The 72,089-nt window shown below is 44.1% G+C and overlaps 3 protein-coding genes across 10 annotated transcripts in view; 2 read left to right on the plus strand and 1 right to left on the minus strand.

Annotated features, from left to right (window-relative positions):
- Positions 1-1,685: 1,685 nt before the first annotated feature.
- LOC142659107 (uncharacterized) lies at positions 1,686-51,933 on the plus strand. Its single transcript, XM_075834870.1, has 40 exons — positions 1,686-1,762; positions 7,436-7,503; positions 9,426-9,596; positions 14,201-14,305; positions 14,436-14,582; positions 15,767-16,171; positions 17,289-17,514; positions 18,610-18,827; positions 19,122-19,322; positions 19,725-19,909; positions 20,190-20,379; positions 22,408-22,562; positions 23,082-23,194; positions 23,776-23,906; positions 25,059-25,280; positions 27,128-27,256; positions 27,333-27,487; positions 27,864-27,951; positions 29,167-29,382; positions 30,625-30,765; positions 30,843-31,006; positions 31,110-31,222; positions 32,467-32,582; positions 32,932-33,150; positions 34,954-35,094; positions 36,629-36,795; positions 36,875-36,987; positions 39,143-39,264; positions 41,389-41,607; positions 42,081-42,227; positions 43,159-43,319; positions 44,222-44,286; positions 44,749-44,864; positions 46,221-46,381; positions 46,472-46,584; positions 47,140-47,264; positions 47,553-47,768; positions 48,912-49,016; positions 50,412-50,504; positions 51,646-51,933. Exons 2-40 carry the CDS (start codon positions 7,437-7,439, stop codon positions 51,795-51,797), a joined length of 6,093 nt encoding a protein of 2,030 aa, XP_075690985.1. The 5' UTR covers positions 1,686-1,762; position 7,436; the 3' UTR covers positions 51,798-51,933.
- A 3,116-nt stretch (positions 51,934-55,049) lies between these two features.
- On the plus strand, positions 55,050-56,734 carry LOC142659108 (uncharacterized). Its single transcript, XM_075834871.1, has 2 exons — positions 55,050-55,662; positions 56,427-56,734. Exons 1-2 carry the CDS (start codon positions 55,050-55,052, stop codon positions 56,732-56,734), a joined length of 921 nt encoding a protein of 306 aa, XP_075690986.1.
- Positions 56,735-61,855: 5,121 nt separating this feature from the next.
- The window catches only part of GRIN1 (glutamate ionotropic receptor NMDA type subunit 1), a 57,703-nt gene continuing 47,469 nt past the window's right edge, over positions 61,856-72,089 (minus strand). For 5 of the 8 annotated variants that reach the window (XM_075834872.1, XM_075834876.1, XM_075834873.1 and 2 more), the window contains one exon: positions 61,856-65,446. In XM_075834872.1, the coding sequence (XP_075690987.1) occupies positions 65,378-65,446 (69 nt within the window). In that variant the 3' untranslated portion in view covers positions 61,856-65,377. The other 3 variants (XM_075834882.1, XM_075834878.1, XM_075834874.1) reach the window with 3 other exon arrangements.

Raw genomic sequence — 72,089 nt, forward strand, 5'->3', positions numbered from 1 at the left:
AAAGAACCAAGATGGGAACTCCAGACAAGATGGGAACTCCAGACAAGATGGGAACTCCAGACAAGATGGGAACTCCAGACAAGATGGGAACTCCAGACAAGACGCGGCTGCACGAAACTAAATCATTTACACATTATCATCACTTTCACATATTACATATCTTAGTAATTCAGCCTCCTGCTTGATCATTCACAATGTAATTTCATACAGAGAATATAAGCAAATAAATCATCCTTCACAGTCATAAAAAGTTAGTGCCCCTGGTGGTGATTGGGAAGTATAGGCAGCAGGCTCAGTAAAGCAGAAAGCTGTTGCTAAGGTTTCTGAGAGTGGGCGGGCCTGAGATATCACACCTGTGTCCAATAATAATAATAATCTTTATTTATATAGCGCCAACACATTATGCAGCACTTTACAATTTAGAGGGAACATGAAACAATATCAGACATTACATAGTGACAAAGTTCATTTACAATTCAAACCTGAGGAGTGAGGACCCTGATCACAAGAGCTTACAATCTATGAGGACATAAAGGAGACACAAAGTGTAATAGTGTTTGTTCTGTACAATGGTCCGGCCATCTTTTATACACATGCGGTGGTGACATAAAGCTGCATGAGCCGGTCACCAGCCAGTACCCGTGTATGACGGACATGAAGAGAAGGAGTGTGAGGGAATCTTATTCTGATGACTAATCTAAATGGAGGGCCATGGAAAGGAGTCAGATTAGGGAATGTTATAGGCCTGTCTAAATAGATGTGTTTTCAGGGCACGTTTAAAACTGTGGATATTGGGAATTAATCTGATTGTCTGGGGTAGCACATTCCAGAGGACGGGTGCAGCACGAGAGAAATCCTGGAGACGGTAGTGGGAGGTTCGGATTATGGAGGATTTTAATCTAAGGTCGTTGGCAGAACGTAGAGCCCGAGTAGGGTGGTGGACAGATGAGGCAGGAGATGTAAGGAGGTGCAGCACTGTGGAGAGCTTTGTGGGTGAGAGTAATAAGTTTGAATTTTATTCGGAAGGGGATGGACAACCAGTGCAGTGACTGGCACAGATTAGAGGCGTTGGTGTAGCGGTTGGTCATAAAGATGAGCCTGGCTGCTGCATTGAGGATAGATTGGAGAGGGGAGAGTTTAGTGAGGGGAAGACCGACTAGTAATGAGTTACAGTAGTCCAGACGAGAGTGAATCAGAGTAACAATGAGAGTTTTGGCAGTTTCCTCCGTAAGAAAAGAGCGGATTCTGGAGATGTTTTTGAGGTGAAAATGACAGGAGCGTGAAAGTGATTGTATGTGAGGAGTAAAGGAAAGATCTGAGTCAAAAATAACCCCGAGACAGCGGGCGTGCTGCCCAGGAGTGATGGTAGTGCCACACACAGAGATGGAGACATCAGGTTTAGGGAGGTTAGTAGAAGCAGTTGAGGTGAGGGAAGGCCCTAGACATGTCGCTGAGGAAGGGAGGGGATAGATACAGCCATGGCCGGCCTTAGCTATGTGGGACACGTGCGGTCGCACAGGGCGCCGGCCGCCATGCTGCAAGGGGGGCGCCAGTGGGTACGAGCAGAAGAGAGGAGAAATGTTCCTCCCTCTGCACTGCTGCGTGAAGTGAGCGCTGATTGGAGGAGCAGCAGGGGCTTCTGTCTGCTCCACCAATCGGCACAGCCTGTACTGCAGTGTCACACACACTCAGCACCTCACGCAGCTCCTTCCTCCTCTGCTGCTGCCCCAGTGAAGACTCCTCCACGGAGCTCCAGAGTCAGGTAAGAGCAGCAGCTTTAGCTTAATCTATGTTTATTTATGTGCTGTGTGAGGGAGGGGGAGAGAGGGGGCTTTATGTGCTGTGTGAGGGGGAGAGAGGGGGCTTTATGTGCTGTGTGAGGGGGAGAGAGGGGGCTTTATGTGCTGTGTGAGGGAGGGGGAGAGAGGGGGCTTTATGTGATGTGTGAGGGGGAGAGAGGGGGCTTTATGTGCTGTGTGAGGGAGGGGGAGAGGGGGGGCTTTATGTGCTGTGTGAGGGAGGGGGAGAGGGGGGGCTTTATGTGCTGTGTGAGGGAGGGGGAGAGAGGGGGCTTTATGTGCTGTGTGAGGGGGAGAGAGGGGGCTTTATGTGCTGTGTGAGGGAGGGGGAGAGAGGGGGCTTTATGTGATGTGTGAGGGGGAGAGAGGGGGCTTTATGTGCTGTGTGAGGGAGGGGGAGAGAGGGGGCTTTATGTGCTGTGTGAGGGAGGGGGAGAGAGGGGGCTTTATGTGATGTGTGAGGGGGAGAGAGGGGGCTTTATGTGATGTGTGAGGGGGAGAGAGGGGGCTTTATGTGATGTGTGAGGGGGAGAGAGGGGGCTTTATGTGATGTGTGAGGGGGAGAGAGGGGGCTTTATGTGATGTGTGAGGGGGAGAGAGGGGGCTTTATGTGCTGTGTGAGGGGGAGAGAGGGGGCTTTATGTGATGTGTGAGGGGGAGAGAGGGGGCTTTATGTGCTGTGTGAGGGGGAGAGAGGGGGCTTTATGTGCTGTGTGAGGGAGGGGGAGAGAGGGGGCTTTATGTGATGTGTGAGGGGGAGAGAGGGGGCTTTATGTGCTGTGTGAGGGAGGGGGAGAGAGGGGGCTTTATGTGCTGTGTGAGGGAGGGGGAGAGAGGGGGCTTTATGTGATGTGTGAGGGGGAGAGAGGGGGCTTTATGTGATGTGTGAGGGGGAGAGAGGGGGCTTTATGTGATGTGTGAGGGGGAGAGAGGGGGCTTTATGTGATGTGTGAGGGGGAGAGAGGGGGCTTTATGTGATGTGTGAGGGGGAGAGAGGGGGCTTTATGTGCTGTGTGAGGGGGAGAGAGGGGGCTTTATGTGATGTGTGAGGGGGAGAGAGGGGGCTTTATGTGCTGTGTGAGGGGGAGAGAGGGGGCTTTATGTGATGTGTGAGGGGGAGAGAGGGGGCTTTATGTGATGTGTGAGGGGGAGAGAGGGGGCTTTATGTGATGTGTGAGGGGGAGAGAGGGGGCTTTATGTGCTGTGTGAGGGGGAGAGAGGGGGCTTTATGTGATGTGTGAGGGGGAGAGAGGGGGCTTTATGTGCTGTGTGAGGGAGGGGGAGAGAGGGGGCTTTATGTGCTGTGTGAGGGAGGGGGAGAGGGGGGGCTTTATGTGCTGTGTGAGGGAGGGGGAGAGAGGGGGCTTTATGTGCTGTGTGAGGGGGAGAGAGGGGGCTTTATGTGATGTGTGAGGGGGAGAGAGGGGGCTTTATGTGATGTGTAACAGGATGTTTTTTTGTTTTTTTTAAAAGATCGATTTTGTGGGGGAGGGGAGACTAGGTTAGAGGTACTTTGAGTGTGTATTTTTTACAGATCGATTTTGTGGGGGAGGGGACATTGCCCTAAATCCTATAGGAGTGGGGGGATTCTTTATAAATGTATTTTGTGAGGAGGGGGGACTTCTGTATAGTTTATTTAGTGGTGTAGGAGCTTATTATGAATCATGGGGGAGGGGAACTTAGCGTTCTGTATGGGGAGAAAGGATTCTTTAGGGAACGGCCACACGGAGCGGCCCTCACACTGTCGCAACGTGGCCAACAACCGCGCTGGCACTATGTAGGAGCGGCTGTCAAATACCTCGTTAAGGGGTATTCCGGTTACATTCACACGCGCACTGCCGCTCCATTCATTCTCTACGGGAGCGCCGGACATAGCCGAGTGCAATGTTCTGCTTTTTCCGGCGCTCCCATAGAGAATGAATAGGAGGTAAGTTGTTGTAATTTGCAAAATCGTGTGTCCATAAAGGGTGTATTAACTCCCTTTTTTTTGCGTCATTTATGATGTGTACGCTGTAAAAAAAGATAATTAATGTGAGGCGCGAGGTGTGATGCTGAATTTAACCTCCATGTGCCTCACATTAATAGTAATTAACCCCATCATGTACCTCACACATTAACCCATTATGACTGAGAAACATGATGGGGTTAATTACTATTAATGTGAGGCACATGGAGGTTAAATTCATCATCACACCTCGCGCCTCATCAGAAAATGGAAGAACTTTTTTTTATTACTGTTGGCAAAGTATCGTTTTGGTATCGAAATTGCAATACTACACGAAGTATCGGTATCGAAGTCCAAATTCAGGTGTCGTGACATCCCTACTACCTACAAAGGGGCTGTGTGGCATGACCTACAAGGGGGCTGTGTGGCACGAACTACAAGGGGCATCTGTGAGTGGCTGGCTGATGGTAGTTTTACTGTGAGTGGACGGGCTGATGGTAGTTTTACTGTGAGTGGGGGCTGAGGCTGATGGTAGTTTTACTGTGAGTGGGGGGCTGATGGTAGTTTTAGGGAATGTGCACACACACTAATTACGTCCGTAATTGACGGATGTATTTCGGCCGCAAGTCCCGGACCGAACACAGTGCAGGGAGCCGGGCTCCTAGCATCATAGTTATGTACTGTCCCGTACTGAAAACATGATTACAGTACGGGACAGTTGTCCTGCAGCGAGGCAGGGACTCCTAGCATCGTACATAACTATGATGCTAGGAGCCCGGCTCCTTGCACTGTGTTCGGTCCGGTACTTGCGGCCGAAATACGTCCGTCAATTACGGACGTAATTAGTGTGTGTGCACATACCCTTACTGTGAGTGGACGGGCTGATGGTAGTTTTACTGTGAGTGGACGGGCTGATGGTCATTTTAGGGTATGTTCACCGTAATTTCAGCCGTAATGGCATGTGCAAGCGCTATTCGCTGCGTCCATTACGGACGTAATTGGAGCTGTTTTTCTATTGTCAAGGGAAAACGGCTCCAATTACGTCTCAAGAAGTGACAGGCTTTTCTTTGACGCGGGCGTCTCTTTTACGCGCCGTCTTTTGACAGCAGCGCGTAAAAAAAATGACCGTCGGCACAGAACATCGTAAGACCCATTCAAATGAATGGGCAGATGTTTGCCGACGCTTTTGAGCCGCATTTTCGGACGTAATTCGGGGCTAAAATGCCCGAATTACGTCCGTAAATAGTGTGTGTGAACCCAGCCTTACTGTGAGTGGGGGGCTGATGGTCATTTTACTGTGAGTGGGGGGCTGATGGTCATTTTACTGTGAGTGGGGGGGGGGCTGATGGTCATTTTACTGTGAGTGGGGGGGGGGCTGATGGTCATTTTACTGTGAGTGGAGGGGCTGATGGTCATTTTACTGTGAGTGGGGGGGGGCTGATGGTCTTCAAGTGGTTTCCACCTCTGACCTCCAATTGAAATTAACAGTAGGAAGAAAATAGCTTTGGCGCTCTTTGAGCTTTTTTTGCTGCGTCTTTTGCATTCGCTTCAACGGCTTAAAAAAAACCGCTAAAAAAACCCCATCAAATAACGCTGTCAATTCAAAAGCAGATTTTTTCTGCCTTACAAAAAACGCTGTGTGAACATACCCTAAGAATGTAGTGCTTATTTTTAGCTATTTTCTGTCTTTCTCCAAACTATTTTTGGTGGGGGGGGGGCTTAGGAATTTTTTTTTGTCCAGGGGTGGCTCAAGTCCGAAAAGGTTGGGAAACTCTGTAACAGGCTACAGCGGCACCTGCAGCCTATGAGGCGCATAGACAGGATCCCTGCGCAGTCGGCGTGATAACATCTCTGGATCAAGCCGGCCTACGCAAGGATCCTGTCAGGTGGAGGTGGGGGGCAGTATGGCACTGTCTACAATGGGGAGGTGGGGGGCACTGTGTACAAGAGGGAGGTGGGGCTGTATAACACTGCAAGGGGCAGATGGGGGGCTGTATGGCACTACAAGGGGCAGATGGGGGGCTGTATGGCACTACAAGGGGCAGATGGGGGCTGTATGGCACTACAAGGGGCAGATGGGGACTGTATGGCACTACAAGAGGCAGATGGGGGCTGTATGACACTACAAGGGGCAGATGGGGGCTGTATGACACTACAAGGGGCAAATGGGGGCTGTATGACACTACAAGGGGCAGATGGGGGCTGTATGGCACTGTCTACAAGGAGGAGGTGGGGGATTATGGGACTGTCTACAGGGAAGCTGTACGGCACAATCTACAGGGGGCACTTTCTACTAGGGGGCTGTGGGGGCATTATACTCTGTGGAGGACATCATACTGTGTAGGTTCACTACAGGGGGCAATATAATGTGCGTGGCACTTAGGGGGCATAACACTGTGTAGGCACAATTAGAGGACAAAATACTGTGTCCTTGAAGGCGTTAGAATATATTACATTATTAAATATTATTATTATACTGTGTGTGGGGCACTAAAGGGGCATTACACTGTGTGGGGGCACTATATAGGGTATTATACTGTGGGGAAGAATTATGCTTTTTTATGGGGCATTTTTTATAATGGCGTGGGGCGCCGAAAGATAATTTCGCACGGGGCGCCATCTACCCTAAGGCCGGCCCTGGATACAGCACTAACGTGGCAGCGGCAGATCTAGCAGGTACTGAGCAGGAGATGACGTAGTGATAAACTCCATAATGGTTGTGGACAGAGCATTAGCCTTTCTTCACCCGGGGCAAAGGTTCAGTTTGCCACAATAGCCCTCTTGTCTTAAAGGAGTTGTCCCAGGGTTGGAAAAACATGGCTGCGTTCTTTCTAAAACAGCGCCACACCTGTCTGCAGGTTGTGTCTGGTATTGCAGTTCAGCCCTGTATGGAACCAACCTGCAATACACAACCCATGACAGGTGTGGCGCAGTTTCTTGACGACGTCAGACGTGTTTTTCTAATCCTGGACAAATCCTTTAATGTCCTAGTCAATTCATAGTGACTTGTTGGTGCCCCTTCCCCGGACTACATGCCGCGCCAGCCCCCTCGTAGCTGCACCCTGGATATTGAGGTCACATGTCGGGACCTTTAACGTACTTATTGGCAGAGGTTTAGCTGCGTTTTCCCTCGTCTATGGCAATTATTCATGCCCTGGCCCTGTATCTAAATAGCTTGGCAGAGTGGCTCGCTGGTGCCCTCCTGGCACCCGGGACACATGCTTATCTCCTTTCAAGCTACGCACTGCTGGGTGGCAACTATATGATATACAGGTGCTGATTAGCTGAATGTATAGTGCAGCCAATCAGGACGTGTTGTCCATACAGGCGCTGTATCTGTTTTTCTGGTCCTCAAATTAAAGGGACTGCAGCACGAGAGCCTCCGTAGTGACCCCTCCAGACCCCTGCCTGTGCCGAAATTGAAATGTACAACACAATTGTCTCGTCGGTAGTGCGACAATTGTGTTGTACATTCACCGGGCGCCGAAGCTAAATCTGGGCCCCACCTACAATTTGTCATAGTAATATTAGTGTCTTGTATTGCAGAGGGACCCCTTAGGCACCAGGGCCCGAGTGCATCTACTACTCCTACACCCCCTATAGCTACTCTTCTGTCCCGATGTGTAAACATTTGCATCCCAGCCTGGTCAATATACGAGGTCATTACTTGATAATAACTTATATTTCTCAGGATGAAGACACAATTCTGCCTGGGACTGCTGAGGACTGCGCTCCACCTCATCTGCTCCATCAACTTTGGTAATGAAATCGGAAAAGCTTTGGGCCCAGTTGCATTTTTTTTTCTGCTTCTGATCCTGCATATAATTAAAAGAATAGAGACCATGTATCATACCTCCCGACGTAAGAATCCTCATTCGCGGGAGATTATTAACTCCTTGCCCCGCTAGACACAGAAACGCCCACAAAACCGCCCAGAAACGCCCACTGTCGGGGCATCTTTACATAAGCCCTATCCCCTTTTGAGGTCCGTTTCAAGGAACAATCCAGCAAAAAATGGGACGGTTGGGAGATATGCATGTAAAGACTCAAATCACCATCTACATCAATATCTACATCCATCCTGACTTGAATAGTGGATGTATAGAAATGGATATTGATGTAGATGGTGATTTGGATCCACACAAGGTCTCCATAACAGCACCCCATGTAACGGTAATCATTTACATTGTATCTGATCTGTCAGTTCTTCATTTACATAGTATCTGATCTGTCAGTTCTTCATTTACATTGTATCTGATCTGTCAGTTCTTCATTTACATTGTGTCTGATCTGTCAGTTCTTCATTTACATTGTATCTGATCTGTCAGTTCTTCATTTACATTGTATCTGATCTGTCAGTTCTTCATTTACATAGTATCTGATCTGTCAGTTCTTCATTTACATTGTATCTGATCTGTCAGTTCTTCATTTACATAGTATCTGATCTGTCAGTTCTTCATTTACATTGTATCTGATCTGTCAGTTCTTCATTTACATTGTATCTGATCTGTCAGTTCTTCATTTACATTGTGTCTGATCTGTCAGTTCTTCATTTACATTGTATCTGATCTGTCAGTTCTTCATTTACATTGTATCTGATCTGTCAGTTCTTCATTTACATTGTATCTGATCTGTCAGTTCTTCATTTACATTGTATCTGATCTGTCAGTTCTTCATTTACATTGTATCTGATCTGTCAGTTCTTCATTTACATTGTATCTGATCTGTCAGTTCTTCATTTACATTGTATCTGATCTGTCAGTTCTTCATTTACATTGTATCTGATCTGTCAGTTCTTCATTTACATTGTATCTGATCTGTCAGTTCTTCATTTACATAGTATCTGATCTGTCAGTTCTTCATTTACATAGTATCTGATCTGTCAGTTCTTCATTTACATTGTATCTGATCTGTCAGTTCTTCATTTACATTGTGTCTGATCTGTCAGTTCTTCATTTACATTGTATCTGATCTGTCAGTTCTTCATTTACATTGTATCTGATCTGTCAGTTCTTCATTTACATAGTATCTGATCTGTCAGTTCTTCATTTACATTGTATCTGATCTGTCAGTTCTTCATTTACATAGTATCTGATCTGTCAGTTCTTCATTTACATTGTATCTGATCTGTCAGTTCTTCATTTACATTGTATCTGATCTGTCAGTTCTTCATTTACATTGTGTCTGATCTGTCAGTTCTTCATTTACATTGTATCTGATCTGTCAGTTCTTCATTTACATTGTATCTGATCTGTCAGTTCTTCATTTACATTGTATCTGATCTGTCAGTTCTTCATTTACATTGTATCTGATCTGTCAGTTCTTCATTTACATTGTATCTGATCTGTCAGTTCTTCATTTACATTGTATCTGATCTGTCAGTTCTTCATTTACATTGTATCTGATCTGTCAGTTCTTCATTTACATTGTATCTGATCTGTCAGTTCTTCATTTACATTGTATCTGATCTGTCAGTTCTTCATTTACATTGTATCTGATCTGTCAGTTCTTCATTTACATTGTATCTGATCTGTCAGTTCTTCATTTACATTGTATCTGATCTGTCAGTTCTTCATTTACATTGTATCTGATCTGTCAGTTCTTCATTTACATAGTATCTGATCTGTCAGTTCTTCATTTACATTGTATCTGATCTGTCAGTTCTTCATTTGTGCTTACAGTTTCCACCATTGCCGTCACCAACCAGACCATCTTCCGTTCCAGCTGTTACATCTTTCACTTCCACTCCGTAGCCGATGCGAAAACATGGCCGCAGGCATCAGCCGTGTGCTACAGCTCTGGGGGCGCTCTGGCTAGTGTTGCAGACAGTGAGGAGAACACATTTCTTGCAGGTGGTTATTAAGTATTGGTCTGTTTCCCTATCATCCTGAGCAGGTGTATCTAATCCTATCGTGTGTGATACTGTCTGCTGAACCGCTGCATCTAAGCCTATGATGTGTTAGGGTATGTTCACACGGCTTATTTTCAGCCGTTTTTCGGGCCGTAAATGGCCGAAAAATCGGTAGCGGAGCGTTTCCAAACATCTGCCCATTGATTTCAATGGGAAAAATGGCGCTCTGTTTCCGACTGGGCTTTTTTTTTACGCAGCGGTTTTGAAAAATGGCTGCGTAAAAAAACGGCCGCGAAAAAGAGCTGCATGTCACTTCTTGAGACGTTTTTGGAGCTGTTTTTCATCGACCCTATAGAAAAACAGCTCCAAAAATGGCCGTAAAAAACGCCACGGAAAACGCGAGATGCTAAAAAAAAACGTTCCCTTGAAAACAGTTCCGTATTTTCAGACGTTTAGTAATGTTTGAACATACCCTTATAATGTCTGATGAGTTGGTGTATCTGAGGCTATTGTGTGTGATCCTGTCGGCTGATCCGGGGGATCTAAGCCAATTATGAGATACAGTCTGCAAAGCCATGTATCTAAGCCTATTATGTATGATACTGACTGCTGAGCTGGTGGATCTAATCCTATCATGTGTGATATTGTATCCTGAGTCACTGTATCTAATCCTATCATGTGGGATACTGTGTGCTGAGCTGTGTATCTAATCCTATTATGTGTGATACTGTCTCAGAGATCACCCCCAGCACCACATCCTCCAGCACGACATCCCCCAGCACTGCACCCCCCAGCACTGCATCCCCCAGCACTGCACCCCCCAGCACGGCATCCCCCAGCACCACATCCCCCAGCACTGCATCCCACAGCACTGCATCCCCCAGCACTGCATCCCCATGCACTACACCGCCCCAGCACCGCATCCCCCAGCACTGCATCCCCCAGCACTGCACCCCCCCAGCACCGCATCCCCCAACACTGCATCCCCCAGCACCGCACCCCCCAGCACTGCATCCCCCAGCACTGCACCCCCCAGCACGGCATCCCCCAGCACCACATCCCCCAGCACTGCATCCCACAGCACTGCATCCCCCAGCACTGCATCCCCATGCACTACACCGCCCCAGCACCGCATCCCCCAGCACTGCATCCCCCAGCACTGCATCCCCCCAGCACCGCATCCCCCAACACTGCATCCCCCAGCACCGCACCCCCCAGCACTGCATCCCCCAGCACTGCACCCATCCCCAGCACTGCATCCCCCAGCACTGCATCCCCCAGCACTGCATCCCCCAACACTGCATCCCCCAACACTGCATCCCCCAGCACTACTTTCTCCAGCACTGCATCCCCCAGCACTGCATCCCTCAGCACCGCATCCCCCAGCACCGCATCCCCAGCACTACATCCCCCAGTACTGCATCCCCCAGCACTGCATCCCTCAGCACTACATCCCCCAGCACTGCATCCCCCAGCACTGCATCCCTCAGCACTACATCCCCCAGCACTACATCCCCCAGCACTACATCCCCCAGCACTGCATCCCCCAGCACTACATCATCCAGCACTGCATCCCCCAGCACTGCATCCCCCAGCACTGCATCCCCCAGCACTACATCCCCCAGCACTGCATCCCCCAGCACTGCATCCCTCAGCACTACATCCCCCAGCACTACATCCCCCAGCACTACATCCCCCAGCACTGCATCCCCCAGCACTACATCATCCAGCACTGCATCCCTCAGCACTGCATCCCTCAGCACTGCATCCCCCAGCACTACATCCCGCAGCACTACATCCCTCAGCATTGCATCCCCCAGCACTACTTTCTCCAGCACTACATCCTCCATCACTGCATCCTCCATCACTGCATCCCCCAGCACTGCATCCCACAGCACTTCATCCCCCAGCACTACGTTCTCCAGCACCGCATCCCCCAGCACCGCATCCCCCAGCACCGCATTCCCCAGCACCGCATTCCCCAGTACCGCATTCCCCAGCACTGCATACCCCAGCACTACATCCCCCAGCACTGCATCCCCCAGCACTACTTTCTCCAGCACTACATCCCGCAGCACTACATCCCCCAGCACTACTTTCTCCAGCACTGCATCCCCCAGCACTGCATCCCCCAGCACTATATCCTCCAGCACTGCATCCCCCAGCACTGCATCCCCCAGCACTGCATCCCCCAGCACTGCATCCCCCAGCACCGCATCCCCCAGCACTGCATCCCCCAGCACTGCATCCCCCAGCACTGCATCCCCCAGCACTGCACCCCCCCAGCACTGCACCCCCCCAGCACGGCATCCTCCAGCACGGCATCCCCCAGCACTGCATCCCCCAGCACTGCATCCCCCAGCACCGCATCCCCATGCACTACACCCCCCCAGCACCGCATCCCCCAGCACTGCACCCCCCCAGCACCGCATCCCCAACACCGCATCCCCCAGCACCGCACCCCCCAGCACTGCACCCATCCCCAGCACTGCATCCCCCAGCACTGCATCCCCCAGCACTGCATCCCCCAGCACTGCATCCCCCAGCACTACTTTCTCCAGCACTGCATCCCCCAGCACTGCATCCCCCAGCACTACATCCCTCAGCACCGCATCCCCCAGCACTACTTTCTCCAGCACTGCATCCCCAGCACCGCATTCCCCAGCACTACATCCCCCAGCACCGCATCCCCCAGCACCACATCCCCCAGCACTACATCCCCCAGTACTGCATCCCCCAGCACTGCATCCCTCAGCACTACATCCCCCAGCACTGCATCCCTCAGCACTGCATCCCTCAGCACTGCATCCCTCAGCACTGCATCCCCCAGCACTACATCCCTCAGCATTGCATCCCCCAGCACTACTTTCTCCAGCACTACATCCTCCATCACTGCATCCTCCATCACTGCATCCCCCAGCACTGCATCCCTCAGCACTACATCCCGCAGCACTATATCCCTCAGCACTGCATCCTCCAGCACTGCATCCCCCAGCACTGCACCCCCCAGCACTGCACCCCCCCAGCACTGCACCCCCCCAGCACTACTTTCTCCAGCACCGCATTCCCCAGCAATACATCCTCCAGCGCTACATCCCCCAGCACTACATCCCCCAGCACTACTTTCTCCAGCACTGCATCCTCCAGCACTGCATCCCCCAGCACTGCATCCCCCAGCACTACTTTCTCCAGGACTGCATCCTCCAGTACCGCAGCCCCCAGCACCGCAGCCCCCAGCACCGCATCCCCCAGCACAGCATCCCCCAGCACTACTTTCTCCAGCACTGCATCCCCCAGCACCGCATCCCCCAGCACTACTTTCTCCAGCACTACATCCCCCAGCACTACATCCCCCAGCACTGCATCCTCCATCACTGCATCCTCCATCACTGCATCCCCCAGCACTGCATCCTCCATCACTGCATCCTCCATCACTGCATCCCCCAGCACTGCATCCCCCAGCACTGCATCCCCCAGCACTGCATCCTCCATCACTGCATCCCCCAGCACTACATCCCCCAGCACTGCATCCCCCAGCACTGCATCCCCCAGCACCGCATCCCCCAGCGCCGCATCCCCCAGCACCGCATCCCCCAGCATAGTGAGTGTTCTGTACATCTGTACTTGATAATTTCCGTAGAACTCCGACTTTACGACTTGAATCTTTGTATCGCCGGCCTGACAATATTCTGACTGCAGTTTATTTTTAGTTGTTGATGTTCTGGAGCCAAAAATAGATTTATCTTTTCCATAGAACTAATTATATATTCATCTTCTAACAGAGAAACAAATAATAATTGAATATGTAACATACACGTAACGAGCTTTATATTATGTAGAAATCCCCAGTAAATCCATGATTCATCCTCTGCCAAGATGCTAAAAGTCCTATGCAGCCATTCATTAATATTTCATGTTTCCTAGAAGCTGGGTGGCAGCTACTATGGCCGCCAGTGCAGTCCCCTTTGGTGCTGTCACCCAGCTTTCCCAGAGTCTAAAACAGCAGGATTGTATCGCTGTATAACTAGGCAGATTCATCATTCAGAGTTCTAGGGAAAGCTGGGTAACAACCCGTGGGATCTGTAATGGCGGCCATATAAGCTGTCACTCAACTTTTCCAGAAACAGATATAAATTAGAAACAGCTGAATGTCATTTTTAACAACTTAGGGCTCATGCACTCGACTATTGTTGGATTTATTTTTCGAGCACATCCCACATGAGTGTCAGAACACAAGGTTTCCCAGCAGAACATTGCCCAGATCATCACTCTGCCCCCGCCGGCTTGTCTTCTTCCCATAATGCATCCTGGTGCCATCTCTTCCCCAGGTGGACGACTCACACGGCCGTCCACATGATGTAAAACGTGATTCATCAGACCAGGCACCTTCTTCCATTACTCCATGATGCTCGTGTGCCCATTGTAGGCGCTATCGGTGGTGTACACATTGCACCATGGGCGCTCTGACCAGTCGACGGCTACACAACCCCTTATACAGCAAGCTGCGATGCTCTGCGTGTTTTGAGACCTTCCTATCATAGCTGATGGTAGATCATAGCTCATGGCTGCTGATTGGTATATATTACTGATTTCTTTCTCCTTCAGATGCCTATCCTGAAGACAACTGGAATATGTGGCTCGGTCTTAAGTACGATACAAGCTGGAAATGGGATGATGGGTCAACTTCTAATTTCTTTGCATGGCAAAACAGTATGTTATATGTCTAATTCCTTCATTTTATATGTATAATAGTCTTCTCATCTCAGTACGTGACTGAAGGTGTAGTGGATAGGTGGCGCTGCTCAGTATAATATCTTACTTTGTGGTTTTTCTTTTCTAGGGGGCGCTGTGTCAAATGAAAATGGATATTGCGCGATGATGTATTTGATGCCTCGTGTTCCCTCTCGTCATAGCTATTGGGCCAGTCAGTCTTGCTCTACGTTGTCACAGACCGATCCCACTGGATTCATCTGCAAGTCTGATATAAGTAGGCGTCCAATATTTATTAGTCAGTGACTGGGTATTGGTGTGAGGTAGATGATGATATTGCAGAGCAGCATCCTATTGTTTTAAATGGGCAGCATTTACCATATAAGCAAAATCAACACATACAATATCCTTTGTATCAGTGCCTCACCATTTTCAAGATTTCTGTGCTTGCTGTCATTGAATGGGAACATTCTGGTTTATATCCAGAATACTTCTCACAGCTGATGGTTTGCTACAATTGTACCCAATCAGTCTTTGTGAGCTGAATACAGCAACAGTACAATCTTACACATACATTTTACATGCACTGATATATTGTATCAGCCTGGTGTCCTAACTATTTAGCTGACAAAGAATTGTCTTAACTGGATACAATTATAGCAATTCCTTAGCTTAGTTGCTTATCCTTGGGTTTCATGCACACAGTTATTTTGTGTGTAAGGACACGTACAGCAGTACCCAGCCTGCACTCTGGGTCCACCATAGAGACCTCTGGTTCAGTATGTGATCCATCCATGTGGAAAAAAATTGTGGCATGCTCCAAGTGTAAAATTGGAGGCCTGCAGTAGTACAGAATGTGCCACAGAATTCTATGGGAGCTATATTCGGGCCTGTTGTATGGGAGCTGTATATGGGTTTGAAATATGGCCATGTACATGGGGCCTTAGAAAAAATAAATAAAAAAAATGGCAGGTCCAATTAGCTTAGAGCATTGTACAGAGTTCTCAGGTTAAAAGGGGTCATGCACATTGGCTCCCTGCCAACCATAATCCTATTTCACGGTAGTCATGGGGTGGGTAGGATAGACAGATGTACCCACCAGGAACGAAAGATAGGAACTCCCACATATACCCATTGGTAGAGATGATCCAATCATTCACATGATTTGAGCCATTTTTTAAATCGACCTGAGACTCGCCTGGCATTAGGATAAATATAGCAAGTTTGAGCTTCTCATAGTGATTCGATTTATCCATTATATTCTAATAGCTGACAATTTGGTGGACAAGGAACGCCAAAAAAACAAGTGGATGGATTATTGGCTGTTTATTGGGGCTGTTGAACAGCGATGACCATGTGTTTTTTTAGTGGCAGGTTCCCTTTAAATATTGGCCACATGACGGTAACAATTTCACATATATGGGAATGATCTCACGTTGTGATTTCCTTTTTCTCTTCTAGAATTTTGCAACCTGGATGCCACAACCTCTTACCAGATGACCGGCGGACTTGGCGTCTACTCCACCATTGACATAGTCCTGTCTGTTCCAGAGAATTCAACCTGTAAGATTGTCCTTAAAGAAGCAAAACATTCTCCTCCAATCCTCCTGCTGAATTTGATCAGTACCGCCATGCAGATCACAGGCAACGCCTCGTCCTGGTTTGGGGGTCTCCAGGAAGACAATCTGGTCACCGTCCAGAACTATTACACAGAATTTGTATGGGGAATTATAATATTCCCATCAGGGGTGACCAGTTATATTAACTACCAAGAACATCTGACAATCCCCGGGAACCAAGAGTCTTACTTCAAGTCTGTAAATTTCCTTGAAATCAGCGGGGGAAAAGTTACTGGAGCCTCTCTAGGTCAGGAGATTCATTGATTCCTATCAGTATTCAGTATTTGGGGGTGGGGGGGTGCAGTGCTGGGGGATGCGGCGCTGGGGGATGCAGTGCTGGGGGATGCGGTGCTGGGGGGATGCGGCGCTGGGGGATGCGGCGCTGGGGGATGCAGTGCTGGGGGATGTAGTGCTGGAGGATGCAGTGATGGAGGATGCAGTGCTGGGGGATGTAGTGCTGGGGGATGCAGTGCTGGGGGGGTGCAGTGCTGGGGGATGTAGTGCTTGATTCCTATCTGTTCTCAAACCTATAGCTCTCCAGCTATTACAGGACTATAACTCCCATCATCCCTGACAGCCAAGGGCTACTGCACCTGGCTAAAACACAAGGGCAAAGGTGTAGCTTGAACTCCTGGTCCACGGAGAAAAAGTTATAACTGGGCCCAGACGGAACTGCCACATGCCATGTTTATGGAATATGTCATCCAAATCTATAGTGCCCACTTATGCCACTTATTACAAGATGGTCTGCAAGTCCCATACATATATGACCAACCTCCACTAACTCTATTACTATACCACTGCTGCCGTAGGGCAGGTGGAGGGGTCCAGGTGATGATGGAAACTTTATATAGTATGTGAGTATGTAAATCTAGTTTGAACCTTGGGGCCATGTTGCTCTTTTATTTTTGTTCTTTTTTTATATTCCTGCTTTTGAGTGTGGCATTGACATTTTTTTTAGACACACCTGTAAATAATCCAGAAATGTTTTTAACCTGTTCCGTAGGTTTGGGTTGGGTCTTCTCCTAAAGTGTAAATTTAGTCTTTGCATGTTGTATTCGTGCTTAGTTAGATCTGTTTCTAGGAAAGCTGGGTTGTTGTCACCCAGCTTTACTACTGTGGTGAATGGCAATTGTGGCTAGTTAGACAGCGATCTGTTCCCTTACTCCTGTATGGCAGCATGACTAGCCAGGTTTGCTGTTCCGGAGTCGGGGTAAACTAGTGAACGACCCATTATGGAGCCGTAACGGCGGCCATATTGGTTGTCATCCATCTGTCCCATAAGAAGATATACAGTAACTTAATAAAATATTAAAAGACTTGACAGAGAACGTCTTAAAACCCTTTGTTGTGTTTCCTTGCAGGATATCTTGGCTCTTTTGATATGCACTTTCCTATTGGACCTGATAATTATCTGCGACTGGAAAGAGCCATCCATACCTACCTGACCAGCTTCACCATAGCGGTGTGGATTAAAAGCACTAATCCTAACAGCATGATGTGCGTCTGTAGCTACTCGCTGAAATCCCGGCCAGCAGAGCTTGCACTTTTCACGTTGTCTCCCACTGGGCTTTCCGTACAGCTAAAAGGGTGAGCAAGAGGACGTTACATTTTTTTTCCCCTCCTTGGCTCATTGTACTCATGTTGTTTTTAAAGGTATATCTATCCTTGACTGTACATTAAAGCTGACACCAATATCCCATAATAAATGGCAGGGTTTCCAACCTGGGACTTTAAAGCTGTTGAGAAACTACAACTCCCAGAATGTCCGGACAGCTGGTTGTCAGAGGTTGCTAGGAGTTGTAGTTTTGCCAAGGCTGGAGAGTCATGGGTTGGGAACTATTGATATGAGGTATAATGTACCCTCTACAGGTGATTATTAAAAGTCATGTTGGAATTCTGTGACCATATAGAAGTATACGGTCACAGATCCACATGCATGTATTCTGAATAAGGAAAGGGGAATAAGCCACCGCCAGACACCACAAAAGCAATAAAAAAAAAAGAAGAAGGATCGGGCATGTTTCTATCCAACTGCCCGATCCTTCTCTTCACCGACATCTGCTGTCGGGGGAGAGTCGGGAGTCCACCATACAAATTAGATGCTCGGCAAGTACGGCCGATATTAAAGGGGTTGTCCACGCACGAACAATTGATGACCTATACACAGGATGTTCATGTCGGAAGCAGATGGCCGCTATTCGGTGACCAGAGCCGAGTTGCAGTATTCAAGTGAATAGGAGCTGAGTTACTGTTCTGCAGCACGGCCGCTATGCAGAGTACAGAGACATCTGCTTCTGGTGCCAAATACTGAATACCCTGGATAACATTTGGCGCCCTCGGAAGCAGCCGGAGCAGCTCATCGGTGCGGGGTCCGGGCGTCGGACCTCCATCGATCATATACTGATGACCTATCTTGTGGATAGGTCAACAGCTGTCCGTACCTGGACTACCCCTTTTAATCTAATATGTATAACCACCTCCCATGTCTGGTATCGCCCCCTACAGGACTGGTCAAGTTTAACATCTCAGAATCTGTGCACGGTCATTTCAGAACTCTAGCCATGGGCACTGTTGGCACTATTGGAGGGGCTGATTATAGTGGGTATAGGGATAGATGTGTCACATCCGGATAATAAAGGGCCCTATATAAGGTATGTGATCATTGCTTTCCATGTTTTACAGAACAGTCATACTGAATGGCACGACCGGGGTGCTCCTGGATAATAAATGGCATCACATAGCTCTGTCAGTGACCAATAATCCTTCTGGATCCCAATATTCAGTGTTCCTCGATGGCTTGCCATGGAGCCCAGATTATGTAAACATTGCTCAATTCGAGAAGGTAGGGATCTCTATCGGAGGGTCGCTGGTTGTGGGACAACTGGAATTAACAGAGGGAGGTAAGTTCAATTTCTACTATGGACTTTACCATTTGTTAACCTAGGGGGTTGAATATTTTTACAACTGCTTTACAATAGCCTTTTTTTTAAGGTATATTTAGCTAGGGGGACAATCTGAGAACGCAAGACGCTGAGAACCAATGCGGCAGCTATGATGGCCGCCATATTGTTTGTCACCCAGACACAGAACAGAAATATATAAAGAGACTACAGATGATTTCTTGGTATTACAGGGAACTATTACTTTAGTTTGCTTCATCTATTGGTGTCTCCTTCTTCCTGCGTAATTTACAGGGGGCTTTCAAGCAAACGCTTCCTTCACTGGCGACATTAGTGAACTTAATATCTGGGATCACATCCTGTCACCCATTGATATTAAGCTAGTGGCTTCTACAAAGGTGCAGCCGAAATATCCCGGAAATGTTGTGAGCTGGATGTCTTTAAGAGACGGAAAGAGCCGAGCTGTCCAGATGTTTTCTCCTGGAGCAAAGAGTGGTGAGCAAATAGAAGTGGGTACAGGATTTAATGGATAAAAACTAGGCCACTTTATTCTTAAAGGGGTTGTCTCAACACAGATTATCACATTACTATGAGAGCCGCAGCAGAATCCACTGACCGCCATGTGTCCAACATTGGAGACCCCCAGCAAAGGGTCCGAGACCAATACTTTGAGTCCAAGGACTCTGGACTAAATGGTTCTCCAGAAAGAAGGTCCTGGGGTTGTAAGGCTATTAGTCTCAATGGCCCATGACCTCAATTGAGTGGCCCTTGGTTACATGCTGTGTGCCCTCATCCGGTGCTTACTAAGCATATTTTTCCAGTGCTGTATTAGTCCCTTTCTTTTGTTATTATTCCTAAGGAGCATTTCTTAAATTGTATATCCCTTTCCTCCCTCAGATGCACCCTTCATGTGGTTCGGCCTATTATACTCCATTGGCTCCTCTACTTATCTCTGTATAAACGGCTCCACTCAGAAGCTCTACATGGAGTCCGCGCTGGAGAAATGCATCAATAACTCTTTCTGGGCCCTTCAGCAGAACGGGAGACTCCGCAACATCATGATCCCTGCTTCTTGCATCAAGGTAAATTGCTATAGGTAAGTGACAACTGTGGCAGGTATAACGGAGGACACGCTGGTTGTCAACCAGTAAATAGAAGTCCTTGAGTTGTCAGCTCCAAAATTGGTAGTCACCGAGCTTTATTAGAATCCAGACCAGCAAATCTGCCCAATTATGCAGTAACCACTCTTCTAGGCAGCGAGACTGAGAAAGCTGGGTAACCAGTCAGGTGGCAGGTGTAATGGCGGCCACGTCGGTTGTCACCCCACTTTATTATTATCTCTCTTTATTTTTTTCGCACCAGGTTGAGGCTTCAAACACATTACAGGTGACGACGGATTGTACTGACGATCTATCAAGCTCGTTTCGACTGCTCCGAGATGGTCGTCTACAGAACGTGAACTCTGGGTCATGTTTGATTTACTCGAGATACTTCATGAGTGCTGAGCTCCAGAAATGTTCTTCATCCTCTCTCTATATGACCCTCATAGAAAGTACTTACTTTGATATATATCTACTATTTACTTCATCAGTACTTTTGTGTTTTGAGAGATCACGTTTGAAGCCTAGAATTGAAGTAAGGGGAGATTCACACGAACGTTGCGTTTTTGCGCGCGCAAACAACGCAGCGTTTTGCGAGCGCAAAAACCATTTGACAGCTGCGTGTGTCATGCGTGTCTGATGCGCGGCTGCGTGATTTTCGCGCAGCCGGCATCATAGAGATGAGGCTTGTCAACGCCCGTCACTGTCCAAGGTGCTGAAAGAGCTAAATCTTTCAGCACCCTCGACAGTGAATGCCGAACACAACAGCGAAAAACCTGTAAAAAAAAAAGATAAAGTTCCTACTTACCGAGAACTTCCCGGCCGTTGCCTTGGTGACGCGTCCTTGGTGACGCGTCCTTGGTGACGCGCCTCTCTTGACATCGGGCCCCACCTCCCTGGATGACGCAGCAGTCCAAGTGACCGCTGCAGCCTGTGATTGGCTGCAGCCTGTGCTTGGCCTGTGATTGGCTGGAGCTGTCACTTGAACTGAAGTGTCATCCCGGGAGGTCGGACTGCAGGAAGGAGACAGGAGTAATCGGTAAGTTAGAACTTCGTTTTTTTTTTACAGGTTAATGTATTTTGGGATCGCAAGTCACTGTCCATGGTGCTGAAACAGTTTAACTCTTTCAGCACCATGGACAGTGACTATCTCCTGACGTCGCGTACCGATAATTTTTTTGCCAGGATCGGCCAAAACGAGTTTGGCCGAACCCGGTGAAGTTCGGTACGCTTGTCCGGCTTCGCTCATCGCAAAGACACTCCGTTTGGATGTTCGGAAACAGAAAAGCACGTGGTGCTTTTCGGTTTTCATTCATCCTTTTCACTGCTGTTGCGCGAATCACGCTCGTCCCACGGAAGTGCTTCCGTGTGGTGCGCGTGATTTTCACGCACCCATTGACTTCAATGGGTGCGTGATGCGCGAAATACGCAGAGTTATTGAACCTGTCGCGCTTTTTGCGCAGCAGACAAACGCTGCGCAAAAAGCACGGACTGTCTGTACTGCCCCATAGACTTGTATTGGTCCATGCGTGCCGCGTGAAAACCACGCGGCCCGCACGGACCGAATACACGCTCGTGTGAATCCCCCCTAATACCTACTGTAGTTAGAGAGCTATTCCAGCTAAAATCCTATATAAACCTGACTCCTGAATGGCAAATCTTAGTTATGAAGTGATACATCCCCCTGACTTTCCCTGTACTGCTGCATAAACAAATAGTTTGCCATTTAGGAAAAGCGAGGGACATCCCTTGTTGGAGCTGTAATGGCGGCCATATTAGTTGTCACCTCCCGTTTTCTAAGAAACAAGCATAATTAAAGGTACTCTCACACGGCCCAACCTGGGCTGTCTAAACGAGCGCCGATCAACGAGACAGATCGTTGATCGGCGCTCGTTTGCTCCTTTCACAAGGAGCTATGTATGGGGACGCGCGCTCGTTACTCCGATCGCTCGTCCCCATACATTATTATCATGTTGGTGATTATCGGGAACAAGCGCTCTGTATCGATCGTTTGCACAATAATTGGCCGGTGTAAAAGGGCCTTAAGAAACCGCTTAAAGGGGATGTCCAGGCATGGGGCAGTTTTTCATAATTTCAATAGTTTTCAAAATTTATTATTTCCGTCTTATAGATGCCCCGAAATAAAGAGCTCTGTCAGGTGACAGATAATCTTCAACATTTTTCTTTGGCAATATACAACATTACAAGCTGTATAGCTCTAACGGCTGCTCTGGATCCGGATATTACACCCAGAAACATAGGATGGGGGGAGGTTACACAGATGTGATATATGCCCTGGATTGTGGGTGCCAGGGGGAGCACCAACATGCCATTTTGCCTTGACCAGTGTAATTAGATATAGGGCTGATACAGCAAACTATTTCCCCCGGGTGACGGAAAACCTAGCTACGGCTTTGACTACTTCTCAGGGACGTTGATTTCTTAATGTAAACATTCATCTTGTCTGTTTTTCCACATAGATATTTATTGTCCCAAGGCAGATGGATGGAGACAGTGGAAGAATAAATGTGTGTATATTGATCCTCAGAGATCTCTGAATTGGAAGGATGCACGAAAATTTTGTCAAAATTTTGGAAGTTCTGATCTCATTACATTGAACGACATGGACAAAGTGGTACGTAAATACAGGACTTGACTGTGGCCGGTGCTGACTTCATTACCAGTAGCATTGTATATGGTTCTATAAATGAGTAGTTATATAGCAGTATAGAATCGCATATGTGCAACTATGTATCACAATTATAATTCATCTACAACTACAATGTGGTTAAAGGAGACCTACCAGAAGACATTTATTAAAGGTCCTTTACATGAAAATTTGTGAAACCATGTCTTGTTTCTATGCTGGGATATGAAATCATGATATTACAGGCCCAAAGCCTTAGGCTGCACTACTGAGAGAATCTGATGACAATGAATCTGTCATGTGCAGTGTTGTCATAGAGACCTTGTGTAAGTCCAAATCATCACGTACATCCGATGTGACTTGAATAGTGACAAATATGAGCGTGTATGTGTGAACATTGATGTGTATAGTGATTTGAGCCCTTACAAGGTTTCCATCACAACACAGCACCTGAATATAACTATGCAGGTAAAATGTATGAAACGAAAGTTTCTTTCTTTTTTACAGAACTGGATAAAAAGCTATATCAAGAGAAACAGCTGGATTGGTTTAAATGATATTGAAAGTGAAGGCAATAGAGTCTGGACGAATGGTGCCCCTTTATTCCCCACTCTACATCGGTGAGACTGTATGAAGACCTCGCCAGAAAAAATAAGTGTTGATATTAAGTATTTTGGATAAGGTTTAATTTGGGTTTTTTATCAGCAACAGCGCCACTGCAGTTCATGGGCAATGTGTGGTATTGCAGCTCTGCCTCACTCAAGTGAGCAGCAATACCAAACACCGCCTATGGACAAGAGTGGCACTGTTTCTGGGTAAAAAACACTTTTTTCCTAATGTCATACAACGCCTTAGTTGTGTATTATTTATATCTGTTTACAGGAAAGATAAGTGACAGCCAATATGGCTGCCTTTACAGCTCCGACAGGACTTGTGACATAGCTCTCCCACAATCCTGAATGGCAAATCTGCCCATTTATGCAAAAATAATTCCCTTACTCCAGTATTGATAATGCCAACTAGGAATATTTCACATACAATTGGAAAGCTGGGTGACATCCCATGTGGCTGTAATTGAGGCCTTATTGGTTTCCACCCAGCTTTCCCAGAACCAGATAAAAGATAATGGTTGAAAATGGAAACAAACATTTCATGTTAAGTCGTGGTCTGATTGATAAACTGCTTCTCAATATTATTCTAGATTGATGGTGTTTGGCTCGAGTGGAGACAGAAGCCGCTTTGATTGTGTATCAATGCAGCCTGGTGGTTTCTGGGCAGATGCCGACTGCAACCAACAGATGGGATTGGTGTGTGAATCACCTGCAATGAATGGTACGTTTAATCCCAAATTAAAGGGGTTATCCAGGATTACAATAGAGGATCAGCTATTTTCCAGAAACAGCACCACTATTGTCTATGGGCTGTGTTTGGTATTGCAGCTCAGCCCTATTCAAGTTAAAGAGGCTCTGTCACCAGATTTTGCAACCCCTATCTGCTATTGCAGCAGATCGGCGCTGCAATGTAGATTACAGTAACGTTTTTATTTTTAAAAAAACGAGCATTTTTGGCCAAGTTATGACCATTTTCATATTTATGCAAATGAGGCTTGCAAAAGTACAACTGGGCGTGTTGAAAAGTAAAAGTACAACTGGGCGTGTATTATGTGCGTACATCGGGGCGTGTTTACTACTTTTACTAGCTGGGCGTTGTGTATAGAAGTGTCATCCACTTCTCTTCACAACGCCCAGCTTCTGGCAGTGCAGACACAGCGTGTTCTCGAGAGATCACGCTGTGACGTCACTCACTTCCTGCCCCAGGTCCTGCATCGTGTCAGACGAGCGAGGACACATCGGCACCAGAGGCTACAGATGATTCTGCAGCAGCATCGGCGTTTGTAGGTAAGTCGATGTAGCTACTTACCTGCAAACGCTGATGCTGCTGCAGAATCAACTGAAGCCTCTGGTGCCGATGTGTCTGACACGATGCAGGACTTGTGAGTGACGTCACAGATCTGCACTGCCAGAAGCTGGGCGTTCTGAAGAGAAGTGGATGATACTTCTCATCAGAACGCCCAGCTAGTAAAAGTAGTAAACACGCCCCGATGTACGCACATAATACACGCCCAGTTGTACTTTTACTTTTCAACACGCCCAGTTGTACTTTTGCAAGCCTCATTTGCATAAATACGAAAATGGTCATAACTTGGCCAAAAATGCTCGTTTTTTAAAAATAAAAACGTTACTGTAATCTACATTGCAGCGCCGATCTGCTGCAATAGCAGATAGGGGTTGCAAAATCTGGTGACAGAGCCTCTTTAATGCTGCAATACCAGATACAACCCATAGAGAAGAGTGGCGCTGTTTCTGAAAGTAAAAGAATATGCTTTTTTTCCTAATCCTGGACAATCCCTTTAACGTCTTGATCTTGGTTAGTTTTTGTAGATAAACAAAAAGTGATAGCCGTATCTTTACCTTATATTAACAGAGGCGTTTATCATCATGAAGGGCAAGTACTTTTATGGGACTTTGACGACTGAAGACACTTATTCCGATCTTAAAATTGCTCAGCAGTACTGTGCGGCACTTGGCATGGGGTGTTTCGCTGTGGTAACAATGCATGATGTCCATTATTTGTATTTTGGATACCATTTTGCAAATCTGGAAGACCCTGCCATAGATATCAGTGCAGTAACATATGTAAAATCACGTAAGTATTTAGTTAAGGAAGCTCAATAAAAGAATCAATAGGATAGCATTATACTGTGTAAACATTGGTACGGTGCCAGTATCAGACGTTGGTTGGGTGGTAGTATCAGATACTGGTGAGGAGCTGGTATCAGACATTGGTGAGGAGCTGGTATCAGACATTGGTGAGGAGCTGGTATCAGACGTTGGTGAGGAGCTGGTATCAGACATTGGTGAGGAGCTATTATCAGAAATTGGGGAGGAGCTAGCATCAGACATTGGTGAAGAGATGGTATCAGACATTGGTGAGGAGCTAGTATCAGACATTGGTGAGGAGCTACTATCAGATATTGGTGAGGAGCTAGTATCAGACATTGGTGAGGAGCTAGCATCAGACATTGGTGAGGAGCTGGTATCAGACATTGGTGAGGAGCTGGTATCAGACATTGGTGAGGAGCTGGTATCAGACATTGGTGAGGAGCTGGCATCAGACATTGGTGAGGAGCTGGTATCAGACATTGGTGAGGAGCTAGTATCAGACATTGGTGAGGAGATAGAATCAGACATTAGTTGGATGATGGTATCAGACATTGGTGAGGAGCTAGCATCAGACATTGGTGAGGAGCTGGTATCAGACATTGGTGAGGATCTAGTATCAAACATTGGTGAGGAGATAGAATCAGACATTAGTTGGATGATGGTATCAGACATTGGTGAGGATCTAGTATCAGATATTGGTGAGGAGCTAGTATCAGATATTGGTGAGGAGCTAGTATCAGACATTGGTGAGGATCTAGTATCAGACATTGGTGAGGATCTAGTATCAGATATTGGTGAGGAGCTAGTATCAGACATTGGTGAGGATCTAGTATCAAACATTGGTGAGGAGATAGAATCAGACATTAGTTGGATGATGGTATCAGACATTGGTGAGGATCTAGTATCAGATATTGGTGAGGAGCTAGTATCAGATATTGGTGAGGAGCTAGTATCAGACATTGGTGAGGATCTAGTATCAGATATTGGTGAGGATCTAGTATCAGATATTGGTGAGGAGCTAGTATCAGATATTGGTGAGGAGCTAGTATCAGACATTGGTGAGGATCTAGTATCAAACATTGGTGAGGAGATAGAATCAGACATTAGTTGGATGATGGTATCAGACATTGGTGAGGAGCTAGTATCAGATATTGGTGAAGAGCTAGTATCCGACATTGGTGAGGAGCTAGTATCGGACATTGGTGAGGAGCTAGTATTAGACGTTGGTTGGGTGGTAGTATCAGACATTAGGCGGGTGGTAGTATCAGACATAAGGCGGGTGGTAGTGTCAGACATTAGGCGGGTGGTAGTATCAGACATTAGGCGGGTGGTAGTATCAGACATTAGGCGGGTGGTAGTGTCAGACATTAGGCGGGTGGTAGTATCAGACATTAGGCGGGTGGTAGTATCAGACATTAGGCGGGTGGTAGTATCAGACATTAGGCGGGTGGTAGTATCAGACATTAGGCGGGTGGTAGTGTCAGACATTAGGCGGGTGGTAGTATCAGACATTAGGCGGGTGGTAGTATCAGACATTAGGCGGGTGGTAGTATCAGACATTAGGCGGGTGGTAGTATCAGACATTAGGCGGGTGGTAGTATCAGACATTAGGCGGGTGGTAGTATCAGACATTAGGCGGGTGGTAGTATCAGACATTAGGCGGGTGGTAGTGTCGGACATTAGGCGGGTGGTAGTATCGGACATTAGGCGGGTGGTAGTATCGGACATTAGGGAGGAGATACTGTTTTGAATTGATGATGAGGTAGACAGAATGCAGACAGTCAGTAAATTGGCAGTAACTGGTACTTTTATATGCATAATCCTGCCCAGGTTGTCATCCAGGATACTCGGGGTCAGCCTGCCAGTCATTGTGCCCCGTGTGTGAGTATGGGCTGGAGTGTAATCCAACCACCAATCTTTGTGATGGGAAAATATTTTATCGGAAGGATCCTGATGGGGGTGAGTGTCACGATTACTAAATATCCCGACCTCTTCTTGTAGCATTTTATAACTGAATGCTCTTGTTTCTCTGCAGTGTTCTATCACATCCAGTGTCCTCCATTTCATGGTTGGAGCTTTTTATCCAACACCTGTGTCCAAATAGAGTCCAAAACCTCCAGACAAGAAGCTGATGAGCTCTGTAAGAGATTCCTATTTGCAGAGGCAAAAGAGAGATGGACACAGGACGCGGTGAGAGTCAATTCACAAAGATCTGTTTGGTTTTTCTTCGGAATGTAAGAGCTCAATGGGCTTTAAAAAGTGACAACCACCTTAGCAGACGACAGTTGTCACTTCTCCCCCCCACTCCTCCTGGTAGTTCATACAAAATGCTCAGCAGGGGTGGACAACGAGCACAGTAGAGAGCGCCTCCTAGGGTAAAAAGAATATGAAATAAGCGCTGCATGATTTTTAGGGACATTCCGAATGGGATAAATCAGAGGGTAATAAGCAAAATAATGTTTGGAATGTTTTTACCCCATAACCCAGCAATGATTAGGGCAACGTTGACTACTGTATCTGTTTTGAGAAGAACACTCCATTAATTCTAAATCTCAGTGCTGTGCAGTCTTGTATTACAGATGTCACTAAAAGAGGAGGTGACTCTGGAAAGGAATGTCCTACGGTGCCCAGGTGGAACTGTGAGAGGCCGATGGGTACGTCCTATTTTATTAGCCCATACAGTAACTAAGGATGCTTTTATATTGAGGTGCGATTTGAAGGGGTTTTCCAGGATTTTATATTTAAAGCCTATACTTAGATTATTCCATCAGTGAGTGACTGCTGGGGGTCCAAACCCAGGGGCTCCCATCAATCAGTGTCTCCGCTGCAGTGCCAGGCACATGTACATATGCTCTGCTGTGTCTAGAACAACAGTGACGGGGCCAGGGCACTCCTGCAAGTCCCCACCGAGCACTCATTGATGGCCTAAACTAAGCATACTCTATTAATGGAAAATCCTGGAAAACCCCTTTTAAGAGGACCGGTCACCTCTCCTGACATGTCTGTTTTAGTAAACCTTTTGTATTCCCCATGAAACAACAATTCTGAAGCATCTTTTCTTAGAACTCTACGTTGTGCTGTTCCTCTGTTATTCCTCCTAGAAATTTATGAATAAGTAGACAACTGGGGTTTTACTAGTTGGGGGTGTGTCCCTACACAGATAGACAATGTCCAATCAATGCTGACAGTGACTGTATGGCCACGCCCCTGGGAACACGCAGTTGACAATTTATTCATAAATTTCTAGGAGGAATAACAGAGTAACGGCACAACGCAGAGTTCTAAGAAAAGATGTTCCAAAATTGTTATTTCCCCCACAGGGGCTTACAAAGATTTACTAAATTACACATGTCAGGAGAGGTGACAGGTCCTCATAAATAGAGAATATACTGAATAGGCTCTCTCCCCGATGCACCACCTGCATGTCCCTTTCAGAAAAATGGTGTACCCCAAAACTTTGATTTGGGGAACTGTACAGAGGCTGGTCTGCACGACTGCTGGTTTAACCCTTTATGGCCAGCTGATGCCCTTTTTTAAAGTGTCAACATTCTTATGTTTTTGGCGCTTCAGAGATACATTTGGGGAGCAGTCCAAAGAAAAGTGTAGGCGTGGTCGATAGTGACCAATCAGATTCCAGTTTTCATTTCTATAGTGCAGAAGAATAAATACAAGCAGCGATCTGATTGGTTACATTGTTATGGGCAACGACCTTCCCCCTAAATACACATAAATAAACCGCACTGTATTCAGTAACATCTCAGACGCATCTGCTTTTTTTTTTTTTTTTTTTAACCATTTTATATAAATGGATCCGGCAAGAATTGACTCCACGTTGATCATTTTATTCTGTTTTCCGTGTGTCCTATCAGACTCTGCATTTGCTGTTTTCACTGAGAAGATACTGATCTCAATAACGGGCGCAGCTCTGTGGTCAAAGAAATCCCTTGTGGAGGCGCAGGACGCTTGTTACATGATGACTACCAAATGCACCGGGATTGTTGATTGGAATGGCAATTACTATGCCGTGAATGGGACGGTTATTGTGGACAGTCCAGGATCAGCCGCAACCCTCTATGTAAAGACAGGTAGGACCAAAATATGCGACGGTTGGGGAGACTATTCTTATAAGAACAAGTTGGTGCTCGCTGACTCTTCTTAGAAGTCTGGCCAATAGCTCGTCTATCACCTGTAGCTTAGTCCACCTGCCACGTGCCAGGGCCCTTTCACATAACCGTCAGCCCTTCTGACCAAAACCAAAGGGCTCCTTGGCCAAAATCCTCAAGATCTATTCAGGGCTTATCCATCTACTAGTACCTGCGGGCTGCGGCCCATGATCACTCTTAAAGGGAATGTGTCGCTAGAATTTATTTTTAGTTAAACAATTAGTATTTGAGTGATTACACATTGTTTTAATTTTTTCACAAGTCAGGAAATATTATAAATTAGATTCTAATTTATAACATTTCCATGTGCTGGGCACTAGAGGGAGCAGTTCCCAAAATTGCAGCATGGTCAATGTGGTAAAGCAACCTCACTGCTTTATGCTGCAAATTTGCGGTAGACACACTCTCTAGTGTCCTCACACAATCCCCCCTCCCTTATTCTGGCTAGTGCCAGAAGGAGGGGGTTGAAGATAGGGTGAAGATACGCAAACCAGATTTTTACAGACAAGTGGATCCTTGGGCCGCAATCGGTTTGGTGCTGGCTACACTGAGATGGGGCGCCTCAGGAATCTCCCCGCTCCTTACTCTTAAAGGGGCTGTCTGCGCACAGGGCGTTTTATACTGATGACCTATCCACAGGAGCGGTCATCAGTATATGATCGGTGAGGATACGACACCCGGAGCCTGCACCGATCAGCGATTCCAGCTGCCTCCTACACCGGACATTTTGCAGTGGTCAGTGCCAGACGCAGATGGCGCCAACCACTGTATTGCAGCCGTGCCATTTACTGGAATAGGACCAGAGCTGCAGTACAGCCGCTATACAGGGGTTGCAGCCATCTGCTTCCAGCACCGATCACTGCAAATCTTCCGGTGCCGGAACAGATGATCGGTACGGGGCCTGGGAGTCGGATCTCCACTGATCTCCACTGATCTTATACTGATGACCTATCCAGAATGTATGGACTTTCCCGGTTGGATTACCAGGAATTCCCTCTTCTCTCCAGGCGCTCCATAGCAGCTGCTTGGGTGCCTCTCTTGTTGCCATCTTGTCGCTCTACCTCTGTTTTTTAAATAAGTGCCCCCCCCCTCCCCAGATTTATCTCCTTCGTATGGAGCCCCATTACTTGTTACCTAAGCTCAGATCTTGTTTTATTGTTTTAGCTTGTGCTCCGGGATTTTTTGGCAAAAACTGTGAAGAGCTGTGTCCTCCATGTCACCGGCCTCAGATGTGCAATCCCATCATAGGAGCCTGCGACAGTTTTCTCCGATGTGTTCGGAGATATTCACTTTCCTGCGAACATGGTAGCTGAAAGTCTCATTTATGTTTCCCATGAATTAAGGTATTTATGTTTTTATGACAATTGTGTCTTGTTTTTAAGGCCTCATCAGCCTCAAGTGTCCTCAGGGTTCAGGATGGTGGTTCTGGCGAGGCCACTGCTACTATATACAGACCACGGATACCAAGACTTGGTTGGAAGCTAACATGGCGTGCAGACGCTTTAAAGGAACCACGTTTTTGGTTATTGACAGTTCAGAAGAGAAGGTCATTTACAGTCAATGCTCCCGTCATATTTTTGGATATAATACATTCATAAGGCTGTCTTGGGGCACAAATTTTACATTATCTCTCTACTTTACTTTGGAAGATGTGGATCTCTGCTATGATCTCGGGGAAGAGCTGGACAGGGCTCAACGACATTGATAACGATGGAAAATGGACATGGGCAGAAAATGATCCAGCAGACATATCTGTTCCATGGTCAGTATTTTGTACCTTTAGATTACTTTTAATGCTTTTAATTAATTTGTTTTCTGGTTCCTCGTGCGTTAAAGAAAAATAAAAAATGTGTCATTTATGTTTTACATCACAAAAAAAGTAAATGGCTGCAGTGAATATTCTTACCACAAGGTGGAGCTTTAGGTTATTGCATTACCATGCTATATGATGTGCATGTCTAACTTTCCCCTAACAGCTCACCGTGTGGTCAGGGATGGAACTGCAAGACCAAAGAATACAAGAAACAAGCAAGACAAAATGATGTATTTTGTAAAAGTTATATGAGGGCTTATACACACCAATACATTATAAACAAAGTCCATTTAAAGTTAATCTTCCTTTAAAAGCTTGTTCCCATCTTATTAAGTGATGGCATATCGCTAGGATATGGCATCACTTTATGATCGCTTTGAGCCCAACCTCTTGGATACCCACTGATCCTGAAGATAAAAGAGCCGCCGCTCTGATGTAGCGCTGCGTTCCCATTCTAAGTTTCCATGCCCTTGAATGGGGTCGTGTTCCAGTTGGCCGGGGGGTGCTGTTCTAGGAAAAACAGGGAAGGGGACGCAGCGCCAAATCAGCACTGTGGCCCCTTCATTTTCAGGATTGTGAGGGTCCCAAAGGTCCAGATTCCCTCTGATCATAAAGCGATGGCTTTTTCTACACACATTATGAGGATAAAAGGAACCCGAACCCTCTAGTTTAATCAGTAGAGCCAAGAGGGTTAGGTGTTGGTTCCTTCCTGCTGGGTACTACTTAAAAATTGGGGGGGGGGGGTATTTAATAAACGCAGATGCCCCCACTAACATTTCCTTAATAGGGCATTGGGGGGCACTTGGGGAGGGGGGTTACTAGTGCCTAGAAAACCCACTTGAACAAAACCAGGGCTGAAATGCTTTCTGTCGCCACTAGGGGGAGCTCACTGCATATGAATTTATTATTGAGTTCATTTAGAGCTGTAAAAATTCCTATGCAGTGAGCTCCCCCTAGTGGCAGCTGCAGGACAGAGTGGAGAGCGGCTGCAAAGATCGTCTCTCGCGCTGCAGGATCCAGCACATCAGGCGCTCTGATCAGCTGATTTTCAGAGAAACCCTTCTAATAAAAAGCAATTGTCAAAAGCAGACAACCCCTTTAAGGGTCTCTCTGGGGACAGATTTCCTTTTAAAAGAGAAAATGACATTATAATAACTTTTTCGGTGCCAGTATAACTATCCGGTGTCTTGCAGGCTTAGTGATGTGAAGTCCAGTCCGAGTGGCTGCATAGAGCTGGATACTACTGGGAGTCTCGTGTCTCAAGTGGATTGTACGGCCAAAAGACCCTGGATCTGTGAGCGAGATGAGGGTGAGGAGTACATTCTAGGCATACCGAGGCCTTAACCTAAAGAGCTGCAGGACCTGTCCCTTTAATAATGGGGCAGTGGATGATATATTACATTAACTGGGCAGATGTTTTGCTCAGGACATTAGGAAAGCTGGGTTTCTGTGGATGTTGTATGGCAACCATATCGGTTGTCACCCAGCTTTCCCAGATAGATATACATAAGACATGGAGAAATATAACGAATAAAATCTGACAGATGAGAACAACATTAAGGAGTTATAGTTAGTCGGGTTTTCTTGATCTGGGGGTAAATCCTCTCTTGTTTCCAGTTATGAGATTTCGAGGAATTGCTTTGACTTGTGTTTTGCAGCCGTGGATTTATTCCAGGAGATTCCAGGCCACGCTCTTCTCATACCATTCATTTACAACTCCAGTACTTTGTATACCCTTGCGGAATCAAAATCAGCTTGTATCCTGGAACGGGAGAATTGCACCGGCGTTACCCAGTGGAATAATACCTTTGTGCTGGTTACGGGCACTCAGCTGATGGCGGCTGAAGCTGTCCCTGTCACCGCTTACCTGAAAACTGGTGAGTGTTGTCTGGAGGTGTGTAGGTGGGTGCTGCTGTGGTGGGCAATAGATACGACACTGCGGTTGGTTTAACGGTTGTTTACTGTGGAAATTCAGAAACGGATCTCCTCTTCATGGTTAAAACATTTAACTTCGGGTAACAATTGTCCTCAGAACTGAACTGCCGGAACACGGCCAGGAGGTAACCACGGGCAAAAGGTTGGGGCGTTGAAGGGCGTGGCACAATGTCTATTCCGCCTCCTCCGTATGGGAAAGTCTCTGGTGCACTGTCGCGACTACGGGAGTTACACTTCCTCGTCCTCGCTTAGGGAGAAATAAGTCCAGTACCTGTGCTCCTCTGCGTCTTCTCCCTCAGCTTTGAGGCTGTGTCCCAGGGTCTGGCTGCAGCACCACTGCGCGGCTGGACCTCTGCTGCTGTCTGCTGGGCGGCTAGTGCTGCTGGCGGTTAGTGCCTCTGTCTGCTGGGCGGCTAGTGCTGCTGGCGGTTAGTGCCTCTGTCTGCTGGGCGGCTAGTGCTGCTGGCGGTTAGTGCCTCTGTCTGCTGGGCGGCTAGTGCTGCTGGGCTGGGGGGTTCTTTGGTCACTGCGGCCCCTTCCTTCACACTCGTCCGGCCTGTCTCTCTCTGGTCCTGCTCTTCTCTTTTCCCTCTCTCCAAGGCTGCCTGCCTTGGTTCCCTGCTCCACCGATCTCCCCGCCGCTTCTCTCTTCCGCCGCTTCTCTCCCTTCTGCCACACTCCGCCGCTTCACCTCATCCTCTTCCTTCTCTCCTTACCGCCCTCTTTCCTCTCTTCCGGTCGCGCGTCACCTCACTTCCTCACTTTGTGCCCTTCTGACCACTTCCGGTCGCGCGTCACCTCACTCCCGGCGCATGCGCGCTCTCCTGACAGCCGCCGACGCCATCCCGCTCCGCTCCGGACAGGTAAGTCCTCGGTGGTGTTAATCACCCTTACAGGTGTCTGCAAAAGGTCCTCAACTTTATCATTGAAAGTGGTACTGCCTTTTTTTTTTTAAAAAGCGCCGCTCTTGTCCATAGGTAGTGTCTGGTATTCCAAATCAGCTCCATTTTAGTGAATAGGGCTGAGTTGCAATACCAGGCAGAGCCTATGGACAAAAGTGGCGCTATTTCTGGTAAAAATCAGACCCTTTTTCTAATCTTACAAACACCTTTAATTTCCTTGAGCATTTTTATTCTATTCTGCACAACATAAGGTAAAGAATAAAAAAAATAGAGAAGAAAATATCATTCAACTTTCCCAGACCCCGAACAGCAAATCTTCCTAATTTGAATATAGATCAGTAAAGAATAGAAGTATCACCGCACCGCCAGTCAGTTTCCTTTCAGGAGTCTGGGAAAGCTGGGTAAGAAACCCCTATGGGATGTGTAATGGGTGAGATTATATATAGCTAAGCGGGTATGTTGAAGGAACACTCCAGACGAAAGTAATACACTGTTATATCTAGTGCAAGGTCTAAGGGCGCGGTGATTGACGCAGGGATCGGTGTTCTGTGTCATGCTCCGCCCCCCTCGGGCCCGGCATAACAGTGTTATCGGTTTTGGGGTGTTCCTTTAACACCTTGACAGAACAGAACTTCTGTCTTTCAGTGTAATAGTCGTGTGACTCTGCATGACAACTGGAAAATAAGTATATAAGAGTATATAAAGCAAAGACTGACTGACGGAATCAGATATGTTCTTAGGAGTCAGTTTTGGAGGGGATGGAGCATTGTAGATGATCTGCACGCTACGTTCTGCCTTCCAGTTACTTGGAGCAGGATAAGCATCTTGTGTCTTGTTTCTCAGCTTGTTTACCAGGCTTCTTTGGGACCGAATGCAGTTACCATTGTCATGAATGTCCTGGAGATGCCGCCTGTAACCCACTGACAGGTGTATGTGACAACGTGGTCACCTGTGTTACCGGGCTACAGCTGGCCGGCTGTCAAAGTAAGTTAACACATAGGAGATGACTCCCACCATCCTGACACCGGATACTCTGATACTTACTCTTCCTTCCAATTCATTGAAGGAAAGAAGGATGACATAAAACTCCATCTTCTTCTTCTTTTAGTTTGATAATATTGTGGAGAGGTTCAAATTCACCTAAGAAAAGGCGGTGGGGGGTCCTCATTATAACAGGCTGTGTCGTTGGTGGTACATCTTGTCTTTATTATATTCTACCTCTAAAACGTTTATTACTTAATCCCAGTAATATATATGCAGCGCTATGGCCCATTGTCCTGGGAAAACATCAGCTGAGTTACTGCCTGTATTATATTCCAGAGAGACTCCACCAGCAGAACAGTGAGTGCAGCTCTGCAGTATAATACAGGATGTAACTCAGGATCAGTACAGGATAAGTAATGTAATGTATGTACACAGTGACTCCACCAGCAGAATAGTGAGTGCAGCTCTGGAGTATAATACAGGATGTAACTCAGGATCAGTACAGGATAAGTAATGTATGTACACAGTGACTCCACCAGCAGAATAGTGAGTGCAGCTCTGGAGTATAATACAGGATGTAACTCAGGATCAGTACAGGATAAGTAATGTATGTACACAGTGACTCCACCAGCAGAATAGTGAGTGCAGCTCTGGAGTATAATACAGGATGTAACTCAGGATCAGTACAGGATAAGTAATGTATGTACACAGTGACTCCACCAGCAGAACAGTGAGTGCAGCTCTGGAGTATAATACAGGATGTAACTCAGGATCAGTACAGGAGAAGTAATGTAATGTATGTACACAGTGACTCCACCGGCAGAATAGTGAGTGCAGCTCTGGAGTATAATACAGGATATAACTCAGGATCAGTACAGGATAAGTAATGTAATGTATGTGCACAGTGACTCCACCGGCAGAATAGTGAGTGCAGCTCTGGAGTATAATACAGGATGTAACTCAGGATCAGTACAGGATAAGTAATGTAATGTATGTACACAGTGACTCCACCAGCAGAATAGTGAGTGCAGCTCTGGAGTATAATACATGCTGTAGCCCAGCATCAGTACAGGATAAGTAATGTAATGTATGTACACAGTGACTCCACCAGCAGAATAGTGAGTGCAGCTCTGGAGTATAATACAGGATGTAACTCAGGATCAGTACAGGATAAGTAATGTATGTACACAGTGACTCCACCAGCAGAATAGTGAGTGCAGCTCTGGAGTATAATACATGCTGTAGCCCAGCATCAGTACAGAATAAGTAATATATTTACAAAGTGACTCAACTTTTTATGTAGAAATTGAAATGTAAGAATTGTGTATAAAGAAGATGAGCATGTTCTTAAAGTAATAATAATGGTAATTATCATTAGGAATTGTTTCATATTGCAAAATGGAAAATACTCTTCATAGACAGCACCATCTACTGGTAACCATTGTGTACTGCTTGATGAATCCGCTTTATGAACTGAATGAAATGTTAGTTCATTTTTAGGTGATCATTATATTCTCTATAAACTTCTCTCTAGAGGCCAAGAGTCTGGAGTGTCCTCAGGAGCCGGGGTGGTGGTTCTGGGATGGACACTGTTACTATATATCAGAAGGTGGAGAGGCTAATACGTGGGACGATGCCAAGTTCGCCTGCAGCTCTTACCAGAGGACATGGCTCCTGACTATTAACAGCCTGCAGGAAAAGGTGACTTGTATTTAAATTGGGATATAGTATCATATTCCGTGCAGCCAGTGATCATTGTAATGTCCTGTTCATTCATCAGGAATGGGTGTCCTCCATGATCGAAGGGAATATATGGACAGGTCTCAGTACAACAACAAGAGGACTTATATGGACCTGGGTGGACAGGCAGAGGACTAATATGTCAGCCCCCTGGTAATTTATAGGAAAAATAATCAAAACAACGTTAACCGATGATTTCACATACATTGTATTCTAACTGTGCTCCGATGGAAATCATAATTGTTGTGTGTCATTGAAAACATTCTCAAAATTATGTAGGATAGATGATACAGCTTGCAATGGATGAAACCAACCTGAGGTCTGTGTCTGGTATTGCAGTTGATGACCATTCAAAGAAATGTGGCTTAGAGGCAATACCACACACAACCCGTGGACGAGAGTTGCGCTGTTTGTGGAGCACATTAAGGAAACTGTCCCTTTAACACTAGATCTTAAATCATACCTCTCAACCGTCCTGGATTCAGCGGGACCGTCCCGGATTCCGGGCAGTGTCTTGCTGTCCCGGGGGGCTCGTGGTATGTCCCGGTTTCAACTGTATCTGCGTCCTCAAGAATCCAATGCTTAAAGGAACAGTGTCATCACAAATAATTTTTTTATATGTTAAAGATGTTAGTGCTTTAATAAAAACGTTTATTTTCATTTGTGTGTTTGTGTTTTACTGTTTCTTATTTTTACACTTTTTCCTCCCTATGGGGGCTGCCATTTTTTGTTCCATTTCTGTGTGTGTCGATTAACGACACACACAGACATGGAACACGGCAGCCACAGTCCCATAGGGACTGCGAACGGCTCCCGTCCCATTGACTGCCGTGTACGGCGTCTGTGTGGGAACTGCGCATGCGCCGCTCCCACACAGTCCTATTCGAAATTGGCGCCGTCCGGCGCCATTTTCCTGTGGACCGGAAGTCGCGGCCGGACAGTAATATTACTACTTCCGGTCGCGGCTTCCGGACTTGTGCACATGGAACAGCGGCAGCAAAGGGAGCGGACGGGCCGGAGGGAGCCGCGGCGGCAGGAGCAGGTAAGAGATTTCAATGTATGTTAGTGTTTGTGTGTGTTTACTACTGTATGTAAACCTACTACACTGTGGGTTACCTCAAAAAATGGCGACACACAGTGTAGGAGGTTAAACCTTTCAAACCCCTCGTTTATCCCGGCACTAGCCAGGATAAAGGAGGGGGGGATGCTGAGAGCTCACTAGAGCGAGGGCTTTTAACCCAATGTTGCAATGCTGCAATTTTGGGAACAGCTCCATCTAGTGACCAAAAATGGGTAGTATTATAAATTAGAAATAATTTATAATATTACATGGACTCATGCAAAAAAATAAAAAAAATTTGAACAATGTTTAATCACCCACACACTAAATGTTTAATTTTTAAAAAAAAAACATGTTTTTCTGGCAACACCATCCCTTTAAGCAGGGAACAGTCCGCTTCCTGCTTTAGCATTCACTGTGTGAAGCAGCCGTTAGTGGCTCTGCACAGACAGGCGCGATGCAATGATGTCAGATGGCACTTGCTTGCTAAGGGGGCATTATACAGTATGGGGGCACCTGCTAAGGGGACATTATACTGTATTGGGGCAGCTATGGGGCATTATATCTTATAGGAGCAGCTATAGGGCATTATACTGTATGGGTCACCTGCTAAGGGGACATTATACTGTATGGGGGCAGCTATGGGGCATTATTTCTTATAGGAGCAGCTATAGGGCATTATACTGTATGGGACACCTTCTAAGGGGATATTATACTGTATGGTGGCAGCTAAGGGTTCATTATACTGTATAGGAGCAGCTGTGCCAATGTGTTGGCTTTATACTGTATGGGTGCATCTATGGGGCATTATACTGTATGGTGGCAGCTATGGGGGCATTATACTGTATGGTAGCAGTTAAGGGGACATTATACTATATATGAGCAGCTATGGGGGGCATTATACTGTATAGGAGCAGCTATGGGGGGCATTATACTGTATAGGAGCAGCTTTGGGGGGCATTATACTGTATGGGGGCATCTGTGTGGGCATTATACTGTATTAGGCATCTATGGGGCATTATACTGAATGGGGGCTGAACTGGGTGTGTATGGGTGGGGATTGGGCGGGATTAACAGGGAAAAAAATTGCCGCTACGTGTGCCGTATAGGTTGTACCTCTTGGCAATACTTGAAAATTGGGAGGTATGATTAAATTGAAATTCTCTCTGTAGTTTTGTGCTGGATATAATGATATTAATAATGTCTGATAATAAATCCTAATCTGTTCATACGTCTTCATGTTGTCAGGATGTCCGTGACCCCAACCAGTTTCATAGTGAACAATATCTGTGTAAATCTCAGTCCATCTCCGGCTGCACTGGCGTCAGACGTGTGCTCAGCCCCACATGGATGGGTATGTGAACAACCAGGTAATAACACAAACCATTATAAATCAGGTCATTCTATTATATTAAAGGAGAACTCTGACGGCTGATCTCTCTCCTGCCAGAACTTAACCCGAATGTTCGCTTATACTTTCTAATATTGAGTTTTTGCTGTACTTCATGTTCTATGTCACAGCCTTCTGTTATTATACATTGTAACATCCTTCCCACATAGACCTCCGTTGAAGAATTACTCCACCAAGGGGCAATGTAGGCCAGATAATAGTTGCCTTTGTGCCCTGCTCCGCTCTAAACATTACACTTTCATATTCATACACTATATGGACAAATGTATTGGGACACCTCCACATTACAACTACAGGAGCTTTTATGATATCCCATTTTAAATACATAGACATTAATATGGATCTGGTTCCCCCTCTTTGCAGTAAAACGTCTTCCACTCTTCTGGGAAGGATTTCTACAAGATTTTGGGGTGTCAGTGGGTATTTTTACACTGATATTGGGCTCGTAATATCTGTTCTAGTTCATCCCAAAGGTGCTGGATGGGGTTGAGGTCAGGACTCTGTGCGGCCAGTCAAGTTTTTCTACCCCGAACTCACCCACCATGTCTTTATGGACCTTGTGTACTGGGGCGCATTCATGAGGAACAGAAAAGGGCCAAACCCCAAACTGTTCCCACAAAGTTGGAAGCTAATTATCCTAAATGTCTTCACTGGAACGAAGGGGCCGACCTCTGAAAAACACCCCCATAGTACTACCCCTTCTCCACTAAACTTTACAGCTGGCACGATGCAGTCAGGCAGGTAACGTTCTCCTGGCATCACCAAACCCAGACTCGTCCATCAGATAGAGAAGCGTCGCTCCACAGAACACGTCGGATAGAGAAGCGTCACTCCACAGAACACGTCATATAGAGAAGCGTCACTCCACAGAACACGTCAGATAGAGAAGCGTCACTCCACAGAACACGTCAGATAGAGAAGCGTCACTCCACAGAACACGTCAGATAGAGAAGCGTCACTCCACAGAACACGTCAGATAGAGAAGCGTCACTCCACAGAACACGTCAGATAGAGAAGCGTCACTCCACAGAACACGTCAGATAGAGAAGCGTCACTCCACAGAACACGTCAGATAGAGAAGCGTCACTCCACAGAACACGTTTCCGCTGCTCCAGAGTCCAGTGCCGGCGGCTTTACACCCCTCCATCTGACGCTTGGCATTGTGCTGGGTGATGTAAGGCTGGCATGCAGCTGCCCCCAGGCCATGAAGCTCCCGGGCACAGTTTATATGCGGATGTTAATACCAGGGGAGGTCTGTACTCTGCAGTTATAGAGTCAGCAGAGCGTTGGCGACTTTTCTGCACTTGCTCCTCAGCCCCCCCGCTCTGTGGTCTGCACTTCGTGGCTGAGTTGCTGAGGTTCCTTCCACTTTACAATAAGATCACTCACAGTTGATGGTGGAAGATCTAGGAGGGAAGACATCTCCGGAACTGACTTGTTACACCGGTGGCGTCTTATTACAGGACCGCGCTGGAATTAAGTGATCGCTTTACAACGTTCTATCACTCATGTCTGTAAAGTGACTGCATGGCGATGTCCATGTAATGTATCTATAAATATGTTTTGCTCTCTAGGACCTGATTTTTTAATGTTTGGTAGCAATGCTTGTCTAGTTAAGCAGGTTTGGTTTGTAGATTCAGATTGCCAGCACAAATTCCAACCCACCTAAAATAATAAGGAATGCATGTATGAAAACGACTTTCTGACTCCATGTAAAAAAAAGTTTTTTCCTTTTTTTTAGTAGTAATAATAATAACAATCCTTTTTTAATATAGCAGTAACCAATTCTGCAGCCTTTACAATGCAGCGCTCTCTCCCCCTCTCATGAGGAAGTCCCAGCATGATCTCATTCACATATCAGCCACTGAATGAAATCCAATAAATCAATTGCATGTAGTGAAACCTGTGTCCTCCTCTCTCTATGCCAATCATCCCTGTCCAGATATGAATATGCGGGTCGGTGCTACCACCAATCAATATGAAGTTATAAAACCTACTCTGCTCTTTCCTGATTATGTAAGTTGGTTTGACATATCAGCGTAATGAAAAGTGCTTATTAATGAACCGTCCTATCTTCCTCCAGTGATTTCCATGTTTGAACAACACCAAGGCATGATTCTTTTGGACCCAATGCCGAAAAGCCAGACTGGTCACGATCTACTGGACGCTGCGGTGGCTAGCTGTATTGCACATATCCCACAATGCACTGGTGTCACCCTAAGGCAAGGCTTACATTATCCTGTCATGGGAACGATTCTGATAAAGAGCACGCGCCAGGCAGACATTGCATATCTCAAATCAGGTATTGTTGGCTTTGTTTGCTAGCATTTACCAGGATCTTCTGTTACTTTTTATACGTCCAAACTTTATCAGCATTCAATCGTGTTCCGAAAAAGAAAAAAATGTGCTTATTACTTGGTCATGTTGGCTGCTTTTTTTAACTTTTTTTTTTCTCTTCTATGATAAGTGACTCCAGGTTAGCGGAATTGTCTATATTAGTCTGAGGTAGTCTCAAATCTACACGCTGCTTTATCAGAGGCTCAGGCTGCTGCTGTCCCTCCTCCATGCTTTACACTGCAGCTCTGCTTGTTCACAGTGTCTGCTGACTATAACCACAGCTGATCAGGAAACTAATGTTAATATCCATCATCAGTTGAGCCAAAGGAGGGGGTTCATGTGGGGATCTCTATCAGAGTTTCATCATGGCCGCCATGACCTGGCATACAAACGTCTTATTCATATAATATAGCTAAAACGACTACATTTCTTTCCCAGCTTGTTCTGTGGGATTCTTTGGCCGCCGATGTGCTCAGCGCTGTCCAATCTGTGTGAAAGGACTGTTCTGCAATTCCGTCCTAGGAGAATGTCAAGGAGGAGAAACCTGTGTGAGCATCTTGGGTCATCTGAAAAGCTGCAACTATGGTTCGTCCTGCTGGTTTCAACCGTCTCTTTGCTCAATTTGTCATTTAACCCTGTGGGTTGCATTGTTTGTATATCAGGTAACTGCCACACAAATTCTTAGGGAAAAGAGCCCCCAATAACGGGGGTTTGGGGGTCTTGGAGACATGCACTATGCCCCTACAGTCCTATGAAGAACTACAAATAACTTATGGTGATATCACAAGGTGTTATGTCAAATGACAAACTCACCTCTGCTACATCTTTGTCATATGCAGCTGTTTCATAATCACAATAAGACTTGCTTTCCTTTTGGCTGCTATTGCATCATCCCGGTAGATCACTGGTATCTTTAACCACCCAGATCAGGTATCAAAAGTATGTAGAAGAAAGTTCATGAACCAGACAATTGTCACGTAGATATAATTAATCAACTATGTAAATAGGACCCAAAAGGAAGTGAAAATTTTGTTGCAAGATTAAGGAATCGGCTGAAATTTTTTGTTTATGCATAAGAATATTCGGACCCCCACCTATGGCTATAACTGGATCCCCTTCCTCAACAGGACGACCGTGGTGAGCAGTTGTATGGAGCGGTGGCTGAGCATGCTCTCTATTGCTCCATACAGCTGTATTGGAGCTACAATAACAGTGAGCGTGCTCAGCTGTTTCCAGATCTTCCATAGAGTTGAATGGAGCAGCAGTGGTCATGCTCAGCCCCGATTCCTTACAACAGAAGTTCTAAGAGGTTTCTTTGGCACAGATCATGCCCCATTGATTCCATATTAAAGGATTATTACTGTACTTTACTTATCACATCAGCTGCTCTTTAATATTTCTATACTGTGTCCTGTACTGAGGCGACCTGGACTTTGGAGAACCTGTATGATCAGGCCTGAGGTTTTTTTAGTTCAAGTTTCTTAAGATTTGTTGTGTTCTTGTCTCTTGATTGCAGCCCTGACTAGCATCATGTGCCCCAATGATCTGTGGAGAGTCTGGAACGGACATTGTTATTACATAGAGACAACCGCTCGTACATCGGGAAAGACGTCTGCCACGTTCTGTGAGAGATTCCGGGAAACAAATCTAATAAGTATTGACAACATTGATGAAAAGGTCGGTATGTCATACACATAGGAGGATGTGGTTACACAGGGATGTGTTACTAGAAGTGACCCCTTTAAATTAGGGCATCAAAAAGTTCCCATGGGTGAATCTGCACCCACTAAATTATCTCTTGAGGTAATTATCCTTTTGCTTCAGTAGCAAATATAGGCAAGAAGGGGCCCTTCATTATGGTGCCGGGTTTAGCCACCAAGAACCAAAGGACCTGGTGTTGGTTTTCCCCTGTCCCATAACCCATGGACCAATTTTACACACACGTTTGCCAATAATGTAGTTTTTCGGGTTGTGTTAGACAACCCATTGTATAATGCCCTATTAGGGCTTGTTAAAGTATTGGGCCAGAGGACATAATCTCTATTAATCAGGAAGATCACTTACATCCATTGAGTTGAAAAAGGATTTACAGAACTGTGATATTGATGGCCTATCCTTAGGAAAGGCCATCAATATCTGATCAGGGTGGGTCTGAGTCCTGACGGCCCCGCGGGTCAGCTGCATAAAGATCCCTTTCATTGTTACTCAGGCACAGCGCCATACATTTGCTTGTGGCTGTGTCTGGTACTGCAACTCAGTCCAATTCACTTGAATGGGTCTGAGCTACTGTGAGCTGCAGTACCGGGCACAGCCACAACCGAGAGTCGGACCCCGACCAATCAGATATTGATATTAAGGATAGGCCATTATTATTACTGTGCTGGAATAACCCCCTTAATAAACACTTTGTAATTCTTAATTTTCCCTGTGGAGGCGCTGTTCTTCAAGATCAGCTTTACCCCTAGGGACCTGCTATCTGAAAAGTTTTCAAAATAGGGTTCTCTTTAATGATTTATACCTTGTCCCATAATGAAGCTGATAAGGATTTTGTCATTCTGATAAATACCCTTTCATTCCAGAACTTTATTGAGACTGCCATTCAACACGCAACACATGTCCCAGTCACCCGAAACACAACATACTGGTAAGAATTATTAGTCAGTACTAAGTAGTTTATTCTGTTATTTTAAAGGGACAGGACATCTTGTAGTAGAAGAGAATTTAAAGGGTTTGTTCAAATGTAGATCATTTTAATCATATAATATCCCATTCCCTATGTAGACATCTGCTGAGGTTCCTAAACCACCTGGTTGGTGTCAATGACCACTCTGTTCATTTTGCATGACTTCACGCAGATTTATAGGGAAGCAGCATAAAGAAGTGAAGGTGTGGCCTATACCAACCAATCAGATTCTAGTTGTCACATTTCTAATGCTAATCTGATTGGTTGCCAAGGCCTATACCCCTGCTCTTGACTTAGAAGATATTTTCACTCCACCCTCTAGGTCTAGTTGGTCCTTGTCCTCATTCTCGGACCGTTTTCAATGTATTATAATATAGATATTATATAAATTGTCTGAAATAACATATTTCTATAAATTATTAGGATCCAGGGAAGTGAATTGCCCAATGCATTGATGTGCCCAGTCCTTGATGCTGGTGGGGAACAGAGTTTTATGCCCTGCGACTCCATCTCCTACTTTATATGTGAGGGTATTAAAGGTAGGTACTCTAACCTTGTGGACAACATGATAGTAGATTCTTTCCCATGACTATCAGTGCTCCCAGCTGTCCTAATTTCTTTGGGAGACGTCTGCTTTTTAGGCTCTGAATAGGCTTAGAGTTACGAACTGATGCCATATACTATCATGGGTACAATGCATTTTCTTGGTTTACCCCTATTAACTAGCTCTGAAGAACACGACATAGCATTACATGGACAGCCCATTCATTCCAATTGGAGCTGTGTAATACCTCATTTTTCCTGTAGTGGTGCTGCAGATAAATTGGTCACTTACTGTCAGGTACCCCTACAAATTACAGCTGATTACTGGGATCCCATCAAACAAACTGGGATTGCGTCAAGCGGGTATATGCCAGTAGGACATTTACAAGATACTCTGTGGGGGACAGAAATCTAGCTGGCGGCTCACCGAGTCCTCTTGGCCAGTCATGTGTTGCTTACTAGACTCATTCAAAGCACTTCCTGCTCCCAACAAGTCTAAGAAGAAGGGAATCTCCTAGACATGAACGTTGTAGACATTTCCGATTGTCAAAGACTTAGTAAATGTCAATGCATAAAGTGCTTGTTATATTTTGGCCCCTTGATTACCACCTTGGAGGGCCGTATTTTGGGTGCAAATCAAATATCAGAGTGGAGAGTGGTTACATAAAGAGTCTCTCGCTCTGGAGGACCTGTCCTGTTCTGCATTACACAGATAACATATTGATACGAATGGACACTGTGTAATGCCTAATTTCCCCTGTGGTTGTGCTGCAGAGAAATGAAACACTTACTGCCAGGTTTCCCCACAGATTACAGTCGATCACTGGGGTTCCAAGCAGGGGGACACTTTGTGATCAGCTTATTGTCAAGGGACCTTTACAGCAAGTAGAGATTTTTCAAAGCAGAGAACCCCTTTTAGGTGATAACCAAATTTACAGGGCCTATTCTAGTATCAGATGCCATTTGAGGCAAACTAATATCACAGTAATCTGGTACCCCTCTTGCCGTGGCGTACATAGGAAAGAGGTGGCCCCATAGCAAAGATTAAAATGTTTCCACCATTTAGGTGAGAAATTTTTCCTATCCAGAAGGCCAGTTCTAGGCCCTTTTCATGAACCTAGGGCCAATTTCCTACCCCCTCTGGAGAAAGGACTCCTGCACAGGTTCATTTCTCCCAGTAAAAATGGTATAGGACCAACCAGAACTGGGCCCCTCTCTTACAAGGGCCCCATTGCAGTCGCTTAGTCTGTACGGTAGGTATACCCCTGCACTCTTGGATTTACGGTCACCATTGTCTAAGCTGGAGCATCCTTTCCATATATCCCCCTTCTACCCTCAATGTTTCCTGGCAGGCGTGTTGAGCCGTTGTCCTGCTGATCCCAGGTGGCACTACTGGAAGGGCAGCTGCTATTTGATGGACCCGCAGATGAGCGTGACCTGGATCGAAGCCGAGCTGATCTGTAATAGTTATAAGGCCACGAAGCTACTGTACATGACATCCCTTCGGGAAAAGGTGAATATTGGAAATTTTGATCCCCACTCACCCTATAACTGAGCTCATCCATAACAAGCGTCTAACGCTATCAAACCTCTATTTTTCCAGGAGGCAATTTCTGAAATTTTCAAAGGGTCATTTTGGACGGGTCTTAATGATCGGAATTTAGAATCTGTTTTTGTGTGGACAACTGGAGAGCCCATCAATGCAGAGGTTTCCCTGTAAGTATGTAGAGCTGGCTTTCTGAATCATTTTCTGCTGACTTAAAGGGATTGTCCAGAAAACCCACTTTGAAACACCCTCTTAGGGAAATATGAGCTAATAGAGGGGGGTCCTTTATTCAGGCTCCTCATCTCTTGGTCAGAGTGGAGAGCGGTTACATAAAGAGTCTCTCGCTCTGGAGGACCTGTCCTGTCCTGCATTACACCGATAACATATTGATATGAATGGACACTTTGTAATGCCTAACTTCCCCTGTGGGGGCACTGCAGAGAAATGAAACACTTACTGCCAGGTTTCCCCACAGATTACAGTAAATCGCTGGGGTTCCCAGCAGGGGGACTATTTGTGATCAATTTATTGTCAAGGGACCCTTACAGCATGTAGGGATTTCTCAAAGCAGAGAACCCCTTTAATATATTCTGGGTTTCCACCACGAATTGGAAGTATTTCCGTGCTCATAGGGTCATCCAGCTTTCCAAAGACCAAAATCTGCATCTGAGTGAATGAGGATGACTCTGTACATATAGATATATAATATATAAGCCTTTCTCAAGGTTTCTGAACGACGACATGGCGGACGGAGGTTTGAAGGACTGCGTGAGGATGAACACAACATCTAAGATTTTAACAGATGCCAATTGCAGTGAGAAGAAGCCATTTATATGCAAGTGCAGTGAAGGTAAGGGACAATTTCAAAGTGTTCTTGGGTGACAACCAATATGGTCGCCATTACAACTCCCACAAGTGTTGTCCACTCATGTAGTGATTTTGTGGTGGGAGATGTTCCTGTGCGTAACTAGGCATATCTCCCTGACCGCCCATGTGGTAGCCATATTACTTGTTTGCCAGACTCCCCGAAAGATATAACCAAGAACGGCCATATTGGATGTTATATAGCAGCGATCCGGGATACAGCAGCAGGGGATCTATGATTCGACAGTGATTATGGCTTCATTTCCGTTCACAGACACAGAGTGGTTTGATACGTTTCTGGGACAGGGGTTTCCTGGGGATTTATCCTCCTTGTTCCCTGTTGAGAAATCCTTAAGCAGTGCCAAGGAGTCGTGCCAGCTGCATAGGACCATGTGTTACGGGATCATACAGAACGGGACTAACTTCTACCTGGTGACCAGCAGCTCTCCTCTGGTCTACACGGACGGGACTACGGCTTATGTTCACAATAGTAAGACAAGTTCAATACCAGAAATCAGAAACAAATATGAAGGTTGGAATGGAAGACAAAAAGTCACAGCAATTCTAAATAATTATAGTAATAGAAAAATCACACGTGGGCGACATTGCAATACTAAATAATAATTCTTACATCCTCTCAAAGTACTGCCCAGAGCACTTGGAAGAAGCTTATTACTTATGCCCCTCCCCTTGGGGAACCTTCTCAGCCAATCAGCAGAGCTTAGTGTTGTCACATGACACACCTTCCTGCAGCCCTGCCTGAAGAGACCTGTGTTGTCACTGGGTGGGTGGTGTTCATTGTTTTTGGTCCTCTGATTGGCACTTTAAAGGGCTATTTATTGGTGGAATTGCACCCGCTAATTCAGCTTTGACTGGACGTTGTAGTGTTGCCCTGACCTAAAGGAAGTTTGTATCCCCTTAAAGGGGTTTGTTAACCCCTTCCCTCCGCAGCTATTTTTCAGTTTTTCACTTGTACTTCCCCCCCCCCCCCTCTAAATGTCATAATTTATTTACTTTTTCGCCAATAAAGCCACATGAGGGTTTGTTTTTCTGCAGGACGAGTTGTAGTTTTTCTCTTCATCATGTACTGTACCATATAATGTGATGGGGAAACTAGAAAAAATTTCTTTGTGGGTTTGAATGGAAAAAAAACCCAGTGGGAGTACAAAGATGGCAGACATTTAGGACTTCATTAGGCCCCCAGGCTGCCACGATAACCATCGGCACCCCGCAATCACGTCGCCGGGGCGCAGATGGGACATTGGATCGGGCGGACCTCCTCTGTCTAATTGCTTAGATGCCGTGGTCACTGTTTACCGCAGCATCTAAGGGGTTAAACTAGTGGGATCCCGCTCGTTGCAGGGAAGTGTTGGCCCGTGAGCCCGCTCCATACATTCCCTCCCGGTCTATGCCGTTCATATCCGGCGGATGTTGGTGAAGGGGTTAATTAATAAAGATATCTGTTAAAGTCCCTAAGATCTACTCTCTGGGGCCTGATAAAGACTCCGTCCATAATACAACCCGTAATATCTAGAGCGCCCCTTCAATCATTTAAAATAAGAGATTATGAAACGATCCCCAGAGATTATGAATCAGAATGATAGTGAAGTGTTCCGTGTCCGTTCTCTTTCAGTCTGTTCCGTTGGAGTCAAAGGGAAACTCTGCATCGTACCCGCCAAACCCCTAGAGGAGCTGGAGTGCGACTGCAGTGGGACCATCTCCACACCTATCGGGACAGGTAAGAGATCTACATTGTTTAATATGTCATCAGGACCCCATTTGGAGGGGACTGTGGAGCCAATCACTAGGATCTATGGGAGGGTTCACAACCTATAAGACCTTATTATAGACATGTCCTGCGTGTACAATAATCGCAACGCAATTCAAAGTGTTCTGTATAGATGATTGGGGGTCCTCAGGGTCTGGTGGGCCCAAGTAAGCCCAGTCTGACATTGTCATGAGGTTTCTGGGACTGGGACTGTTAGAGTGGACTTTGTGCTCCGCTGCTTGACTTTCCATGCTGAACATTTTGTACGTTTCGTTATAATGTTTGTTGCTGATTGTACAATTTTGTTGTGGTGAGTTCTTTGCAGTCGTAGCAAAACATCTATCTGTGTGGGCAAAGGCCATGGTCGCCCACTAGGGGTTGAATTTTGCAAATTCCAATGTGAGAGGGGTTTGAGCATGGAGTATCGAGAGGTAAGTGCTCTCCTCTATACCTCTGTATGCCTATACGTGCCTCTCGTTTCCATTTTTACTATAATAACTGCATTAAAATCTCTGAAGTTGTTCACACCGTGCAGATTTGGTGCATTTTTTCCATGCGTTTGTACCAGTTCACACTTTAAGAGCTCATGCACATGGCCGATGTTTTCTTCAGTGTCCTCACCGTTTTTTTTTTGCAGATAGCTTTCATTTCTCTAGAGCCGTGTACACATCTGTTTGTTTGTTTTTGGCGGATCCGTGTGTCTGTTTCTCAAATTATAAAACACGTCCTATTCTTGTCCGTATTTGCGGTCCGTCTCACCCGTTCTAGTGTTAGAGTCCGCAGAAAAAATGGACCTCACACGGACGCCATTAGGATCTGTGTTTTGCGTACGCAAAATGGCAAAGGTCGTTTGCATGAGCCCTAATTTTGAACCCCCCCCAAAAACCAACATGGTTTTACTGCTAATTGTCGTGGTTATGTCATGCAGTTTGTGCGATTGAAACCATGTGCTGCACCCGGGTATCCCAAATCCGCAGCACTTCACGGTAAAACCGGCACCCATAGGTACAGTATATACACACACCTTGCGGTCATATTGCATTTTTTGCTGCGATTTTAACTACACCAAAGCAAAACACAGGCGTTCTGTGGAAATAGACCCTATGATTACGTGTAGGGGCACCCCACGATCTATAGCAAAATGCAAAGTGTGAAGTGCGCCCCAGGTGGAAGCTCCCTGTAATTACAACACCTGATGATTTTATTTTACTTCTGGGTCCTGCACCGTCCTCACTGCTGAATGCTGAGCTCAGCGACACTGCAGACATGAGGTTTTCTCTGGAGAATTCCCCTCGTCGTGAAATTAACCGCGTTTTCTTTAATCCATACAATCTGCTGAGACTTCTACGTGACGTTCTGTTACAGTGTGTAATGTCCTCCCAGTGGCGGATTGTGTGTCGCTCTGCCTACAACAGGGACTGGCGGATGACTGCAGTAACTGCGTGCCCATCTGTCCTGGTGAGTAGTTATCATCCGCGATGTATTCATATTTATAGGCAGAGAGTCCCAGTGCTGGGGATGTAGTGCTGTGGGGATCTCTATGTAATAAACACATGCATGCGCTCTACTGGATCGAACGACCTGAAGACAGACATAGCAGTATCCCAGGAAGGAAGTCAATCCAAGATCTTCTGTGTGATATATCCTTGATAGTATCACACAGGACAGATACATGGCTCAGCAGACCGTATCGCACAGGATAGGCTTAGATACATGGCTCAGCAGACAAGATCACACATGATATGATTAGATACAGTGGCTCAGCAGACAGTATCACACAGGATAGATACACCAACTCACAGACAGTGTCACAGAAGATAGGATTAGATACACAGCTCAGCAGACCGTTTCACACATAATGGGCTTAGATACACCAGCTAAGCAGACAGTATCACACAGGATAGATACAGCAAGCTCAGCAAACAGTGTTACACAGGATAGGATTCGATACAGCAGCTCAGAAGGCCGTATCACACATGATGGGCTTAGATACACAGCTCAGCAGACAGTATTACACTGGACAGAATTTGATACAGCAGCTCAAGGGACAGTATCACACATGATGGGCTTAGATACACCAGCTCAGAAGACAGTATCACACATGACGGGCTTAGATACACAAACTCAGCAGATAGTATCACACATAATGGGCTTAGATACACTGGCTCAGCAGACAGTATTACACTGGACAGGATTTGATACAGCAGCTCAAAGGACAGTATCACACATGATGGGCTTAGATACACAAACTCAGCAGATAGTATCACACATGATAGGATTAGATACACCAGCTCAGCAGACAGTATCACACATAAAAGGCTTAGATACCCCGTGACCAGCAGACCGTATCACACAATAGAATTAGATACAACAGCTCAGCAGACAGTATCACACAAGATAGGATTAGATACACCATCTCAGCCGACAAGTGTCCCACATGATGGGCTTAGATACACCAGCTCAAGAGACTGTATCACACATGATAGGCTTAAATACAACAGCAAAAAGTATCAAACGTGAGGAATAAGTTGTTATAAGGAAATAGTCGTTTTGTGTTGATGAGATTGTGCGGTGATTCACACTATGGTTTATTTTGCAGCCGGAGGGGTCGGAGTTCTGAATGAAGAAGAGATCTCTTTTCTGTCATTGATGGAGCACATCGCTCCGCAGATACAGACCCTCTCTACAGATGAAGAGGAAGAGCCCCACAACCTCACACAAAATATTCTCTGTAGTGTGACACAACCTTAAAAACTACAATCCTTCACTTCCTTGGTCTGTTTTTTTATTTTTCGCCATCTATATTTTTAAGATGACTCCACTATAATTGTAATAAATCTTTCCAACTATTTGTTCTCTTCAATGGATAATATACAATATCACTATATACAGGTGACTCACTGCAGTATAACTTTTTCCATAGATCCCAGCATTGCTTACAGACGGTAACGACTATATTTAAAAGTACAATTCCATGCACTATAGTAGCCCCCACCTATAGCTCTGTCTGCCCAGAGCTTCCTGATTCATGAATAGAATTCTAAAAATGCAGTAAAGACTGGCATTGAGGAAGAACATGGAGAAACGGAGCAGGCTGTTGTAAATGAAGATGTTCACCCTACAAGAATCCATTTGTTTTATTCCTTTTTATCTCGGTACCTAATTGGAGGATGTTTCAATAATCCCGTCTGTTGGTATCTGCACTTTCGAAATTGGTAAGTCTTGAAATTACTCTTGTATTAAGACTGTCCTGCTTATGAATTTAAACGTTTTGTAAAATGGACCGTTACAGAATGAAACAAATATGACCTGTCTGGCGAGAATGGCGCCGTGCCCGATATAACTATGAAGGGACCATGACCCCCTGCCTCATAGGGATCTGCCCGATCGCATATTGATGGCACCACAACATTGATTGGTATCCAACAGGAACACTGTGTGTTATGCCTAATGTAATCCTGAGGGGGTGGAGCATGACACAGGAACCCCAAAAGAGACCATCCCTGTGTTATCCCCACAGACCCTGCACTGGACATAATGCTCCGGTCATCCCAAAAATTATACATAAAATACATCTACATAGGCACTTTTTACCCGAATACTGCCATACAATGTCCACACAATACTGCCATTCAGTGCCCAAACTTCTGTACAATGCCTAAATAGTAAGGGGGCTAACCTCGAAACCTCTCATATCCGCCGTTAACCTCTTGAATGCTGCGATCATGTCTGATCGCTACATTCAAAGGGAAAAAGTGAGAGAGGACTCCGCTTTGATCGTGTCACAGGGAATCCCTGTGACGCGATCAAAGAACATACCTTATATGGGCAGACAGCCCAGGGTCCATTGAAGGACCCCAAGGCTGACTAATAATATTTCCTGTGGTTAGGGCATACTTAGGTATGCCCCATCAGTACACAGGCTAATGTACTGACATATAGGTATATGCCGGTACATTAAAGTAAAAAAAAAATCTAAATTTAGAATTAAATATATGTCCCAAAATATAAAATAATATACACATATTTGGTGTCGTCCCGACCGTAACGACCTGCACAACAAATTGATATGATCATTTATGATGATCGGTGTATGACGTTAAAAAAATAAGAATTAATATAAATGAAACGATACTGTAAATGTACCAAAAAATGTCACCTCCACGAAGTACAACTCGTCCCGCAAAAAAGCAAAACCAAGAAATTGTTCTGGTCCTCAAGGCCAAATGTCTGCAACAAATCTGCCGCTTGTGAATATACCCTTAAAGTGGCTCTAGACCAGGAGCGCCCCCTACAGGTCACAAGTGCCTCATTCTATAATGAGCTGTCAATACTTCAACCACAAACCATTTTACACAAAGTTGTTAATCGTCTTCACCTCAACATTAAATCCTGGAAACCACAACCTGTTATTAAATGCTATATTCCCCTGGGAACCTATGCGCTGATGCCAGGGGCTCTCCTTACCAATGACTCAGCTGCTATAACCTGGGCAGCGTTCCAGTAGCTTTATCTCATATCCATTGCTATTGACATGCTGATTGTTTCTGCGATGATTAAAAGTTTTTATTTTCTACTCCTTTAAATTCTCCTAAATGAAAAACATTTCTCACTTTTTGGCACCGCAGGCAGCAAAGTCGGTGCTGACGTAATTTTAGCAATGAGAGTTGAATGAACTGGAAAAATTACAACCGTTAGGCCAGTGCTTCATTGGTCCTCCTTGAGTCTTGTAACCTTGCGCATTACCGTGACTTCAATACTCCATGCGACCGTGACATAAAATCTGACATGGTCACTTGCAACCATCGTGGGCGATTCATTGGCATTGTGGATCCTTTTCCTTAAAGGGTTTGTCCAGTATTATAAAAACATACCTATATTTTTCCAAAAACAGCGCCACAACTGTTCATGGGTTGTGCCTGGAATTGCAGCTCCGCTCGATTTGAAGTGGAAGTAGCTATGTTTTTTAATCATGGACAAATTGAATGTAAGTACAAGGTAGTTGTCACTCCCCTTTCTCTCACTTCTCCTGGTAGGTCGTACACCCATACAGCGCACTGCTCAGCCGTGGGCTAAAAGGAGCGCAAGAATCGCAAAAAAGGAGTTGTCCCATCAGGGCAATCCCTGTCTATAAGCACTTTTCGGGTATATGGATGACACAGAGGGCGGGGTCTTCATGAGCGAGAGTGTCCAGTGGCATACAAAGAATAGGGAACCCCATAGCAAAGATCAAAATGGGCCCCCAGTATGGTGTTGGGTAGAAGAACCTGGTGTTTGTTTCCCTTTTCACAGTTTATCCATGACCTGTGGGCCAATTTCACACCTCTGGGCCCTGTAACCCAATAGCAAAGGGGATTGTAGCAACCAGGGCTAGACCGTCTCTCCCTATCAGTTGTATGGTTTCCCTCTATGGACTGTAACCATGAATCATATGGTTGCCCACTCATTTTAACCCGTACCGGGTAATACTCCGCAGATTTTCCATATGATTAGCCTGGACGTCTGACATGGTGTTGATCACAAGATACAAGGATGACCGCATAATAATCTTGAAGAAACAATTACATATTTTTATTCTTTAAACAAAGAAACTTTTGCCGTTTGACTCGTCAGTGTAAATAACCTTCTGCCCACCTCCCTAATCTCCGATAGTCTGCCCTTTCTGGGTGAGAAATATTCCTCTTTTTCTCTATCCTGTTGGGTGGAGTAAAGTCACCAATCCCTGTCAATAGGAGAACAATGAAAGAAAACACGGCAGCCACATAACCTTACTTTAATCTCGGTTAATATTTGCACAGCTCATGTGACCCGTCGTTTGCTTAAGAAATTAGAACAAGTTTGGAAAACTTTTTATATTTTACTCCCTGATTTTAAAGAAATCTGCAGAACAAGATGCAGCCGTGAGAAAAATCTCACGCGGTTATTTTTGGGATCTCAAAAGTTTACAGATGTTTTTGCCGGTGGACCTGTTTTGCCAGACTTGACAGAAGATCAGTCATTGCCATGAAGGGTTTTCTGGAGCTCATCGTCTGCATGGCCCTTACAGGGTTGAGTAGTCAACAGAAATCCAGATGTCCAGATATCTGCAGTTGTTCTACCGGAGTTGTTGACTGTTACGGAAGAGGTCTCCATTTCATCCCAGAAGATCTGGAGTCGGACACCCACACCATGCTCCTCGCCTACAATAAAATAATTTCTCTCAAGACGTTATCGTTTTATAAGTACCCGTACCTTCGTCATCTGGAATTACACAACAATATCATTTGCGCCATTAACCCTCAGGCTTTCAAGAACCTTCACAACCTCCGCTACTTGGATCTCAGCGGCAACATGTTGACGACTCTAAAACCAGAGGTTTTCAAGCCTTTGTCCAATCTAAAAACACTGAACTTGGGGAACAACCGGATCGCCGGGCTGCACGCAAATATCTTGGAGCCTCTCGGAAATCTTACCGCACTTTATTTACACAACAACGCCCTGACCAGCCTGGGGATTGACATTTTGTGTCATTTACCAGCCTTAACGAAGCTGAGATTGGATGGAAACCCTTGGGTTTGCACTTGTCAAATTCAGTATCTATTATCTTGGATGATGGACAATGCTCAGAAAATTTATGGTAAGATTCTTTCGAGATGATTTGGTCTTCACGAGAAACGCTTTGGATCTGGGTATATTATGTTATTGGGACTGAGTATAGTCTAGGCTGGATTCTTGTATGATAATTGTATGGGTAGACTTTAGATCCTTCTTGGAAGACTTGATGGAGTCAACAATTTTGTAACAAGCTTTTCGGGTGCCTTCACATTCTCTAGATAGGACTTTTCTAGGTATTATATAAGGACCATCTGACCCCAAGACACATCTCTTTACATCAGGGTATCTAGAAGATGTGCGATCATATGGCTAAATCATTCGCCACCTGAGCCATTCCAGTAAGATAGTCATCAAGAGAGTTTGTGATACTTCGTAAATTTGTTTACACCCTTTTAGTACATTCCATGGGCCCTAGTTTTACAAAAAGTTCTGTATGCCACAAAGTTGTACAATCTTGTGTGCCACCTACACCAAGGTTCGTTTCCTACTTACCCTTCGTAGCTAGATCTATTGGAAAGACTTCTATGAGCCTATGGCTGCTTACATGCTGGCAACGTGGCTGGACCTCATGGTGGCACTGGGCTGATGGCGGGCATTTTATAAGGCTGGGTCTTGTTTTGATTTCCATTCTAGATTTGTCAATGGCTGAGATTAGCGTCATGGCTTCCAATTATAAAAGAAACCATAAGGCTGTGACTTGTCCAACAGATCAAAATGGTCACAGACGGAACCCAGCGTCCGGGTTCGGCAATAATAGTACTTTTTTTTGTTTTTAATGTTTTTCAGAGAAAGAAAGAACTTTGTGTGGGGTCCCAAAATATCTAAACCAGTATCCAATTATGGAAATTGAGAGCGGTTCGTTTGACCATTGCCAACACTTCTTCACGCTGTATGAATACCTGTACTTCCTCTTGATTGGCATGGCTCTATTCCTTAGCAGCATCATCCTCTGCTTGGTAACGGGGTCACTAATTGTTTTCTACGAACGGTTGTTAATAAAAGCCCAACGAAAGCCCCACGTGTATAAGAAAAAGACAATCCGCAAACGGGAGAGCATAATGAACGGTCACCACATACCAGTATGCCGTATATAAGGCACAACGATTGGAAATCAGGAAAAACGGGGACCGTCGGCGCTGCTTAAGTAGAGATAATTAGACTACCAATTCAGTGGGTAGGAATAGATAAAAGGACTTTATTGTCGACAGGGCTACGCGTTTCGATGCCGAACTGGCATCTTCCTCAGGCCAATCAGATTTGCCTGAGGAAGATGCCAGTTCGGCATCGAAACGCGTAGCCCTGTCGACAATAAAGTCCTTTTATCTATTCCTACCCACTGAGTTGGTCGTCTAATTATCTCTACTTAAGCAGCGCCGACGGTCCCCGTTTTTCCTGATTTCCAATCGTTGTACAAATCGACATCAAACCCTGTTTGACTGTGTTGTGGACCTGGCTGCAGCTTTCCAAGCCTGATTTGACACCTTTGGTGTCCACCACCCGAGGTGAGCGGAATTGTCGCACCCATCTTTTTCTTTTATCCCTATCAGATCCTCATTTGTCCTTTGTGGCGCCGTGTCTTTTTTCCAAAACCCATTTAGTATATAAGGGCAAACCAACCTGCCTGTGTCTTGGCTTTCCAAAAATTTTTTGAGGGAAACTGATGTTACAAAATATAATAGAAAACTAAATATTATAATCAACCACTCGCTGTTATACACTCCTCTGCCATGATTCTGCTCTGTCAAATATCACAATCAAAAAGATGAAAAATCCCCCCCAAAAATTCTATGGGCAACTTTTTTTGCCTCCCCTTCCTTCTCCTCCTTACGGTGCTAGTGAATGTGAAACATAATGGGCTTAGACTGCTCCATCGATAGTCGGACTGGCCCACCAGAGGGTCTGACACAATAGAGGTCCCCAGTGGCCCTGCAGCAGAGAACCCGATTTGAAGGTGACTATGGGGCCAATCGCTTCCAACGAGTGTCTATTCCTTATGGTATGATTCACAAATAACCTATTAAAGAATACAATGCCATTAAAAGTGCACATGTTCTGTAGAGATGGAGGGTGGCCCTCAGTATCATCTCTTCTAGTGGGCCCCAGGAACCCTAGTCCAACATTGGTTCCAAAGGTCTGCAATGGAGACCAAGCAAGCTATGCCTCATTCCTTTAGCCAAGCTCAATTCCCTTCGTCTCCGCCAAAGACAGAGGGGTCAGCAGGGAGGAAGGTGATGATGGAGGAAGACTTACTATTTTTTAAATGCTATGTACACCTTTGGAAACGATTTTTTTTTAATAAAACCGTATATCTCTGTGTGATTTGTGCAACTTTCTAATTACTTTTTATTCAAAATAGTTAACTTTTTCAGATATAGCTGCTTTGTATCTTGTATACAGAGCAGCTGTATCTAGCGCTGAATCCTGTATCTGTCAGGTCATCGAGCTGTTATCGATCCCATCGAAGTTCAAAACTTAGGTGTGCTAGATAACAGGAGGATCCTGCTTGTCAGAGACACTCAGGACCCGCTGTCACTGAACCCGTTAGTCCTGTTGAGCTGATGGATTCAGGTCTTAGTGCTAGTTACAGCTGCTCTGTATACAGGATACAAAGCAGCTGCATCTGAAAAAGTAAAAATTATTTTGAATAAGAAGTAATTACAAAGTTGCACCAAACAGACCGATACACATTTTTATTTAAAAAAAAAAAAGTAGTTTACAAGCCTTTAAAGAGAACATAAGACCGTAGTGGTGTGCGCGGTCCGTGATTTGCAGGTTCGGACGGCCGCGGAGTGTCACCCGTGACCGCCCGCAAATCACGGGCCGTGCACATTGTCGTATGCATTCATTTCAACAAACCTGGACAGCAAAATGCGGCCGTAATAAGACATGTTCTATCTTTTTGCGGTCCAGGCTCCTGGGCCATGCACGGACCGTGGAAACCATGGTCGAGTGCATGGGCCCATAGAAATTATTGGGACTGCAATTCACCCGCAGATTTGTGGGTGAATTGCGGGACCGCGAAAACACGTTCGTGTGCATGGGGCCTTACAGAGCCACAAATTTTACTCTTAGTCCCACCCCTCCCCCGCACCACAATATTTGATTGAAATCACTATACATACCATTTTATTCTATGTCTTCTGAAGTTGGGACTGTACGTACTTTTTTTTTTTTTACATTTTTTATTTTCCATATTCCAGCATGTAAAATATCGAGAAACACATTTTTGTTAAAAGGAAATAAATACATTAAAAAAATCTTAATTTTTCAAGAACTTTATTTATAAATATCCTTTAAATAATTTGACATTTAGCGGCATATACAGAAACAGTTACCCAGAAACTCAAATTACTGAGCACTCAAGAATAAAGTTTTAAATACAAATTTGTAAAAACAAATTATAGCAATATATATATATTCATATATGAAATATATAACCGTATATCTGACATCACCCCCCCTCCCCCCCCTTACTAGAGACTCAAGCCTGGAATGATGGCCTAGTAGCTGTGGCTTGCCAGCAGTTCTCAAACTACAAGTCCCATCATGCCCTTAGACGTTAGGACAGGCAGTGACTTGTAGTTCTTCTACAATTGGCAAGTCAGAGGTTAAGCCTGATTGAGTGTAAATCTTTTCACTTCAAGGTTAATGACCCGTCATTTACAGACTTACATGCCCTAAATATTCAGTAGAGTTTATCTGAAAAGTATCGCAACGAGACATGGCAGATAGCAAAACTGTGCATGCAAAAATATATATTGTATGTAATCCAATGCGTCACCATATGCAGGGGTCGGCCTTAGGTTGGATGGCGCCCTGTGCAGAACCGTCAATCGATGCCCCCCATCCTTCTGGTGTTCCATATAGTAGTGTTTTTTAGGCAAGTACCCCTATTCAAATACATGACATCAAAGCTATAATCATATACTGCACTACATGAGGACAGTGCGAGACATGGCATGTACCCCCTGGAGTGCACGTTCCGCAAGGTGAGAACCTAGGCCATACAGTGCCCACATAATACAATCATACAGTGTACAAATAAACCTGCCAGACAGTTGCCTATACAACACCCAACAGCCGAATCCATAAACTAAGGAAAGAAGCAGGATTCTGTGCATTGGTGGTGCCCAGGTCATCAGGGCTAATGGCGCCCCCTTCAGGGCAGTAGGTGCCCACTTCAGTAATGACAGGAGATGCGCCCATTGTGACTGTCGCACAGTTTCTACACCACTAAGACCGGACCTGATCATATGTCATTGTGAATTTGTAGTTGACGCAGCCTAATCTATAGGTAATTATATAGAGGAAACGAGGGATATGATGTTAATACATAGAATATGGCACAGGTAAATAATGCGATAAATATCTTAAGAAAAGAACGTCGGTAAAGGAATATTATAGTATTATCCGTTCAGATAGGAATCAAGACAATGCAATTCTTATAAAGCAAACAAAATAATAGCAATGAAGTGATCAATATGTGAATGGTTACAACTAATGACGTGGCTGGAACACAGATTTATATGACCCAATTTAGATATCAGGAGTTAAAGGGGTCGTCTGGTTTAGAAAACCCACTTTGATTTTGGGGAATTCTGAAATAATAGAGGGGAATCCGTTAATATCCATCAATAGCCAGAGCAAGGAGCGGTTACAAGGAGTGTCTATCGCTCTGGAGGACCCAGCACATCCCTGAATTACACACAGTCCATTGATTTTAATAAGAACTGTGCAAGGCTTAATTTCACCTGTGGTGGCGCTGCAGGAAAATTGTACACTTGCTGCCAGATGCTCTGCAGATCACAGATGATCGCTGAAGGTCTCAGCAGAGGGGACACATTGTGATCAGTTTAAGGCGGCCATACACATTAGATGTTTGTCGGCCAATTTCGGCAGGACCATCTAATGTGTATGGCGGTGTCCCGTCCTTACCCCGACGGCAGATGTCGGGGGAGAGAAGGATCGGGCTGTTGAGTTTCAATATGCCCGATCCTTTTGTTTGCAAGTAGATAGACCACTGCCAGAGGCCGTCAGCTTTTTCATGTGTACGGCCAGCCTTAGACCCTTCCAACAAAAAGGGATTGTCCAAAGCAGAGAACCCCTTCAACTAAAACAGAATCGGTCATGACACGGACCTCAGACTTACGTGTACTATATGCAAATGACCGATATGCATTATTTTATTCACTCCACTTGGGGGCAGACTTGTGTGCATATCAATGATCACTACATAAAGAGGCCGGTCATCTGCATATAGTGCAGGTAAAGGGCCGAATCTCCGGTGTGCAGGAGCTACAGATTTACAGTGGGGAATACTTTGTATTTGTCACAATCGAATTCCCTTCACTATATTCATAGGACTTGAAATAATTTTTTTTAAATAAATTTAAGATAATGCAAAAATGAGATCATTACGCAGAGCAGGGAATTAATTTTTTCGTAACTTTGTGCCGTGATTTGCCTAAGAGCCTAAGAATGTGATTTAAAGGGACAGTCTGGAAAATATTATAGCTGTAAATAGTCATCAATAAGTTGTATAACAATTGTGTGTGTGTAAATATATGTATAGAATTTTGAATTATTTAAAATATAATTTTATCTATTATATATATTATAATTTAAGAAATCTTTTCAGCGCCGACGGAGTATTTTAAAAATAGTTGTAGTTCAATGTAATTTTTGTGGGGGGAATTTAAATAAATTCCGATTTTAATATTCCATTTCTTTGTTAGATCACACAAAACAAAAACAATTGGTGTCTTGATATTTCTGGTACATATGTGTTATAGCGCCCCCTGTGTGTAGATATTGCTGTTACATACATGTTATGGCGCCCTCTGTTGTTCATTATTTTCTCTCTCAGAAGGTCTACCTAATGTATCCAGTACCGGCGGTCACACATGCTCAGTTTCACCACCCGGATCCTCTTATACACGGGAGGCGGAGTGATTCCTGCTATTGTGTCGGCAGCCAATAAGAATCAGCGCACTAGACGCAGCTTCCTCTCACTGGTTGACGTTCTAAGAGGGAATGAAATGAACACCAGGGGGCGCCATAGTATTTATGTTACAGCAATATTTACACACAGAAGCAAATATTGTCCTGTTTTGCCGGATTATGTTCTGGTGACGGGAGCCTGATAACTAAAACGCCTTTTTTCCCCTCAAATAATCAAACCTGTAATAAAGAAATTATCTTCACGCAAAACGGTCAAGTGGGTGAGTACACGATCAGCATGTTATAACCGTACATTGTAATAATTACAAAATATTATTAGAAAAATTTGACAATTATTTCATGCACTTTTATCATGTTCACATCACATAGCCATAATGTAACGGAAACTTGCCATCAAAACCAGATGTAAAAAAAATAAAAAATTCAGATACTAGCAAAATCTAAAAAACAAATGTGCAAAAAAAATTATTCAATATTATATTGGCATTGGAACACTTGGTGCCGGACTGTAAGAATCATTCTTTTTTTTTTCTAGTCAGTTCGGGGATTATTAGATTAGGAAGATATTCTATAGTCCGGCTGTCCCTGTAGTTGTCATGCCCAATCGGTAGTGGCGGCCATTTTTTTGGCAGGAATATTGGTTGTGTTTATAGCATTTTTAATATTGAATTGATGGATTGTGAACTACGTATGGTATCCATAGGGACCCATTCAGCCGACATCAGGGAGGTATATGTCGGCATATCTTCTTTTTTTGCTCTATGGATAAGCGTGGTAGACTATGCTATTCCATGCAGAGGCATACATGAAAAGAAAACATATACCGTGCAGTATATACTTTTTCTACAATAGGGTCCTTTGGGCGACACATGCTACTCTATGCTTATACAGTGGCATATGTTGCAGCCTTTCGTCGGACGTATACATCAGGAAATCTTCATGACGTATGCCTCTGACAGAAGGCAATAACGAAGTGTGAACAGAGCCTTAGATTCATAATGGCTTCCAGTACGGAATGGAGATGACAAGTCATAAGAAGCTCAACACAGGACCTTATATATCAAAACTGCAAAAAGGTTGCTCAAAGAGTCCATGATTCACGGTTCTTGATTTGCCCAATACAGTCCAAATAATAAAAGCTGAATTCTGATTGGTTCACCTTTTTCTTTTTTCCATACATGAGGCCCATTGATGGTTGTATATCAGAACAAATGTTCCACTCAGGAAATTATCAATTGTTCTAAACAGGTACTACTGAGGGCAACCAGAATTTTGGGAGATTTGGTGTTTTGCTATCTCCGTACCCTGATCGTCAATGGTTACAACAACAGGTTACCGGAAATGGGGACATACCTGCTAATCACCAGAATTGCATTGTGTCCAAACACTATAACAACCCGTAATTATGGTCTAACCTGACAATGGGGGGGATAGTTGGGTCATATATGGAGCCCATCTGATGATTGGAAGAGCCTGGGAACTCATAGACAATTTTTACACTGAATACTAGTTGACAAGTGAAGTATATTCAGAGTCGGACTGGCCCACCAGAGTACTAGAGGATCCTCCACCCGGCCTAGGTTCTGATACAATAATGTGCCCGAAAGGGTCCAGCAGAAGACAACCCCGTTTAGAGGTAACTTTGGAGCCAATCTCTTGTCACTAGGGTCTATTAGAGGACAGTTCACAGATAACCTATTCGACCTTATTAAAAATATATCCCGTGTGTACAATGACAACCACAACAAAGTTTACAATGCAATCTAAAGTAGACGTGCACATGTCCTATACAGATGGAGGGTGACCCTCAGGATCATCTTCTCTGGTGGGCCCAAGGAACTCCAGACCGACATGTAGTATATTACAGTAAGCAATCTATAGACAATATATTCTGGACCAAAAAATGGTAATATGGTACTTGATAATACAAATTATGTTTGGACTGGCCCACCAGAGGACTTGATGGACCGCCAGTGGGTCCATGTTCTGACATAATAACAAGGCTCCGTCAAAAACAATGCTCATGAGGTCCATCAGAACCTGACAGTGGAATAGATCAATTGCAGATGACAATTTCCCCTTTTGGGCCCAAGTTTGACATTGCTTACAAAATCTAACTCCAAAATAACTCTATTTTCACAAATTTTACGAAATGTAACTACCCTGTGACTAGCAAATGAATGGTCCTGACCTGTAAATTTAAAAATATATTATCATTTTTTTTCTTTTCGGTAACCCTAATAAATATGTATTAGGGGTATGAAAAAACCACAATATATACAGTATATTATCATACTTTTGGTCATTTCATACTACTCACCCCACGGCTCACTTATTTTATATTAAGTCATCATAAAGAAAAAATATCTCCACTTTATAATTCTGGGGGTTTGACATCTACAAACTAAAAACATAGTCCAAAAAAAAGGGGATCTTAAACCAATCACATTTCAGCTATAATTTTATCACCCGAGGTAGTAAAATAAAACCAATGATCTGATTGGTCACTACACCCCATACCAGGACCAATGAATCAGTGCTGTCACTTTTTTCCCGGTGAATTGTTATTAAAGGGGTTGTCCAATTTTAGAAAAATATGGCTGCTTCCTTCCATAAACAGTGCCACACCTGACTGCAGGTTGTGTTTGGTATTGAAGATCAACCCCATTTGCTTCAATTGTAGCAGGCTGCAATACTAAATACAACCCATGGTGTGGTGCTGTTTTTGGAAATAGGCAGCCCTGTTTTTCTGATCCTATACATCCCGTATAACCCCATGGCAACATGCAACATAAAGTTACGTTGCTGCAGCCAAGGTGTTCGCGCATTTCAATGTAACTACATTTCGGTGATGGTGCAAACTCAGAAGCTGAGCCCGCATCCTCTCCAGCGGGTGTCCACTGTATACTACGTACTCCGATCCCGACCGTTTAACCCCTTAGATGCCATGGTCAATAGCAACCGCAGCATCTAAGGGGTCAATACTGGCAAACCCCAAAAATGGCTGCTTTCTCTATGGGCTTTGACAGAGTTTAGATTAAATTAAACAACCAAAAGACTTGTATTACTTAAAGGGATTGTCCAAGATTAGATAAAAGAACAGCGCCACTAATGTCATTGAGTTGTGTCTTGTGTTGCGGCTGGGCCGCATTCAAGTAAATAGGGCTGAGCTGCAATACCAAACATAGCCCATAGAGAAGAGTGGCGCTGTGTTTATTTTTTTTGTGTTTTTTAAAGACCCCCTTTTTTCTTTTAATATTAAGAAAAATAAAAACCTAAGGGATAGCAGAAAACAGACAGAATGACAAATTTCCCATTATGAATAATACATGTGCAGAACTATACAACCCATGCAAATTGAAGACATTTTTTGTTGTTGATGGGGAAAAACAAAGGAGGCAGATGATGATCAGCGGTACAATAATAACACCTTTTAGCAGCAAAAATAAAAAGTGTTCAAATATTGTTCAGTTTGTCCAATTAAAACTTTAACGTACAGAAAAATAAATAGGAAAAGGGGCGGAAAGAGGGGCTCATTTTACTAGGTGCAAAAATAAAAACAAAAACTTCAGTTCATTTCTCTCCAGTAATGAAGTGTAAAATCCAACCATCGAGCCGGGTGTAGTGAGCAGAGGGGGGGATATGTGTTAAACATGCAGTCCCAGAGTCCTGTTGTGACCTCGTTCTTACCAGTTATGCAAATGTGAATTGCGTTGCTCTTAGGTCCATTATATACCATCCACAAGCCAGAACAGTCACTGTCTCTCTTCTTTGTACTACACCACAGTGCTAACAGAGGGATCGGACAGATTTAGCTGACCCGTGATGTCAGTTGGATGGTATTGCTGTAAAATACAAATATACAGAGGAAAGGTGAGGATCAACTGGGGCCAAGCCTGGACTCTGCCGATGCAGCTTCTGTTTCATTCTGCAGAGTTTTAGGTCTGTAAAAATGACAATACGTTGGGCCAGTTATATATTCAGGTGGCTTACTGGCTAAGAACATTTGTTACACTGATCACAATAAACAGGACACACATTGGAGTTCACCGTCATCTGTTTGATCTGTATTATGACTGGAAGATGTAAGTGTAGTAATGTATGGAGAGTATGGGAAGTTGTCGTAAAAGTAACCGAGTGTATCCAACCCCTGCCACTGTCGGATATATCTACTGTCCCCCCCCCCCCCCACAGCTAAGTAATGTGAAAATGAGATACTTTCCTGCCATGGAACATTGGGACTGGTCCTTGCAAGCTAGTTAGTGAAGTATTTTACTCAGCCTTGACTAGACCTTTGTTAAAATGCATAAATTTAATTACATTATTGATCATAGCTCAATAAATAATATAATACTGCCCCTTATAGACAAAAATATAGCTACAATAATACTGCCCCTTATGGACAAGAATATAACTACTATAATACTGCCTCCTATATACAAGAATATAATTACTATAATATTGCCCCTATATACAAGAATATAACTACTATAATACTGCCCCCTATATACAAGAATATAACTACTATAATACTTCTCCTATATACAAGAATATAACTACTATAATACTGCTCCTATATACAAGAATATAACTACTATAATACTGTCCTCTATATACAAGAATATAACTACTATAATACTGCCCCCTATATACAAGAATATAACTACTATAATACTGTCCCCTATATACAAGAATATAACTACTATAATACTGCCTCCTATATACAAGAATATAACTACTATTACATTGCACCCTATATACAAGAATATAACTACTATAATACTGCCCCTATATACAAGAATATAACTACTATAATACTGCCCCTATATACAAGAATATAACTACTATAATATTGCACCCTATATACAAGAATATAACTACTATAATACTGCCCCTATATACAAGAATATAACTACTATAATACTGCCCCTATATACAAGAATATAACTACTATAATACTGCCCCTATATACAAGAATATAACTGCTATAATACTGCCCCTATATACAAGAATATAACTACTATAATACTGCTCCTATATACAAGAATATAACTACTATAATACTGCTCCTATATACAAGAATATAACTACTATAATACTGCTCCTATATACAAGAATATAACTACTATAATACTGCCCCTATATACAAGAATATAACTACTATAATACTGCCCCTATATACAAGAATATAATGATTATAATACTGCTCCTATATACAATAATATAACTACTATAATACTGCCCCCTATATACAAGAATACAACTACTATAATACTGCCCCTATATACAAGAATATAACTACTATAATACTGCCCCCTATATACAAGAATAGAACTACTATAATACTGCTCCCCTATATACAAGAATATAACTACTATAATACTGCCCCCTATATACAAGAATATCACTACTATAATACTGCCCCTTATATACAAGAATATAACTGCTATAATACTGCCCCCTATATACAAGAATATAACTACTATAATACTGCCCCTATATACAAGAATATAACTACTATAATACTGCTCCTATATACAAGAATATAACTACTATAATACTGCCCCCTATATACAAGAATATAACTACTATAATACTGTCCCCTATATACAAGAATACAACTACTATAATACTGCTCCACTATATACAAGAATATAACTACTATAATACTGCCCCCTATATACAAGAATATAACTACTATAATACTGCCCCTATATACAAGAATATAACTACTATAATACTGCCCCTATATGCAAGAATATAACTACTATAATACTGCCCCTATATACAAGAATATCACTACTATAATACTCCCCCTATATACAAGAATATAACTACTATAATACTGCCCCTATATACAAGAATATCACTACTATAATACTCCCCCTATATACAAGAATATAACTACTATAATACTGCTCCTATATACAAGAATATAACTACTATAATACTGCCCCTATATACAAGAATATAACTACTATAATACTGTCCCCTATATACAAGAATAGAACTACTATAATACTGCTCCCCTATATACAAGAATATAACTACTATAATACTGCCCCCTATATACAAGAATATAACTACTATAATACTGCCCCTATATACAAGAATTTAACTACTGTAATACTGCCCCTATATGCAAGAATATAACTACTATAATACTGCCCCTATATGCAAGAATATAACTACTATAATACTGCCCCTATATACAAGAATATAACTACTATAATACTAACCCTATATACAAGAATATAACTACTATAATACTGCCCCTATATACAAGAATATAACTACTATAATAGTGCTCCCTATATACAAGAATATAACTACTATAATACTACCCCCTATATACAAGAATATAACTACTATAATACTGCTCCTATATACAAGAATATAACTACTATAATACTACCCCCTATATACAAGAATATAAGTACTATAATACAGCTCCTATATACAAGAATATAACTACTATAATACTGCCCCCTATATACAAGAATATAACTGCTATAATACTGTCCCTATATACAAGAATATAACTACTATAATACTGCCCCTATATACAAGAATATAACTACTATAATACTGCACCTATATACAAGAATCTAACTACTATAATACTGCCCCCTATATACAAGAATATAACTACTATAATACTGCTCCTATATACAAGAATATAACTACTATAATACTGCCCCCTATATACAAGAATATAACTGCTATAATACTGTCCCTATATACAAGAATATAACTACTATAATACTGCTCCTATATACAAGAATATAACTACTATAATACTACCCCCTATATACAAGAATATAAGTACTATAATACAGCTCCTATATACAAGAATATAACTACTATAATACTGCCCCCTATATACAAGAATATAACTGCTATAATACTGTCCCTATATACAAGAATATAACTACTATAATACTGCCCCTATATACAAGAATATAACTACTATAATAGTGCTCCCTATATACAAGAATATAACTACTATAATACTACCCCCTATATACAAGAATATAACTACTATAATACTGCTCCTATATACAAGAATATAACTACTATAATACTGCCCCCTATATACAAGAATATAACTACTATAATACTGCCCCCTATATACAAGAATATAACTGCTATAATACTGTCCCTATATACAAGAATATAACTACTATAATACTGCCCCTATATACAAGAATATAACTACTATAATACTGCACCTATATACAAGAATCTAACTACTATAATACTGCTCCTATATACAAGAATATAACTACTATAATACTGCTCCTATATACAAGAATATAACTACTACAATACTGCTCCTATATACAAGAATATAACTACTATAATACTGCCCCCTATATACAAGAATATAACTACTATAATACTGCTCCTATATACAAGAATATAACCACTATAATACTGCCCCTATATACAAGACTATAACTACTATAATACTGCTCCTATATACAAGAATATAACTACTATAATACTGCCCCTATATACAAGACTATAACTACTATAATACTGCTCCCTATATACAAGAATATAACCACTATAATACTGCCCCCTATATACAAGAATATAACTACTATAATACTGCTCCCTATATACAATAATATAACCACTATAATACTTCCCCTATATACAAGAATATAACTACTATAATACTGCTCCTATATACAAGACTAAAACTACTATAATACTGCTCCTATATACAAGAATATAACTACTATAATACTGCCCCCTATATACAAGAATATAACTACTATAATACTGCTCCTATATACAAGAATATAACTACTATAATACTGCTCCCTATATACAAGAATATAACCACTATAATACTGTCATTTTTATTATAATAATAATGGACCTGGACATCCCCTCTAAGCTATTGATGAGCTGAGTGGTAAAAGATATAAGGAGTTGTTTGCAGCAGAGGACTGAGCCTGGATTATTCAGCGTCTGCCATCAATGTTCTTCCCTTATTTCTATCTAGAGTAGAAGGTTAGAAATACAGCTGTTCTCTATTGTGACGCTCTGGCAGGGGGAGACTTTGTCCTGCGATTCCAGCGTAAGGCAAAGAACAGCCACAATGTGTTAGAAGATAAAGCGCCATTGTGTGCCGGTCTGATCCATGCACAGTGAGCTCTGTGTATACTCTGCTGGCCTCAAAGCACACGCTCAGTATGTGGTGGTGTCACTGCCGCCTCCGACTGACTGTGTATGGGAACTACGTGCTGACATTGACTTGGCAGTAATATAATAATCGTGTTATTACATAGAAAATTAACAGCTTACATTCAATTTTCATTAATATCTGATCGTTTTACACTCCAGGACTATTTGTGGACGTAGGCCATTCAAGATTATGGTGGACGGGGGTGTGAGACCGCCTGAAGGTACGGATTCTGCTTGCAGAGATCCAGCTAAAGTTAGGGAGTCTCTAAGGAAAAACTATGCAAAATAGCTGTCCTCCAGAAGGAAGAAAACTGCCCCTCAAGTACCACCTATAGGGGGCTACTCTGTAAGTCAATGTCTGACCCATTCAACAGTAGGTTTATAAGCCAAACCAGAGACCCTCATCTGGAGGAGAATTTATGAGCTTCTCACGCAGCCAATCAGGACTTTGCTCTGTAATGTCTGGTTTGGCTGATAACCCATGTACAAGGGGTCATACATTGACTTATGGGGTAATCACCTATAGGTAGCACCTAAGAGACCGTATACATGCATTGGCCCATAAATGACTTATTTTGCACCAATGAAATTAGAGTGGGTTGTCGATGAGATTGCGCCTGATTTATTAAAAGGTGCACATCTCTTACTTGATAAATCTGGTGCATTTGGAATTGTTAGGAGCAGCTGCACATTTGCGCCTGTTATTTGCTTTTTTTTTTTTAATATTTTGCTTTTGAAAAACCTAAAAGTAAATTTGAGAAACCTTGCTCATTTTTGTATAGTTTTAGATGAAGCCTTTTTATCCTGTGCTATTTCCCCCAAAATCAATCATGAACTAAATAATAAATGTGCGCCATTAACTCACAGGATAGCTACCTATAGGTGGTGCCAGAGAAACCGAATTCTTTCTTCTGAGACAGAAAATAAAAACTTACTGACCCCTATGGGTAACAGACAAGGTTGCCATTAACTTTCCAGACCTTGAGGAGGCTATACGTATTAGATATGTATTGGCCAACAGCCCTAATGCTTTGCCAAGGTATGTCTGGAGAGAGGTGAAGTATGCGTCTGTAAGACATCTCTTCAGGAAATAAAAGGACATCAGCTGAAATAATCCAGCTGGGAAAGTTCTCACTTTTATTAAGAAAGGACAAAGAGCAGGGTCGATAGACGACCTTGACACAGCCAGTGTTATTCATACAAGGTCGCTTTTATGTTGTTATTGTACTTATCTATATCTGTGGGTGATAAACCTTGAACCTATGAGATAGATGAGTAGACTCATCTCCGCTCCTGATTTCCTTGACAGGAGCATTAACCCTGGGAGTCATTTAGAAAAGCCATATATGACCAAGGCTAAATGAGAAATAACTGTTTATCTATGATATACTACACTTTCTTCAACCTTGAAGGTGAGATTTCTCTTAAAGTGGTACCTTTTTAAGTTGAATAACATAAAGGAACATTTTGATACAATGTTTTTTGCCGTGGCCAGGGCCTAAGGCGGCGTAGTATGAATTAATAAAATTCCAATGAGAGAATCCTTGTCATGCTCCGCCTCCTCAGGCCCTGTACTAGTGTATCAGTTTTAGGCCGAGTGTTCCTTTAATAATAAACCACTCATTGGCGACAATATATCTAACCCACTTTTGATTTCAAGAGACATCTGCCATCCAAACTCTCTATCCACCTATTAGTTCAATTGTCAATGTCTTCTCTGTTGTGTCCAATAGAAAATTCCTAATTAAAGGAGTTATCTTACCACTACAAAACCTGTCAATCCACCCTGCTTGGGACTGCCCTCTATTTTCCGGAACGGAGAGCCGCTATGTAAGACTGGCTACTTCTCTGGGGACTAGGCCCGGACACGGTACTTCCGTACCATTCATTTGAATGGCTGGCATGTAATGCTAAAGTTCCCCTGTAGTGGCTTTCCTGGTGATAACTGCTGATCGCCGGGAAGTAGAGAAGCCGAAGTCACGGCGATCAGCTGATCCCGCTCCGGTTTCTTTTTAAAAACAGGTGGTCTTTATGAGACAACCCCTTTTTAAGCAGCTGTGAGACGACAGTGCTAATTATAGTATATATTGTACATTTTTGCAAAACTAACGTCCTAATGGTGCCACCTATGTCCGTTCCTAACTACCCATTGCCTACGGTGATTGCTTATGCTGAGTAGTGGGTAAACTGATATGTATGGACTATATGTAACGTGTGTATGTGAATACAAATCGATTCAACTGTGACAATATACAAGGTATACAAACCTAGCACATGGTACATCCACAT

This window comes from Rhinoderma darwinii, chromosome 8, assembly GCF_050947455.1.
Source record: "Rhinoderma darwinii isolate aRhiDar2 chromosome 8, aRhiDar2.hap1, whole genome shotgun sequence".
Lineage (NCBI taxonomy): Eukaryota > Metazoa > Chordata > Amphibia > Anura > Rhinodermatidae > Rhinoderma > Rhinoderma darwinii.

What these genes read in the sequence shown, in the direction of transcription:
- LOC142659107 (XM_075834870.1), top strand. Translation starts at nt 7,437, where the DNA reads ATGAAGACACAATTCTGCCTGGGACTGCTGAGGACTGCGCTCCACCTC. An exon ending in CATCTGCTCCATCAACTTTG is followed by an intron (nt 7,504 to 9,425) that starts GTAATGAAATCG and finishes TTGTGCTTACAG; the next exon opens with TTTCCACCATTGCCGTCACC. An exon ending in GAACTGTGAGAGGCCGATGG is followed by an intron (nt 27,952 to 29,166) that starts GTACGTCCTATT and finishes GTGTCCTATCAG; the next exon opens with ACTCTGCATTTGCTGTTTTC.
- LOC142659108 (XM_075834871.1), top strand. Translation starts at nt 55,050, where the DNA reads ATGAAGGGTTTTCTGGAGCTCATCGTCTGCATGGCCCTTACAGGGTTG. An exon ending in CAATGCTCAGAAAATTTATG is followed by an intron (nt 55,663 to 56,426) that starts GTAAGATTCTTT and finishes AATGTTTTTCAG; the next exon opens with AGAAAGAAAGAACTTTGTGT.